This window comes from Pinus tabuliformis, chromosome 2_1 (assembly GCF_031772625.1).
Source record: "Pinus tabuliformis cultivar Carrire ecotype Pingquan chromosome 2_1, CPIR1, whole genome shotgun sequence".
In the NCBI taxonomy this organism is placed as follows: Eukaryota; Viridiplantae; Streptophyta; class Pinopsida; order Pinales; family Pinaceae; genus Pinus; species Pinus tabuliformis.
The window spans coordinates 411,170,787-411,242,875 of record NC_142299.1 but is presented as its reverse complement, the minus strand read 5'-3'; the positions used below and the strand labels follow the sequence as shown (position 1 = coordinate 411,242,875).

Here is a 72,089-nt window from a genome sequence, read left to right as displayed (position 1 = left end):
TACTTACATACATAGTTTTATGCCATGGCACCCAAGGGTCTATAGAAGCATGTAATGGTGCATAAAGATATGTAATAGAGCACGGAGGTGCGTGATGGTCCATAGTGGTGTGTAGTGTCGTACCAGGTTTTTGGAGGAGTAGTTCACATCACAATCCATTACCTCATAGAGTGAAAGAGATATGAGCCACTACTTAAGTAGGGCTTCTTAGGATCCTCCATGAGCAAGTGATATCGTGTATAGTTGAGCCAATTTTCTAGTGGGTATACGAGCTTCATACACTATATTTTCACTTTACTGATGGTGAAAATGGCATACTTGGTGGTGATGATTGGATGGAGAAGGACATATCCACATATACTAAAACGGTCGCAAGAATCAAACATCTATCTATTAGCTTCATTTAGGGAGTAGCTATTTTCCACATGTGGTTTCCAGCGGTCATCAGTGCTATGCAGTGATAGGCACAAGGTAGTTTGGCATGCATCATATTAGCTCATGATATATGGAGCCTATATATTGATTACATGAAAGGATGAGAGATGAGGGATGGATGGATTTCAGTAGTTGTCGGAGCTATGTTGTAGTAGGTCTGGCGTTGGGGATGGAATCCCCCACAACATGTTTTGGGGCTCAAAGCCCAGGTTTTGACTTGGTATTGTTGTAAAGACTCTGTGACTTGTGGGTGCGGAGTGTGAATTGTATGTTAGAGTTATAGGGTTTTCCGCCCTAGTTTTAAGTGTAATGTCATCCTATTAAAATGAAATCTAATAGAGGATGGGCATGAAAGGTCTGAGAGATTAAGTCAAAGTGTGAAGTGTGTCTTGGGTCATAGAGTAGGAAAAGGCTCTATAGCTGAGTGCACAGAGGCCTAGTAAAGTCTGCAGTTGAGTGCGTGGACCCCTGTAGATGAGTGCGTAGGGTAGAGTTGAGTCTGTAACCGGAGAAGAGATTAATAAAGAAAGGATTTTGTTACTAATTTAGAGTATCTGTTCTGAGTTATTACATGTTTGATATCATTTATGAATATATTGTTTCTTTACTGCACGCACTTGTATGAATTGTGAATATTGTTAAGTATAATTGAAAGCACACAAATAAGCTAAGTTAATCGACTAATATTGGATTACTAGTAAGGACTTGGGTAATAACACAATTTGTCCCCCGAGTAAGGCTACGCAAAGGCAACACCTCAGGTTGTGAGGAACGGATAAGTGCGCGTAGTGTCATGCACTCAGGGTCGAACCGTGGAGCGCTTGAACTAATCAGACACCTCCAGGGTCTGAAACCTAGTTTTAGCACCCTCCCATACTACTTCGGGTGATACCTCAGTCTGCACTCCGTAGGCTATTGTCGAAAGGGCTAATAGTACCGGGATTGTTTTGACTAAATCACCTCTGAACTTGGGTTAGTCCCCAACAAGCCAACAAATGGTTTCGTTGCCCAGACCAGGATCTGCATAAGGGATGTCTGATGTCATCTCACAAGAATCTGATAAAGAAAGAAATTGAAAAGTGGCTGGACAGAAAGATTCACGAGTTAGTGGGGTAGGAAAATAGGAATCCGGGAGTATTGAAGTAACAGTGCTTATAATGCTACATGTATACAAAAGTCCATGAAATTTTCTTTGCATCCTTCTCCTATGATTTGTATGAGTGGATCATGAAGCTAGAAAACATTTAGGGAAGGTGTAGGCTCGACAAACCAATCGTGTGGACTCCAGAGTGGTGCGCAGACTAGAAGCATCGGAAGATAAGATCGCTCACACTGTGGACCATTGGTTGAATTATAGGATGGTTTATCACCAAGTTTGTAGTAGATAAATCAGTTAGCTACAACGAGGTGGAATGACGCTTCCTCAAAGGACCACATGGTAAGTACATTAAATATTTGAACAATTGGATTCAAATGCCACTGTGGGAAAAGCGGGTTATGTGAATAAATTGATGTTTGGGGCTACGCGAAGTGGGAATATCAACAAAAATAGAAGTAGCGAAGAATTAGATACTAGTCCTTGATTTCGCCTCCACGAGAAAGCAAGGAAGAGCTCACGAAAGTTTCTCCAAGAAGAGCGATCAATCTAATAAGGCAAGGAATTCCACGCATACCACCCCCACTCACACCCCCACCAGTCTCACTGCCTTCACCCCCATCTTCGCCCACTCCACCTCCACCACCACCATAGTTTAGCATGGCAAACACAATAAAATTGCCGATGTTTAGAGGAATAGGAAAAGAAGATCCAAAATAATTTTGGTTCATGGTAAAGGCTGTATGGGAAGCCCAAGGAGTCGCGGATGACAACATAAAGAAGGCAACAGTGGTAAGAGTGTTGCAGGATCACGCACTGACATGGTACTTAAGTACTATAATGAAAATCCAAACATAGGGATCACAGATATTCAATCTATTTAGCAGGCCAAAGTCGAAGACATAGTCGATTATCGGGTTTAGGGAAATCACGATGCTTCCAGGTGAAACCCCCTGGGAGCTGGATCAAAGACTAAAAGGTATGATTCACGAAGCCACCATGACCTTAATGAATGGACATCACCACGCATGGTTTGTAGCATCACTAACGCCACATCTAAGGATGACACTATCACAACAGAAGTTATTCACCGAGGTCGAAGCTTTGTAGATTGCAATGAGATTATATGATACCCCAATACGAAATCCTAGCCTTGGAGTCCAACAAATCTACAAGCAACTAAAAAAATTATGTTTTGAAATGAATAGTTTGAAATAGGATAGGACAACCCGCCCAGAGGTGTGCAAGGAGGTATGGTGCATAAAGTGCAAAGGATAGGGACACGACAAGGACCATTGTCCAATCTTCACGAACTACTTGAAGGGAGGAGGGTCGATGCCACTGAGACCACAAGCACAAGCAGGACCGAGCGCAGCGCTTGCATTATGGTGCGCGATTTGTCAAATCAGAGGAAAAGATGCTACAGATAATTGTCATCTATTATAGAAGGATACACAGATGTCCAAGCAATTGTTTTATAATTTCTTCACGTCAGTAGGCCATGATGAGAGCACCTGTAGAAGTTATGAACTGATGATGGATCAGACCCCTACCTCTAAGGTGGAGACTGCAATGCGAGCCCTCGATCAAAATCCAAGGATGGCATGCACTGGATTTTAGGGGCACGGACGAGGTCGAGGTGGAATGGAATGAGGAAGGGGTCGTAGACAACTGATTTGTTACAATTGCGGAGGGCTAAGGAATTATGCCTGCGATTGTACAAATCCAATGAGAGCATCTTGCTTATGTTTTACCCAATTTCATCATGAGATGGAGGACTACCCTACACTGATAGCAATGTTGCACGATAAAGGAATACTCCAGCCTCACCTGACTCAGAATCTACAAATGATGAGGTTTGAGCCGCGCGAAGAGGACCCAAATGTAAACATCATGCTTCGAAGTGGTATCACAACGGGAGATGACAACAGAAAGCAACCAAAAGAAAATGCGTGGGTTCACAAGGCTCCTATAAAGGAACCTGAATTTCATTTGGAGTGCGCGAAGGAGACATTCATGGAAGCTAAGAAGAGCTTCACACAGGCCTCCACTTCAGGAAGTAAGGATCAACTAGAACTAGAGATGGATCCTTTAATGTTCACTACCTTTCTAGAGATATGCATGAAGCTGTTATGCGATAATAAAGTGGTGAAAGGATTGCAGGAGCTTATAATTAGGTGCATTGGGTCAAGAGAACTGCGCATAGTCTGGAAGCTCGGGAAACACACAACACGAATAGGAAGGGAGATGAGATTTGACTACACAAATCTGGGAGTATGAAACAGATCAAGTAATTCTGGATCTAGGATCGGACATGAATGTACTACCAAAGAAGACATGGGAGCACATGAGTAGGCCTACATTACAATGGTCTCTTATTCAATTGTGAATGGTGAACTAGGAAAAGGTCCTACCCATGGGAAGATTGCAAGGAGTAATGGTGGATATTGAAGGTGCGAGTGCACTTACAGACTTCAAAGTGATAGAGATTGTCGTTGACAACAATCCATATCCCGCAATATTGGGAATAGATTGGGCCATTGACATGAGCAGAGTGATAAATCTGAAGAAGGAGAAGATGATTTTTCAGAAAAAATCACTATGCGTAATAGTACCTCTAGACCCTGTGGAAGGATCACGCTACACAGAACCAGTGCACGATGAGGATAGTTATGACGATCTCGACTGTATCTACAAGATAACCACACGAGAGCAAGATTGGGTGAATCCAATAGCAGATGGAAGGATTTCATGAGAGCACAAAAGCTCCTGCACTTCGAATTCGGATGACGAAATAGAATGATGGCAAAATCGGTTACATGAGGTCACCACTCTAAATTGCAACATGATGATAAGGTCACTACGGTGTGTAGCAATAGAGGCAAGGGATCTACTTATATATGAGAAAGTTCACATCAATGGATGAATTCCTGAACAAATTTGAAAGAAAAGTGCTAGAACAACAGTGGTTTAATGCTCTGAAATGGGCACTATGTGCTATGCCTGCAAGATGGTGGGGTACGCATCAACAGAGTATTGAGGATTGGCGAGGATGCAGAAAGATGATGCACCTACGATTTGGGAAGCCCAAGATGTAGATTGAAGTCGGGTATGATGGACGAAACAGCCTGCGTGCCCACACGTCCAGATAGGCACAGGCGTATGGTACACAGCCTACACGAACGCACACTATCTTTGCAGTAGGAAACAAGACCGATAAGCAGGAATAGGTAAGACAAGTGTACAAACGATGAAGTGGGATAAGATGAAGTGTGCCAAAGATTATCTGCAGGGAAGCCTTTGACAAGGTGAGCAAAGTTTTGAACAAGGTCCACCATGTGAGACACATTGTCTAGGACATGTGGGTATCAGCGGTTTTATGGGCCTATAGGACCATGTGGAAAACCTTTACCACGAGAGTACCTCCGAAGCTGAAGTATGAAGTAAGGGCTGTAATCCCTGTGGAGCATGCAAAGCTAAGTCTGCACATAAGAACACCCATAGATGCGACGATCTGTGAAGCCTAGAATGAAGAAATCACACTGCTACGAGAAACAAAACATATAAGACTTTAGGAAGAAATTTGACGATGAAAATTTAGACTCTCGAAACTTGAAAAAGATCGGGTACGGCTAACGGAGAAAAGTGCTTTGATGGACGCGGAGGTCAAAAAGCTGGAAGACGACGTAACTGAAGCATTTCTCGTCAAAAAACCAAGGATGATAAGACAAGGTGCATACAATCATGCTAACAAGTTGGAGGACTATCACTATGAATTGGTTAGTCTGTTGCCTTGGCTTGGACCGCATATCGCGAAGCGTAGTGACCAGGGAAGTGTGTTGGAAATGGTGAAGCACGCGATGCAGGACCTGACAATAGAAGGTAGGATGCTTTTGCGAACCATGAAAAAGGATAGGATGGAACCCTGCATGGGTGGTGTGACCCCCTAACAAGCTGTAGGAAGAACAATCTTAGCGTTCTAGGCAGTTGAAAGGGAGCATGGGACTATAAAATATTCTGTATGGGAGATGCGTGCAGAAAAAGAATGTAACAAGGTTCGCGACCGCTCATGAAGAGCTGCACTGCCACACAGGTTGGTTGGGAAGTGACCATTTAGGTCACTATTCACGGCGGGATGTGCAATTTGATGGCAAATGGAGTGGGTGACGGGCATTTAAGACGCGAGTTATGGGTAAAATTTGATACTAAAAAAGCATTGATGGCCCGAGATTGGGTGGAATGATCGAATTATAATTTGAAAGGTGCTATAAAACACAAAGGTGTGAAGAATTTTTGAAGAATTGTCGCAAGCCTAGTAGTAGGGTAAGACCTTCCACTATTCGTGGTTGCTATTATCCATATTTATCATAGCCGGAGAACTATCAGAGGATAGTAAATTCCCCAACATAGACAGAGAATTACCAAAGGCTGTGAAGTATGCTTCGCTCTGGGCCACAGAGGATGAAAAATTGATCTGCGACACCAAAATCTTCTAGGTGTTCATGGACATGAGCATCCAGATGTGGATCAACTAGAAGCCACACCTATCGCCCACGGCATATAACAGTCTACATAGTTTTTCTATCTTCAAAGCTGATATACACAACATTTATAACAAGGTGCAAAAGGATCTGTTGAAGTAGTGGACGTAGCTACCTTTTGTAGCCACTGACGAAGGAAATTTTTACTGTCTTGGAGACATGGCCTCCCGAATGGTGTGCCTCAGACATGGCAGAGCTAGAAAAGGCAACAGCACAGAAGAAAAAGGACGATGCCAAGCTGTGCATCGCTCAATTTGTAGAGAAAAGGTGGAAAGAAAAAGCAGCAACTAAGGTAAGGGCAACAAGAGGAGCGACACAGAAAGCTGCGGAGCAGAAGAAGGCCGCAGAAGTAGCAGTAGTAGTAAAGGCAGTAGAGGCGGCAACAACATAGGCAGACAAGGGTCAAGCAATGTCCTTGCAATGGCCAGAGGCAGAGGAATAGAAACAACAAAAGGGAGTGTGGACCCAGGGGCCGCGTTCACGTAGTTGAAGCACCCAGACATTGCAGAGCGAGCAGGACCAAGGAAAAAGGTCAAGGCCTTGAAGTTGGCCATTAACCTAATCACCTTAACTGAAGGCAATCTCCATGACATCGATGAGAGGGTTCGTGATGTCACAAATGTAGTGCTCCATGATTTTATGTAGGAGCACTAGACTATGTTGGGGGCCCTCAGGGCATAGCTACATGAGTTACAAGTGTGGCCCCCTTAGGTGGGTACCCTTTCTACCTACCTTGCAGCAAGATCCTCTGCAACAGAACGGATGCTACATGCACGAATGAAAAACATGGTAGTGTTGCCAGAAGGGGCCCTGGTCGCAGTGAATGTGACTAGTAGATTTTTGGTCAACATGTTGAAAGGCTTTGGCCTTAATTTGGCTTCCCTTCCATGAGAGACGTTGTATTAGTCACAGGATGGGATAACGACAGAGTTGCGCACCAAGGAGAGCTACAAGATCCAGGTTCTTAGCGAACAAAAGACAAATATGGAGTAGCTCAGTTTGCATCAGGACGAATTAGTGGCGAAAAATCAAACTTGGAGCAGATGGTATATGACGCTTGCAGATGCTTCCCGGAGCTGGCCATCCCACTAGATCTACCGGTAGAGGTGCAGATCCACAGATTGGTAACTAGATTCCATGAGGCTAGGGAAGAGATGACAAAGGTTCAGCTGGAGCTGAATCTTCAGATCTCAGAGCTGCGGTTGAAGGTGCAGCCTTCCACTCCCCTAAAAATTAGATGACATTATGCTAGCACTATCACTGCAGGGTTGGAATAAATTGGAGGTGTTGTGCGCGACTGTACCGTCATGTTGGAACAAACACTTGAGGTACTCACGACTTTACAGGAGGACCCCAACATGCAACACTTGGAGACAGAGGTGTGAGAACTCCAGCAGCAATATGATAGTGTTAGAGGAACTACACATATAGTAGTCCTCACTCAGCAGCTTGTGGGGATGTAGCAAGACAAGGCATTAAAGGAACAGGTGGATGCAGCATGCCATAAGGAAGTAGTTCTGAAAGCACGCATTCAACCATGGATTGATGAGGCCTTCATGATCACGGAAAATATTGAAGCAAAGCTCACACATGCGTAGATGTAGGGAAGCACACCGGACATAGAGGTCTCAGAAGAATGGATGCAGTAGGTTCAGTAAGCAGCAGCTCAGTGCATTAGGACATCAGTACCATTTGAGAGTAGTTGAAGGGACTCCACGCCAAGATCGTTGCATCGACAAAGTGACTTGATGGTGAGTCACGATGTTTGTGTTGGGGCCCTGTTGGGGATGGAATCCCCCCATGACAAGTTTTGGGGCTCAAAGCCCAAGTTTTGACTTGATATTGTTGTAAAGAGTCCAAAAATTGTGGGAGCACAAATTGTATGTTAGAGTCATAGGGTTGTCTGCCCTAGTTTTGAATGTAATGTTGGCCTACGCATGGTCCGCAGACCATGAGATTGTATAAATAGAGCGAGGCTCTAAGTTGTAAAAGGAAATCTAATATAGGATGGGCATGAAAGGTCTGAGAGATTAATTCAATGTGCGAAGTGTGTCGGGTCGTAGAGTAGAAAAAGGCTCTATAGCTGAGTGTGCAGAGGCCTAGTAGAGTTTGCAGTTGAGTGCATGGACCCCTGCAGCTGAGTACATAGGGTAGAGTTGACTCTATAACTGAAGTAGAGATTAATAAAGAAAGGTTTTTGTTACCAATTCAGTGTATCTATTCTAAGTTATTACATGTTTCATATCATTTGTGAATATATTGTTTCTTTACTATGCACACTTGTATGAATTGTGAATATTGTTAAGTATAACTGAAAGCATAGAAATAAGCTAAGTTAATAGACTAATATTGAATTAATAGTAAGAACTTGGGTAATAACATTATTCGACCCCTGAGTAAGGTTGTGTGAAGGCAACACCTTAGGCTGCAAGGAATGGGTAAGTCCACATAGCGATGTGCATGCAGGGCGAACCATGGACCACTTGAACTCATCACACATCTCCAGGGTATGAAAACCTAGTTCTAGCACCCTCCCATACTACTTCGAGTGAGACCTTAGTCCGTGTTCCACGGACTATTGCCGGAAGGGGCAAGAGTACCAGGATTTGTTTCGCTAAATCACCTCTCAGCCTAGGTCAAGCCCCAACAAGCCAACATCTAGCTATAGGATCTAGGGGTTCAGTTGGTTGATAGATCACTTTGTCTCATGATGAGCGAAGTCATTGTAGAGAGTTCTCTAGTTCACTCTTGGGAGGCCTTCATCATATGGCGAGGTATGCTTTCCCATTTGCTGCATAGGTTCAGGGTTAGCTTTGGATGAGTATGATTTGGCATCATGGAGATACCTAGGTGAGATGCATTTGGCCTTTACCCGTATTTCATGATTGGGTTCCAAGAGAGGAGGAAACAAGAAGGGCACGATGGGCAGTAAACTGTAATCAAAGTACCGCAACATCATCATGTTGGAACTATTTTGAGATTAGCATGGGACCCTAGTATCGAGGGACTCATTTATGATAGGATGTGTTATAGACATTTTTGGGCACTGCAACCCCAATCATAAATGTCCATAAACCAAGGGCTCTTAATTCCCTAAAAGTTTTGTTCCAACCTCTAAAAGAACAAGGTCAACTGATTACATCTTCTCCCAGAAGTTCTCCATGAAAAACTACTCAGAACTAGTCAAAGCTGTACCGTCTCACCTGCTCCATGGTCAAAGTGCACTGCATCCCACCTAAATACACACGGGAGGTGCGATGCATACTTAAAAGCCCTTCTATGGGGTGCGATCGGTGAAAAAATGGCAGGGTCAATCTGCAAGGTGGAGGATCATGGAATCTTCCAGAAACTTCTCGTGTGACACTTGCCTCTTTTCATTCGCCCAGGGATGAGTAAGAGATCATCAATCTCCAAGTGGAATCAATAACTATCGGAGAGAGGACACTAATCAAATCTCTGAAGCTGACTCACCCCCCTTGCAAACAACTATATATGGATCCCTCATCCCCGAGATCCAGAGGCGAGAATTTTGTATCTTGTAAGGAACTGCTGCTGGTTTCTTGGTGCAACATCATAGTGTTGGGTGATCTAAGCTTTTCATGAGGTGAAGAAAGGATTTCTTGCTTAGAGGATGATGCTGGGTCAGAACAATTGGTTGTAATCCTCTTTGCTATTCTTGATTATCAATAAATCTATTCACACTTTCCTCCACATTTTTGTGTGATTGATGATATATGAATTTGTGTGGTCAATATATATATGGTCCTATATTGTTTATGATAGTAGATCTATGTTCTTGGATAGTGTTATGTTGCTTTGATCCTATAGGTGCTCTTTGAAGCTAGGTAGACGAGGAAGCGAGTGGAAAAGATCTATCAGAAGGGACAGGAATCAAGCAAGGAACCAAGCGCAAGACAGATGTTGGTCTCCTTCTTTCCCCTCTTATCTACTTCTCATAAAGGAAAACGAAAGTGGTTTTAGTTTGTTTGTTTCTAAGGTAGCTACCAGCCTTAGAGGGACTAGCAGCTCTGCATAGACACTAGATTTCCTGATAAAAAAATGGCGAATCCACTGGGGAGCGAATAGATTGTTTGTCTGTCTATATTTGTTTGCTTTATAAACTTACAGACGAAGCCTGAAGTCAAGCCAGCTAGCCTTCGAACTGCATTTTCTATGCAAGTGCAAAGTAGATCAATGTTGCTTCAGTCTATATCTGGGTTTTTTTTATGAACTGAACAATGGATTTACAAGCTCTCTAATTTCCCTTGTGGTGGCTCTAGTAACCTCCTTAGATCTACCCCTATGATTTATTTACTGATTACCACTTGCTAGGCATAAATCCCTGAACTGAGCTGCAAACTGTGACTCAAAACCCAGTTGAAGTCTCGTCCCTGGACTATCGCACTGTCTCTTCTTTGGAATCTAGATGCATCACACTTACCGAGTGTAGTAGGTGTGCTGCATCTCACTTTCCCTGTGTTACAGGTGCGCTAATCAGACTAGACCTCTTCTGCTCCTAGATTTTGGTTTCTATGTTCACTCTTTTCAGCTCTATTCAGGAGTTTTGATGTCTGTAATCAGTATACCTCTGTTGAAACCCCCTTCCTTACCATTATTCCGCCTCCATTGTGCAAAGAACTGTAAATGTTTTTTTTTTATGTATTTTAAGCCATTTTCAGTTGTCTTTTACAAAGAAGTAGTGTAATTGAACTGTCGTTTCTTGATTTGAAAGTGTCGCAAGTGTCGTTTTCAGTCATAGAAGACAATCCGATTGTTCTTGATAGTCGATTACACTGTTACTCTTGTATTTGATTTGAATTAGTAGTTTTTCAAGTGTCGAAAGAAAGTTTTCAATTCCAAATCACAATGTGTCGTCATTGTCTTCATTTTGTCTTGAAAAGAAACTTGTTAGTAATTTCGCTTTGAAAAATAATTCAGATTTGCACTTAGCTTTCTTTTTATCATTCACACATTAAGAAGGCTGAAAACAAATACATGCATGTGCATTTGCATTTAGACTATTTTTTGGTTTGATTTAGGACAGTGCATATAGTGTGTGCTCTCTGCTCTATGTTGAAAGAATATCATCTCTCTTTCCTTAGTAGCTAGGATTTTCATTGCAAAAAGAAGATTAAATGATTGTTTATCATCTTAGATTGCATTTTAGAAATTGTACATCTACATCACGTGGTGAACCTGAAAGGAAATTTTCTTAAGTAAGATCAACTGTAAAATAAATTTGATGAATTTAAAAACGCTTTGGAACCTAATGCACAACATTTAGAAGTCTATGCTAGAGACATATTCCGGCGTCGTAAACCCTGGTAGCTATTGTTTTCATTGATGGTTGGGTGATTCCTCCACTTTGAGATGATAAGTGCCAGTACGAACTTGTGCTCCCACGTACCGTTGAGTATATATTGGGAGACCGCAATAGGCTTTATCCTTTATCTATAGGAAGTTGTGTCTGCCGCCCTATCGATCGTAATGCACTGGACACAGCATTCGGGAAGATTGACTGTCGTACCGTAAAAAGTATTCTGCAATTTTGCGATTGGTTTGGTAATCCCTCTGTCTAGATTTCTAGAGTAGTCTCTTTCGTTCCTTTTCAGACTCCTTAAAGGAAACGGTCCATCTGAGCACTTGTCACTTCAAGCTCATTTAAAATCGAAGGCGACTAGAGTCATCTTTTGTTTTTTCTCGACTCTTAAAAATTGAAAAAACAAGTTGTGTCAAAGCATCTAAAATTTATTTTAATCGGAATAAATATCACCTTTCCTACGTTGGTTTTAGATTGAGAAAAATGGAGTCCACCAACCAAGGAGTTCCCCTTGGGGGAAATCCTAGTCCTTTCTCCTCTTGGGGAGATTTTGGTGCGCCCCATATGGCCACATTGTCACTTCTAGGATTGACAATCGGCTTGCCCGTATGGCTCTTCTCAACCTCTGTCGTCCAGAACACCGTGATTCCTGGACAATCGAGTCAGCAACTAAACGATACCAAACTTACCCCCCAACCTTCTACTTCGTCCAGTTCTCACTCTCCTCCTTCCTCTTCGGTTGATCAAGCTGGTAAAGCCAAAAATCAAGTAATTGAGAAGAAGAAAGAGAGGAATAAGAAGGATCCAAAGGTGAAAAGGGGCGACCAGACACCATCTAGCAAAAATCCACACACTGCACCGTCTAGGCCTAAATCGCCATGTGTCATTTGCAAAGGAGACCACTATCATTGCGATTTTCCTTGCATCCCTTGGTTCTTAAGGGACTGGTCTCCTCGTTTGCACAATCCAGTGTTATCAACCTCTGATGATCATGTTGAAAATACATCGTCAACTAGTGAAAGTGAATCCCTTGGACAAAAAGAAAAATGTAAATTTCCTTGTAAACTGTGTGAAGGTGATCACGCCGTCCGTTGTTGTCCCTTCTTAGATGAGGCTAAAAGAGTTTTGGACAACCATCCAGTTTCATCGTTACGGCTTCCTCCTGGATATAAGAAACTCTTGCCGAGTCTGTCACTAGTTGAAAATCTAGCTGACACACCATTGTGGTCGGCCGAAGCGTCTATCAATAAAGATAAACCATATAAAACCACACCAGACGAAAGTCAAAAGGTCGAGGTGCAAGTTGACCCAGTCTTGTATTTAGAGGATCCATCTTCAGATGATACAGTCACCGGAGAGAACAAAAACGACGCCATCCAAATTCTCTTCGTAAGCACAGACTCTGATGAATATGGGGGCAGTCTACCCGTTCCTTTACCGCAGGAAGGAAGTTCGTCAGAGTCGTATCCGGCCATCTATTCGGTCCCACCTCCAAGCAACCTAGTTGTTTCCTTCGATTGGAATCTACTATGCAGACCCCACTTACCAGCTAGTGTGCCATTTCGAATCGTTGCTCAAATATATAGAATGGTCATGGTCGGTACCATCATAGATGAAGGGGCTTCTGTGAGTATCCTTTCCTCAACTGCTTGGAAAGCGCTTGGTTCACCATCGCTTTTACCTGAAATGAGAAATATAACAGGCTTTGACAAAGGAACCAATCAACCGTTAGGGATCCTTCCCAATGTGCCGATAAAATTGAGAAGGAAAACCATTCACATGAACGTAATGGTAGTCCAAGGACCCCTGGATTATAATCTACTCCTTGGACATGACTATATTTATTGCATGGGAGCCATTGTCTCCTCACTCTTTAGAGTAATGTGTTTTCCGCATGAAGGAAGAGTGGTCAAGCTCGTATACCAGCTTTCATTCCCAAGTTCACACATAACAAATAGTCATATACTGTCCCTGAATGGTATTTTCATGCAAGGAATGTCTCATCAATTCCCAGTCTGTCCTCTTGATGAGCGCGAGTGATTCAGAGGATATGACTGAAACCTAGGGGGCATGCACCCTGGCCTGTTTCGACAGGAAAACCTTGGGTATAGGGTAGGTTTCCGTAGAGGATATATGACTGGTTGACACACCCATTCATTTAGGAAAATGGGGTTAGACCGGAATAAGATACCTCTGTTAAAGGGTAGGCCTTTCCCAATAAAACAAATGTTTTGTCTGAAAATTGAGGGGTAACCTTGAAGCTCTACTTCACTATACGTGGGGGCATGCAAACCTTTTGGCATGCAAGCGAAGAGCGACCTTTTATTTTTTTAAATTTGTAGGTCATATAACCCTTTAAACTCGTAGGATTGGTCGTTTCCTAACTTGCATAAAGAAAGGATGCGGGGCAAAGCTTTGAAAAAATGCCATTTTATATGAGACATCCTTATTATACGACTCGATCGAGCAGTTTTAACATGGAATTCAAGCTCGTTAAAAAATAAACATAAGCAATGAGCAAATGTTCCCCCAAAGTTTAAGTTCATTAAAAAATGAACCAATTTCTGGTAAATAACCATCGTGAATGTATTATCATCAGCCTTTGAAGTCTTGGTCGTGTTCTCATCATCACCTCCACTCTGTATTGGCCAATCATTCACCTCCATTTGATTGTTTACCCTTTTGAGGAACAACTGCAAAGAGTGATCCTGTTAGGCATCCTTGTGACACTGTCGTGATTGGAAAATTCCAAACCTTACCTGGAATTAGCTGCTACCCAAACTTATCACTCGTTCCTCAAAAAACGAGTCTCCTTTAAACTCTTTTCAACTGACTCGTAAAACATGAAAAGATTTCCGAGCAATTGGCCTCTCCAGCTCGTTAAAGTGACCCGAAGTGTTATCCCTCCTTTAGATTTTAATATTTTTGGACTTGAGGGATTATTACACAAAAAGATCGAGCGCTTGTTTTGTTCGGCTTGTTAAAAGTACCGAAAATTCATCCCTTTTGTATTGTTTTATACTTTTTCGGACTCAAGGGATTATATGACGAAAAATGATTATTTTAGTTTTCTTTACGTCCCTTTTTCAGACTCTCTAAAATTGAAAAGGACCGAGTTATCCTTGTCGTTAAACTCGTTAAAACCGAATAGTGACAAACTTGTCCATACAGACAAGAACGAGTTTCACTATCTCTAGGCTCGTTAAAACATAGCGATGGGTTTGCCCAAAGGGAAAATTATAGAACAAGCATATGTTATCTTCCTCAAGCTTGACAAAAATAAAGAGGTATTGGTCAGCAATGACTGGGGAAAAATTGGGAAGAAAACTTGAAGAAACTTTATTGGTAGCAAGTCGCTCTTGAACATGACACTTTCACTCCGCATCCGAGTCGGGTTGGGTTATTCGGTTCACTGGTCATATCACCATGGTTCCATCACACCATCCATATTTGGGGTTAACGCTACCAATCCATCATGTCAGTGTCGCCGATATGTTCAAGAGAAGTCGCTCAGAGAATTCACCTGTGTCTCATCCACTGCAATACATTTACGCTCCATTCTTTCATGACCGCCACTCTGAACCTTATATCACCAGATCGTTTTCACCTCCATTAAAATAATTTGCTCCATTCTGTGTCATTGATGTGGGATTCAATAAGGCCCTCCTATGACGGATCGCTTCGTGTTGACATCAGCTCATTATCCAAGAAGTTGATCTAGGAACAACCCTTTTAGTACTTTGAAGCTTGCATGCCTCAATGGCAAGTTTCTCACTTCCGCCGACAGGTTTACATCAATGGCCTTCGACCAAAAGACTTTGCGTGGTGTTCGACGCCAAGTCCCTTATTCACACCACGTGAATTGTACTGTAGTACCTTGAGGGTCATCATCATTATGGGTGATTCCTCTCGCGCATGTTAACAGCTTGCATCATTGGCTAGTAATCAGGCAATATCTTTCCATGTTCAACTCCAGAACATCTCTCACATGGATCGACTTGTACTTTGAGTGAAGCTCGAACAAGATTGAAGACCCCGGATCTAGTTTCATCCATCCGGGCTGGGATATATTTTCAGGAAAATAAAGACATAAAATGTACATCATTACTACACAGATAATCATCCAATCCAAGGGATGATGGCTCTACCAAAATCATCAATCTGCACTCAGACGATTGTCTGTCTTATGTACAAGAAAATGAATTTATAAAGCTGAGCATGGGAATGCCCGCCTCAGCTAGATCATGAAAATGTTATGAAGATAATGTATTGTATTATATCTTATTACAGGTCACCTTCTAGCTCGAAAAAACTTCAGATCCTCATGATAAAGCATTTCACCCGACATCAACATATTAACGACCTCATGCTTTAGGGGGCAACTGTTATAGATATTTTTGGGCACTGCAACCCCAATCATAAATGTCCATAAACCAAGGGCTCTTAAGTCCCTAAAAGTGTTGTCCCAACCTCTAAAAGGACAAGGTCAACTGATTACATCTTCTCCCAAAAGTTCTCCATGAAAAACTACTCAGAACTAGTCAAAAATGGACCATCCCACCTGCTCCATCGTCAAAGTGCATTGCATCCCACCTAAATACACACGGGAGGTGCGATGCATACTAAAAATCCCTTCTAAGGGGTACGATGGGCAAGAGTGGACAAATGGCAGGGTCAATATGCAAGGTGGAGGATCATGGAATCTTCCAGAAACTTCTCCTGTGACACTTGTGTTAGAATTCGAATTTGCCTCAGGCTGAGGAAGGCAAAACTCGAGGCCACATCAAACCACGCTCAGCCTCGTAGCTAGCCCTACGAGGACAGGAGAGGGCTCTCTCCGATCAATCTCGGTAAAAAGTAATCATTGAGGCTCGAGATGACTAAAATTGCAATTGATTTTAGGCTAGGTATTAAGTGCAGAGGTTTTGATTTGGTTGTTTTTAGGGTTTTGTTGAAAACAATGGGAAAGGCAATTTGGGCTCAGGGATGAGACACAATTTCTGTAGAGGTCTTTTTGGGGCAAGGTAGGCAATTTTCCTGATGTCTCTAAAGGAATTGAATGGATAGATATGACTGGTGAGGAGCTAAGGAGAGCGAGAAACTTTCAGGAGTTCTCCTTAAACAGATGAAAACATAGATATTAAACAAACTTAAAGGCAAAGCATACAAGATTATGAATTCTACCTCAAAACTTCATTTGTTTAATTTGCAGAAGAGAATAGTAGGAAAACGATACACATAAAAAACTTACAAGTACATGAGAGAAACACACCATCAACACAAATAACCACAGGAATCCCAAATAGTGCTGCAAAACCCTGGTCTTTCCTTTGCCAAAATTGCAGAGATACAATGTGTAATACAGTCTAATCTTATCCCTCAAGAGTCCAACCATGAAAATGACTAAGAAGATACATAATATAGGCAAGCTAACACATTTTTTTGCCTTTAGGGGTCTAGCTCATCATCCTAGGAGCTGTTTCAACCAATTCTAAACAAAGCACTACAATCTAGGCAATCAAAACAACTTGCCTCTATAAGCTAGGAAACCAATTCATTCATTAATTTTTTGCTATTTTATGAATGAATCTTATAGAATAGGTAAATAAGTGTCATGTCAACATGAAAATACATTAATTACATCAAAGAGGGTGAAAAATACCATCAAAAGTCAAAACTGGTCGAATAGCTGCGTTTTCCTGTGCTGAAGATGAAAAACTTAGAAAATACCCTGATGCGTAGCGCGCCAAAACCCTACGCGTAGCGCGCCTTTCAGATCACCTTTGGGGCACTTACCGGCATCCAAATTGAGCTCAGGTGGGCTTGTTGGAAAGGTCTGGATGTCTACTTTCCAACCCAGGTAGAAATTTTCAATTTGGTGCCTATTTGCCCCTCCAAAAATGAATTCGCCCAAGACTGCTCCTTGTGTGTCCAAAAAGGGACAGTAAGGTCATTTTTTGCATGTTTTTTTGACCTTTTGAGGGCCCAAAACTCGATGAAATGTCTTGGCAGTGGCTGAGAAGGTGTATTGCATCATGAAAAATCCAAAAATGCAGACCTTTTACGAATTGGACCTCCCCATCTTCAGGGTAGCGCGCGACGCATTACGCGTTGAGGGCAAAAACCTGTTTTTAACACAAAAATTTCAAAATTGACCAAAAGTTCTCCAAATTTTCTGAATTTTGAGCTAGGGGTGTATCATCAAGTACCATGCTCCTTCAAGGAGGCTTCGGCCAAAATTTGGAGTGGATCGGGCCTTTTTCACTGTTTTAATGCCTTGCTCAATCGCCCTTTAAGAACCTTCATTCTCGCTTTGCAAACATGCATGCGGGCCCAGTAATGATTCTTCATATGGCGGAGCATATCTTTGTCTCTGTTTGCCTTGGCTAACAATTTCTCTAAATGTGTGTTCACCTGGATGAGCATAGACTCTCGCTCAATAGGTGTCAAATCATCGGGTCTCTTACGGGCCAAGTTTCGGTCTTCTCGGATTCGCCGCAACTCATAAAGAGTGTGTTCATCTTCTAGCTACTTGTTGCGCTGCTCAAAGTATTTGAATTTCCAATTGGCCATTTCCAACTTCTGTTGCAACAAGCAATTCTCAGCCTTTTATTGCTGAATGATCTCCTTTAGCTCCGAGCTAGGAGAAATGATATCAAGATCAATAATATCCGTGTCCGGATCTGCTGAAGGTCCCTAATCAAATATGGGTTGCTTGCCTCTATCCTATACCTGTACCTGTACCTGTGCTGCAGAAGGCGAGACCCTTTCCACTTGATGTGGAGATAATACTCACTGTGCAGATGCAAATAAGGCCCTGTGGCCTCTCTAATATGTAACATATGAAGGAGCGCTAACATGCTCAGGCTTAGGAATGTCAAACTGATGTGAAGGCCCTCCCTCATCATGGACAATCTCGGAAGGTGGCTGTGGCACCGTGAAAAAGTCGCGAGAAATGAACTCCTCCCAAGAAATACCCTGTTGTGCCAACTGATGCATCATTATGATCTTAATCAGTACATAATGATAGATGCTCTCATGCCGCTGTGTTGGGCTCTTCCTTTGTACTATAGGCACCATCCTCTCTATGTTGCGACACATGAAAAATGGAATGTTCATCATTCGTACCCTTGTGAAATGCATCAACAGACGGATATGGTACGAATACAGACGTGAAAATCTGCCCTCACAAGTGAAATACCGAATAATAAGCCTCATCAACGGTGCATATTCATCCCTTAGGAATGTGAAAGGAAAAACATCAGTTAAGTGCCTCATACACCCGGGTTTGATATATGGCCGATAGTGAAATCTGTCTAACTGCTCGCGCTTATTCCACTCCTCCCCTACATTTGGTATCCTGGTGGCCTGAGCAATAATCTCAGGTGACAAGGTGAAATCCACTCTAGCAAGGTTTACATGACCATTATGCAAATGTAGGACAAATAAGCGAACTAGTTCTCGGTGATGTTGGATTTGTGAGATCCGCTCACAATATTCAATACATGATTGGTACTGAAAATAGTTCATTGCAAGTGGACAAGCTTGCAAATGAGCCAAAGAAGTGGGCTCCTCCCTGACATGCCGACCACCTTTGCCACCCTTGTGATACCTCCTTGGCACCTCTATTTCTGCTGTTGAATCACTGTCATAACTCTGCTCATAAGCTGATTCGGTTTCTCACATAGTTTTGAGGACAAGATGTCTGAAAGGTATATGCTGACTGTGCACATAATTGATTGTTGTTTGAATTTTTCCTGTTTCAAAATGCTGTTACCAAGGGGACATAAATACAAGGGAATTGTTAGGGAAAGGGAAACATGAGGGAATTAGGGGCAATGAAAATAAACAAGGAATTTAGGGAAGGGAAAGGGCATTAGAAATTATGATATTGTAGGGTTTGGGGTAAAGTAGGGTTTGGGATTTTGTGGAGGGATAGTGTAGAATTTTATTGGGAATTTTAAGGGAAATGTTGGTGAATATGGGGGGAAAAAGAAGCACTAAAATTGGAAAACCTTGTGCAGCATATAACTTTGAAACCCTAGCAAACTAGGCCTTTAAATCCACACAACAACTTAGGGTTTTTACATTTAAATTTCATGGCATACTTATCATAATTCTTTCACATTAATCTTACAAAACCAAAACCAGCCATGGAAATGATGCCTACCTGTAGTTTGCTTGAGTTAAGAAAGGATTTGAATGCTTGCTGGCAAGTTTCTGGGCAAAAAACCCAACGCGTAGCGCGCCTTGCCCAATGCGTAGCGCATCTCTGGTGCGTAGCGCACGAACAAATTAACACAGGAAAAATCGTGCTGATGCGTAGCGCGCCTCAGAAGATGCGTAGCGCGCCCCTGGAACTGCCCGATTTGCTAAATAACTTGTAAAATCGCCTTAGCAGGGATGCACTTTGCTTTTGAGAGGTGAATGGGTTGTTTATGAAGAGGAATGTCTTTATATAGGCTCCCCTTTAATTTTTACTTGACCAAAACCCATTTTGTAATGTTTGGGTGTTGACATTTATTCAAATTAATAGGCTCTGATTTTTGGTTTCCCTTTTTAAGAAAAATTTGTTGAAATAATGATTTCTTCTGATAATTTTTGCAGGGATGGCTCTGATATGCTTTGGCAAAGGAGACCAAGGCTGCGTTGCAACATTTGGAGAACTTGAAATTTTGACAATTTTGTACAAAAACGAGATGGTGACCTGTGTTTTTCAAAAACAGAGTTTTGAAAACAAAGTCCAAATTTAGCTGTACAATGATGAGAATTATTGAAATGGTGATCTATGAAGGACATCCCTCTGGCCTGCTGGTATTTTAAGACTTCTCAAGACAAAATTGACTCAACCCTAGACCTAAAACCTCGAAATTTAAAACATGACGATGAATGACCTTTGAAGACTTTATTTACTTAAACAGACCTAAACCAGCAGTGCCAAACATGAGGGGAATAAATGACACAAAACTATTCCATCAGAGTTATGGAATGCCTAACGAAATGCAACTAATCAAACTGATGGGACACGTAATCATGAAATGCAAAGAGCTTTGATCTCTGATGGAGGGATACTATACCGACTCTAACATTAGCTCCAATGGGGATGGTAGCTCCTTGGAGATGCCAAGAAAAACAGATCTCTGGGAGAGCAGACCAGTGCTTTCATCCATTGGGAAATGGAGTCATTATTTTAACATATCGACACAACTCTTGACTCAATTTTCAAACTGAAACTGAACTCAAACTGATTCGATCTCAAGACTGAAGTGACCGAAAAACTAGCTTAACTAACTTCAAACTAAAGCTGCAATGAAACTGGAATAAGATGTTGCCCTTTGGCTGCTTATTTATTTAAAAAATCTACCCTACTTTGCTGGAAAAATAATAGGTCAGGTAATACTGAAATGCCAGATCAACCATTCAAGTAAATCTGAGAATGATGCCGATTGAGAATGCTTCCACCAGGAAACAGATGTAATTGCTGGCAGCCCTTCATGCACGTAATGAGCCTGGTCACGTAGAATACAGCCTGATCTATCAATCAAACTGAAAAACATTTCCATGTACATTGCAATTGGATCGCGAAAGCCAGACTCTGTCGGCTGCCCCAACTCTGCAATACATACCTCCAGCTGCACACTGTCAATGCAAACATCTGTAGGCAATTCTATTATTTCTTGTTTCGAAGGAGGAAGGATTTCCAAGAACTTTTTAGGGTCTTGGAAATCATATTATTGGATCTTCTCATCTAAACATTGAATCCCTTTCTCAACTCTTTCAACAACTAACTCACAAAATCTAGTTTTAGTTTCAAAAGGGAACTTTGGAGATTTCAACCAATGAAGCAAGGCACTAAAAAATTCTTCATTAATTTCAGAATCTGCTAACTGATTTCTAACCTCTTTTACAGCTTCACAAAGTGCAGGGTTTGCCACATACCCTACCATTGCATGAATGGATCAGCAAGCACTGGAATGTCTGGATCGAGTTGGAGTCACTAGTTGAATGCTTCAGCCTGCATATGTGTCTGATTGCTGTCCACCATCAGCATCAGATCTGCAACTTGATTTCATGTATTGGCGCAATACAATCTACAAGCCGATTATCACATCAACAACAAACCATCTTCCCCAGTATGGTCGCCACTATGTTCAAAATTGACAAAAACTTCTCCAAATTTCTTGAAATTTGAGCTGGGGGTGTATCATCAAGTACCATGCTCCTTCAAGGAGGCTTCGGCCAAAATTTGGAGTGGATGGGCCTTTTTCGCCGTTTTAATGCCTTGCTCAATCGCCCTTTAAGAACCTTCATTCTCGCTTTGCAAACATGCATGCGGGCCCAGTAATGATTCTTCATATGGCGGAGCATATCTTTGTCTCTGTTTGACTTGGCTAACAATTTCTCTAAATGTGTGTTCACTCGGATGAGCATAGACTCTCGCTCAATAGGTGTCAAATCACCGGGTCTCTTGCAGGCCAAGTTTTGGTCTTCTCGGATTCGCCGCAACTCATAAAGAGTGTGTTCATCTTCTAGCTGCTTGTTGTGCTGCTCCAAGTAGTTGATTGTCCAATTGGCCATTTCCAACTTCTGTTGTAACAAGCGATTCTCAGCCTTTTATTGCTGAATGATCTCCTTTAGCTCCGAGCTAGGAGAACTGATATCAAGATCAATAATATCTGTGTCCGGATCTCCTGAAGGTCCCTCATCAAATATGGGTTGCTTGCCTTTGTCCTGTACCTGTACCTGTACCTGTGCTGCAGAAGGCGAGACCCTTTCCACCTGATGTGGAGATAATACTCGCTGTGCAGATGCAAATAAGGCCCCGTGGCCTCTCTGATATGTAACATATGAAGGAGCGCTAACATGCTCGGGCTCAGGAATGTCAAACTGATGTGAAGGCCCTCCCTCATCATGGACAATCTCGGGAGGTGGTTGTGGCAACGTGAAAAGGTCGTGAGAAATGAACTCCTCCCAAGCAATATCCTGATGTGCTAACTGATGCATCACTATGATCTTAATCAGTTCATAATGATAGATGCTCTTATGCTGCTGTGCTGGGCTCTTCCTTTGTACTATAGGCACCATCCTCTCTATCTTGCGACACATGAAAAATGGAATGTTCGTCATTCATACCCTTGTGAAATGCATCAACAAACGGATATGGTACGAATATAGACGTGAAAATATGCCCTCACAAGTGAAATACCGAATAATAACCCTCATCAACGGTGCATATTCATCCATAAGGAATGTGAAAGGAAAAACAGCAGTTAAGTGCCTCATACACCCGGGTTTGATATATGGCTGATAGTGAAATCTGTCTAACTGCTCGCGCTTATTCCACTCCTCCCCTACATTTGGTATGCCGGTGGCCTGAGCAATAATCTCAGGTGACAAGGTGAAATCCACTCAAGCAAGGTTTACATGACCATTCTGCAAATGTAGGACAAATAAGCGAACTAGTTCTCGGTGATGTTGGATTTGTGATATCCACTCACAATATTCAAAACATGATTGGTACTAAAAACAGTTCATTGCAAGTGGACAGGCTTGCAAATGAGCCAATGAAGTGGGCTCCTCCCTGACATGCCGACCACCTTGCCACCCTTGTGATACCTCCTTGGCACCTCTATTTCTGGTGTTGAATCACTGTCATAACTCTGCTCATAAGCTGATTCGTTTTCTGACATAGTTTTGAGGACAAGACGGCTGAAATGTATATGCTGACTGTGCACACAATTGACTGTTGTTTGACTTTTTCCTGTTTCAAAATGGTGTTACCAAGGGGACATAAATACAAGGGAATTGTTAGGGAAAGGGAAACATGAGGGAATTAGGGGCAATGAAAATAAACAAGGAATTTAGGGAAGGGAAAGGGCATAGAAATTATGATATTGTAGGGTTTGGGGTAAAGTAGGGTTTGGGATTTTGTGGAGGGATAGTGTAGAATTTTATGGGGAATTTTAAGGGAAATGCTGGTGAATATGGGGGGAAAAAGAAGCACTAAAATGGGAAAACCTTGGGCAGCATATAACTTTGAAACCCTAGCAAACTAGGCCTTTAAATCCACACAGCAACTTAGGGTTTTTACATTTAATTTTCATGGCATACTTATCATAATTCTTTCACATTAATCTTACAAAACCAAAACCAGCCATGGAAATGAAGCCTACCTGTAGTTTGCTTGAGTTAAGAAAGGATTTGAATTCTTGCTGGCAAGTTTCTAGGCGGAAAACCCAACGCGTAGCGCGCCTTGCCCAATGCGTAGCGCGCCTCTAGTGCATAGCGCACGAACAAATTAACACAGGAAAAATCGTGCTGATGCGTAGCGCGCCCTGGGTGCGTAGCGCACCTCAGCTGATGCGTAGCGCGCCCCTGGAACTGCCCGATTTGCTCAATAACTTGTAAAATCGCCTTAGCAGGGATGCACTTTGCTCTTGAGAGGTGAATGGGTTGTTTATGAAGTGGAATGTCTTTATATAGGCTCCCCTTTAATTTTTACTTGACCAAAACCCATTTTGTAATGTTTGGGTGTTGACACTTTTTCAAATTAATAGGCTCTGATTTCTGGTTTCCCTTTTTAAGAAAAATTGGTTGAAATAATGATTTCTTCTAATAATTTTTGCAGGGATGGCTCTGATATGCTTTGGAAAAGGAGACCAAGGCTGCGTTGCAACATTTGGAGAACTTGAAATTTTGACAATTTTGTACAAAAACGAGATGGTGACCTGTGCTTTTCAAAAACAGAGTTTTGAAAACAAAGTCCAAATTTAGTTGTACAATGATGAGAATTATTGAAATGATGATCTATGAAGGACATCCCTCTGGCCTGCTAGTCTTTTAAGACTTCTCAAGACAAAATTGACTCAACCCTAGACCTAAAACCTCGAAATTTAAAACATGACGATGAATGTCCTTTGAAGACTTTATTTACTTAAACAGACCTGAACCAGCAGTGCCAAACACGAGGGGAATAAATGACACAAAACTATTCCATCAGAGTTATGGCATTCCTAACGAAATGCAGCTGATCAAACTGATGGGACACCTAATCATGAAATGCAAAGAGCTTTGATCTCTAATGGAGGGATACTAGACCGACTCTAACAACTTGCCTCTCTGCATTCACCCAGGGATGAGTAAGAGATCATCAATCACCAAGTGGAATCAAGAACTATCACAGAGAGGACACTAATCAAATCTCAAAAGCTAACTCACTCCCCTTGCAAACATCTATATATGGGTCCCTCATCCCAGAGATCCAGAGGCGGGAATTTTGTATCTTGTAAGGAAGTGCTGTTGGTTTCTTGGTGTAACATCATAGTGTTGGGTGACCTAAGCTTTTCATGAGGTGAAGAAGGGCTTTCTTGCTGAGAGGATAATGTTGGGTTAGAACAATTGGTTGTAATCCTCTTTGCTATTCTTGATTATCAGTAAAGCTATTCAAATTTTCCTCCACATTCTTGTATGATTGATGATATATGCATTTGTGTGGTCAATATATATCAGGTCCTATATTATTTATGATAGTAGATCTATGTTCTTGGATAGTGTTATGTTGCTTTGATCCTACATGTGCTCTTTGAAGCTAGGTAGACGAGGAAGCGAGTGGCAAATATCTATCAAAAGGGAGAGGAATCAAGAAAGGAACCAAGTTCAAGATAGAGGTTGGTCTCCTTCTTTCCCCTCTTATCTACTTCTCATAAAGGAAAACAAAAGTGGTTTTAGTTTCTTTGTTTCTAACGTAGCTACCAGCCTTAGTGGGATTAGCAGCTCTGCATAGACACTAGATTTTGTGATAACAGGATGGTACATGGATATAGAGTGATCAGTGGTAAATTTGGGACCTCGGTATTGTGTGCAATGACTGTTTGGGTCAGCTGATCGAGAAGGTGCTTGTTCAGGCATTGCTTGAGGAAAAGAAATTTTTGGTGGGGAGGACTGTAATGTCCCCAATTAAATTAATTTTGCTAAGATGAATTTCTATTTTTGTAACTATGTGTTGGGAAATATTTTGGCATGTAAACTTAGATAAAGTCAATGGAGGGAGTCCCGACTTCATTTTTGGAGAGATGGAGGCCACCAACATCAGGGAAAGGAAAGATTAAATTTCCAGTGGAATATGGGGCCCACATGAAGTACACACTTGGGGAAGAAGGAATTCAAATTCCTTGAGGAAAATCAAATTTGTGGAGGGACCCAAAAGGAATGCATGGCCAACAATTATAAAAGGAAGGAATGAGGGAGAAATAGGGGTCTTTTATTTATTTGAAAATAGAAATTGTGTTAGTTATTCAGCTGAGCCAACATTGTGATGCCTAGCACAACAGCTTCCCAAGGAGAGAAGCTCAACCTTTCTTCCATGGAATTTGAGTGCCACCCTAGGAAGGATTTCCTTCGGGACCGGAGGAAGCATTAGTTGCAGGTCATACACATTTCTGGAGCATAAGACACAACCAGGAGCCATGACTACGCTGTCATTGGAGGGTGATTTTTTAGGGCAGCATTATCCAGGGGATTTTGGATTTGGGTAGCTAACATATCGTTTAGAGGGCCATTTGAGGAGGATTGCTAGAGTTAGTAGTGCAGAGATTGACAAGATTAGTCATAACAACAAAATTCGTATTTGGAGGAGAGCAAAGCTCTGAAGAGTCAATTTTTGAATGTTTGAACCAAGGGAAACCCTTTTTGGGTTTTTCTGGGCTTTTAGCAAGGATCATAATTGTAAATTTATGAAATCTCCTAGGCTGTTGTGAGGGGCCAAATTGAGGGGCCAATTCAACTAGCAATGTAGAAAAACTTGGCCAATCCTCAAGAGGTCGAATTTAGCATGACAAAACGAGGGAAAACCCTGTCTCAGTTTCTCTAGGTTTTTGCAGAGTAGAACATACCCAAAGTTGTAGAAATTTCTCGGTTGTTTGGAGAGGGAAAATTACAGTTTGAAGTTAGCGAACAATGTAGTTTTGAGGGGACAAAGTAGTTTTCTGGGAGCAACAAATTCACAATAGTTGAGCACTTTTTATTGATCACATGAGGATCTTAGCTTGCCTTGTGCAAGCCCAGGTGCACGTCATCCAACTTTTATTGCACTCCAGTTTACTTATTAATGAAAAAAGAGTCGATTTGGATATTGATGAGAAATTTATGTTAATATGTTCCTTAGTGAAATAAAATTTTATTGTTAATGTTATTACTTGCCTTTGTTATCACTACAAATTTTCCATTAGGAATACTACAACCATCTTGTATGTTTGATATCGTACAGGAAGCCCTGCCTAAATCCCAATGCCAATCTGGGCCTCTATTACCCTCGATGTCTGGGAGCTCCCACCAAGCTTCGCTCCGGACTATGTCCATATCCATGAGTCCAACCCCATCCATGGTGTACTAACTCAAAATATCTCGTCATCTAACCCCAAGAGGGGGACCGAATGCATGAACTCCAGCACATATAACAACCCCATCATGCAGTGGTTGCACCCTGTGCGATTGAGGCCGTGCCCTCTCACTATCCTAGCTAATAAATGAAATTAGACTAGGTATCTTTGTCTCTCTCGATCTAATGGGCAAAGATAACCTAATAGTTCTTCAAGCCCCATCTATCTATTCCTAAAGAGAGCTAATCACACTCTCCAATGTGCACTCTAGTTGCACTAGTAGGGAAACCAACTGCTCCCCAACATGAGTTAATTTTCTCGTGGACTCGGCACAAATGGCTCTCATGCCCTCCAACTCCTCATTTTGCTACAGAATGGCCTCTCGTACTGTCGTCGCCTTCTTTTTGAATGCTAGAAGGCTAGCCTAGTACTAATGAAACTGTGGAGGGAATTGATCCCCTGTAAACTCAGTCACTGCATTGGACCCCTCTGTCTCTTCTAGTACCTCCTCAATGACAAGTATTCCTCTAGGCACCTCATCAACCGATTATGGGAGGTCATCATCTCAAAACTGGGTCATAGCACCGAGTACCTCATAAACTGTTAGCATCTCGTCAATAAATGGCCCTTTGAGTGTATTGTCTAGTCCCTCAACCAAGGTGTCAACTAGAGCTACCAAAAAGGCCTCCAACAATGGTGACTCTAATGCCACACAAGGTATATCAACATGCCCCTCACCATCCTGCATGTCCTCCTGCTCAACCTCCTCCTCGAGCTTCTCACATCTAAAGCAAGGTCTCCACTAGTGGAAATTCCTCCTAGTCTCATCCTCTAACTATCCTCATCCTATCCACTCCCTTTGAGGGGGTATAGTGTCCTTTTGGTCAAATCTCTCCATCAGCCTTTGTGTGAAATTTGTGTAGGATGTGGCACGTACATGACTCAAAGGGATTAGGCCTTGTTACCACCACTCCATAACCTCTCCATCCAAGTACAAAGTGGCATGTCTAATAACATGTGCCTCCCTCATCACGTTTAGCCAGAAATGTGTCCAATTCTTGTACCCTTTTTCTCATAGAACTTCTAGCTGAACCATCAAAGTGGGTGAGGGTAATTTTTCCCTCAATGATACTCACTCTCCCTTGAGCCATGGGTTTTTATATAGTTCACCCATCACAGAGCATACATGCCCAAATATTCCATGATCTTGCTGACTACTCCACAACTGGCCAAGATCATGCTTTGATACCATTGTAATATTCCTAATGGAAATTTTACAATGATAACAAAGAAACACAAAGATAAAAACACAAAAAATTTCAGAAATGCATAGACATGAACTAGGAATTTCTACAAATCCCCAAATGGCCAATTTTTATTAATAATATATGTTGTGGTACAATAAGTTGGGAAAAGTGCAACTGGGCTTGCACAGGGCAAGCTACAATCACCAGGTAATAATTACAAGAAATCCCAATGACTTCAATAACTAGCCCGTTCACAAACCTGCATGTTCTCAGCCTTCATCGAAGTCTAATTAGAACCCAATTTGTCCACTTGTTTTAATACCCTATTCACGAAAGCCTCTCCCACATTATGGCTAGATTCACATGTCATGATATAAAGTTCATCTGCCATCTCTGCTATCTTCCTTCTTTGCGATCTTGTGTAGACCATAAAATGTGAATATGAATCACCTTTCAGATTCCTTCTGTGAGCGTGGTTCAACTAAATCAAGCTTAGATACCAACTATCACGTTAGTGCAGTGGGATCAACTCCTCGTCACGATTCTCTGAATAAAACTCTGATACCAACTGTCATGTCCCTACACTGGCGATACTCTTCCAACCGCACTATAGGAGGTGCACAACCACTCACCCTTTTCTTTTTAACAATACTAACAATTGTGGACTACGCCTACTTTCTATACTTAATTTATTTTTCAACAGCAAAGCATATATTTCATTAACACAACGGAAACCTTCTTTAAACATTCATAACCATGAATCATATTAACATCATTACCATTCAAGTGCATAGTGGATTATCATGGGAGGGACAACTCCTTGCAATTATGAGTCTACCCGTATCAATAATGTTAATATTCAGAATTACAATCTCTAGATAAACCCCAGAATTTACGCTTAGAATATTTCCATAGTTGGCCATTGATCCCCGGAACGACCCGTTGACCAGCTCGTCATTTGCCCGCACTCACCTGAATGCGTTCAACCATTTACCAGTCGGCGCTCACACGTCTCACTCACCTGACGCCTTCGCATGGCCTCGGGCAACTTCCACGTTTCCCCCTAAAACGCTTGTTTAAGGGAGCGCCCTATCGTTTCACCCGTCGCATGTTTTGCTCAAACACCTTCATTCACTGTCACATGAACTACTCGACACGAGCTCATGTTTTGCTCAAATACTTTTATTCATTGTCACATGACCTACTCGACATGAGCTCATGTACGAATCATTTAGCTCGTCGCCTGAACGACCACCCATGCCCTTACTTGCCTTCCCACTTCGCACACCGGTCAGGCAGCTAACCCACCATTCACCTGGATGTCGTGCCATGCCCTCGCCCGGTGTTCAATACCTGTTCAACTCGATGCCCTGCGATGCCCTCTGTTTGACATGTCGTTCATCTGGATGCCCTACCATGCCCGCCTGACGTTCAACCGACCTTCGTTCCGCAAAACTTGTGAGTTCAGCAAAACTCGTGTCCGCCATCCCGTGCTGTTCGGCTTGCACCTTAGCTCACCTAGCCATGCATTCGACTTGCACTCGGTTCACACTTCATTGTTTGGGTGTAGGTGCTTCATCCCTCATCTGCCTGCACCGCGCCTTCGTTTCAATATTCAACCCTCACACTCTTGTTCTCCACACATGGATGCTTGAATGCTTGTTCGTTGGATGACGGAATGGCTCTCCATGCCATCCTACTCATGCACTTTCAAACCGCCATGTTCGTTTGTCAGCTTCACCTAGCTGACCCACCCTTCCGCCATTTCTTTCACTTTTCCACACGTCGGCCCGTTGGCTTGGGTGCCAGTACCCGAGACGTGCCTGTACCAGAGACACTTAGTCACATTTTTCACTTCGACCCTTGCGTTTTTTCCTTCCACTGTGCGCCTTGTTCAGCTCGCCCAGGCTCCATCGTTGGTGCGCTCTCACCAAACTCTTCGTTACACTCCAACTCTATAGGGTAAAGATGTGGTAAGTAGTATAATATATTAGATATCGCTCTCACCAAACTCTTCGTTACACTCCAACTCTATAGGGTAAAGATGTGGTAAGTAGTATAATATATTAGATATAGTTTTTGGGATTCTGGTGATGCTCACAGGGGTGAAGAAGTGGGATTGAAGCTAGTGAAATGAAACTCATAGTGTCAATCGTTACTTCCCGGGCTTGCACCCAGTAACCAGGACTTCCCGAGAGGTCACCCATCCCAGATCTCCTCTGGTTTAAGCGCGCTTAACTGTGGAGTTTTCCCCACAATCAAGCCCACTTAGCTTGCTAACCCATTTGCAAAACCTTAGCAAGTATTGTGCCTCATGAACCATTCAAGTAGAGATCCCTTCACTCTTTTTTGAATTTAAGTATTAGGGGTTTACGGAGTGCGTTATATTAGATATTGTTTTTGGGATTCAACTGCGTTAAGTAAGTCATTAATGTATGACCATTTCCATGAGAGGTAGTCGTAACTGACTAATTTCTCATGATTTTTGAATTGTTCACTTAGCACTCATCGCAAGAAGTGGGATTGAAGGTAGTGAAATGAATCGCATAGCGTCAATCGTCACTTCTAACCAGGACTTCCAAGGAGGTCACCCATCCCAGATCTCCTCTAAATCAAGCGAGCTTAACCCTAATATATTATAGACATTTTGATTTTGCAAAAATAAAATATAATTACAAATAAGTTTAATATATAGAAAGATAGCTCAAAGTATTATAAAAATTTTAACTTTTTAAAAATAAAATAAAAATAAGAATAATTTTATAAAAAATAAAAACTTTAATATTCGCCTATAGTATTGACAAGCACTGTATTGTATTAATTTGTAAAATATAACTTTTTATTTAAAAACGATTACCAGAAATCCAATTCGTACCTTATAAACTCACTTCTAACTCACCTTAAACCATCTTAATTTGGCTGCTGTGTGATGGGATTTTCTTTCACCAGCCGGAGAATCCCATCGCCCCTGCACCAGATTCTCTCCCACAATAAACAGTGTCCTTCTCTACTCTCGGTGAAAATATCTCTCCAAAAGCCAATCCCTGCACTTGTAGAACCTGTAGAAACACAGAACAATGTTGAAATCCATTCCCATCCAAGCTGAACCTAACTCTCAAGTACAGCCACTCTGAGAACCCAGCTAATCTCTGCATTTGTTATTTGGGCTATTATCACATTTGCCTATGATGTTAGTGTTTTATTAGTTTCAACTTTTTTAATGGTGTAACGCACCAATAATATTAATAGCACTAGTTTTCATGATCGGGTTTTATTGGTATTAATTCTATCGTATTTGCATGTGGAATTAGGGTTTTTAATTTTTTTCAAAAATAACAACGGACAATAATTTTTTTAGGTTAGGTAAATATTCATTAATGCTAAAATATAAACATATAAACATGTTTCATAAATATTAGAGGATTAGACTGGTTTAAAATATATAAACATGTAAAAATATTTGATAAATATTGTGAAATTTAATATTATTAGCTTGATAAGCATATGATTAATAATTTAAATTTATACTTATATTTTTTTATCAGTTCAATTGCTGCCACTTCCATTATTTCAAGTTTTCTAATAAATTGCTATAGCCAAATATTAAAGTAATAATGATAAAAGAATAGTGTGTCAAATGAAGAGTGAAACTACATACTATAATGGATGTTCTTGCTAATTTTACGTTAGAACAAGAATATAGAAATTTACGAAAATCCAATACTCTTATTCATGACTCCATCATCTATTCAAGAACTTGAAGTAACAATAACTCAGCCCACACTAGAAATTACAAGCCATTGAGATTACAAAATTTTGAAAAAATTTTGTATACTTGAAAAAATTATATCAAACAATCAATTACTTTTCTAAATATCTATAAAAGTATTTGGAAAATCATCAACATTTAATAAAAATGACTTTGAAGACTTTATTAAAAAAACAACACTTTTAAGGAAATCTATGAATAAAACTTGGCTGTCTTTAAAAAAAATTAAACAAATTGAAAGAGTAAATATTATAAACAATTTAGAAAATTCAATAAATAATAAAATAAAAGTTGATTATTTTTTATACACTTCAAATTACAAAAAATATATATATATATATATATATATATATATATTTAAAAAAATTAAAGAAACAAAATACTTAAATTTAAAAAAGTTAATTGTGATTTCCTTTTGATAAATCTTTTGATATTATCTTTTAATAATAAAAAAAATAATTTAAAAACCTTACCTATTTTACTCAACTGAAAATGAAAATTTCTGACTATTATATCGGCATTAAAAGTTCGAATACCATAAATATATAAAATTTAAATAATTTAAGAGAAGTCAAACTACCACAAATATATAAAATTAAAATATTTTTATAATAACTTTTGATTGAACAGACAAACACTTCAACCGATATAAGTCAGGTGGCATAACTCACTCCATTCAAATCTCTACGACTGTTGCATGTTTGATCAAGGTAGAACCTTCCTCATAAACACCGTTCACTTCAGTCCACTGCGCCACTGACGGGTTGAACAAATACGAGACCCGTGTGTGAGTGGCAGTTCCGCTTACAAAAATATAGTGGCGCCATTGTGTAGCACATGGAAAATCGACAAAATGTTGCGGAAGAAAAGCTACAGGTGTCCAAACCCTTTTCGCAGCATCATACTTTATTACTTCCTCTTTCGTGAATCTATATAACTCTCCACTAAAAGAAACAACACCACAACTTCTCGCGACATCTGTACTCAATCTCTCACTATCTTCACACCTTCTCCACCTTCGCGTAGTCGGATCAAAAACCTCGGCATCTCTGTTGAACTGGCCTCCGCCTAACACCATGAATTTACCTTGCATGAAAACACCATGGCATCCCTGGCGATGCTGTTGGTTCATAGGAGGCAGAATATCCCACTTGTCTTCGGCCACGTTATAAACTTCTGCAGACGCGAGGGGAGTGCCATGTTCATCGATACCGCCGGCCACGTAGACAAGTCCATTGGCAGAAGAGACAGAGCACCCAAAGGAATATCTACCTGTAGGCATGTCAGCTCCCCGGGTCCATGTGGTAGATACAAAGTCATAAACGTATACCCTCTTCCTATAGTGGTAGAATCCGCCAATGAGAAGCAGTTTCCCATTCACAGCAGCGCAGCGACACAGTGGTGTTATTCTAACAAAGTCTGGATCGTGGATGGGAGGTAGCATCTCAGAAGTCCCCGTCACAGGGTTGTACACCTTTACTGCACAGAGAATGTCGACCCTCTTATGCATTTGAATGAAGCAAAGGAGATGCTCGCTCGCCCCACATATCTTTCTGTCAACATAGAAACTAGGGCTACTCAGCATAACCTTCCAACTTGTGCACACAGCTTTCAGATTATTGTGTGATGAGTAAGGCACTCTCAACAAACAACATCGAATGACGTCGTCTGGAATAACGTCCATCGCAACACTTCAAACAAAAGACAGACACCTATTTGGTGATCAAGTTTATTACTGACTGATAATGCTCCGAAAGTGAAGGTGAAAAGTTGAAAATGAAGTTAAATATATGAGCAGAATGGGGCATCGCCAGTTATCCACCCAAGTTATCCTCCCGTGTCGACTGAAGCTGTTCACTCTTGAAGAAGAGAACTGAAGTGATCAAATGTTCTTTATTCATACTATGAACATGTATTAATTTCATTCATATATTAATATAATAACTTTGAAATTTATATATTTCTTAATTTTTATTTCTAGTGTTGGTCGGTTAGTTTTATTATTATTAATATTAATATAATAAAATTTAAATCTAAATACTTTATTTTTATTTTTAAATCTAGTGGTTTTTATTTTTTATTGCTCAGTGGTGTTTTTTAGATTACATTTTTGAAAACATTATCATTTTTTTTATATTTAAATTATTTTTTTATAAATAAAATAAAATAAAAAACTATATATGAAAATGTAGAAAAATAGATTTTGAATCTATGTAAATGTAAAGAAATATTTTATATATATATGTTTAGTTATTATGTGGACAAATGTTTTATGTAACATGTGTAATCACTTTAAGACCACAAGTATCCTATAAGAAAGACATTTCATAAGCGAGAAACTTTAGACTAGTCATTTTAGGCAACACTATGGAAATTATTGAGAACCTTCTATTCATCCTTGTGAGGTAAGCATTGGGTGAGATGGTGTGAATTGTTATCAAAATATGCAGTACCCCTAGCTTAAACCCTAAATGGTCTAGTAAATATATATATGATATTTAGGCTAGTTAACATCTATATGTTAATTAGATTGGTAAGCACAATTTCAATGACACTTGGGTTTCTTTATGTGTATAAATTTGTTAGGTCAATGGGCTATTGTATTAATGTGCTTTAATGCTAGGGTGATTGTGAAGTCAAGGTAGGGAGTTTATGTCTTAAGACAAGAGTTAGTCTCCAAGATGTAACATGTAAGGCACACATGTAATAATAGATTATCATGACTACAAATTAGGGAATGAAAATGACTATGAAGTACTACTAATCCACAAAAATAAAATGTTGTGGGGGAACTTAGACCTGGTTCCTACTAAAAAAGGATATAATATTGTTAAAATAAATTTTATGGATAACAAATAGTATAACCCAAAACTATAAATAAAGGGTAAAATGAGAGGAATGGAACACATTCAATTTCTCTTTCTATTAGAGATTTCTAGGTGATGGGTATGAAACTATGCATTATGTTGTTAGGATACTAATAGTACTATGAGGGGCATTTCCCCAATAGAATAAATTGGGAATATTATAAGTGGTGTCAAAGCATGACAAATATCATATAGATGATGGTGTATGGAAGGTGGTGGATCTTGGATGGGAGGTAGCATCTTAGAGGTGCCATTCTTAGGGTTGTACACCTTTAATGCCACCATAATGTCGACCCTCTTATGCATTTGAATGAAGCAAACGAGATGATAGCTTGCCCCACATATAAAAGTTAGTGTTACTTATTGTAGCTTGCCAACTTGTGCACACAACTTTTAGCTTATGGTGTGATGAGTAAGGCACTCTAGCAAGCAATATCCAAGGAGGTCATATGGAACAACCTCCATGGTAACACTTCAAACAAAAGACACCTATTTAGTGTTCAAGTTTATTACAAACACATAATGCTCCAAACTTGAAAGTGAAGTTAAATATATGAGAAAATGGGAGCACCACCCATGCTGAAGAGAACTAAAGCTATAAAATGTTCTTCTTTCCTACCTAAAAGAAATGAAGCTAAGCTAGTCCAAGAGAAATGAAGTTATCGAGCCTTTCCCAAGAGAACTAAAGTAATCAAATATTCTTTATTCATACCATGAGCATCTATTAATTTCATTCATATATTAATATAATCCAGGTGAAATTTATTTATTTTTTATTTTTAATTTTTTCAAATCTAGTTAAATAGGGTGGTTTTTATTTTTTTTATTGTTGAGCACTATTTTTTTAAGATTACATTTTTGGATAACCTTATCATTTTTTTGTTATTTAAATATTTTTTTATAAATAAAATTAAAAAACTATATATGAAAATGTAAAAAGTTAGATTTTGAATCTATATAAATGTAAAGAAATACTTTATATATATATATATATATATATATATATATATATATATATATATATATATATATAGATATATTAGTTAATATGTGGACAAATGTTTTATGCAAGATGTGTAATCACTTTAACAATCTCAAACAATAACATGTCTCCACTGTACTACATGCTACATAAATTTTTATTTCATTTTATTTTATTTTATTTATTTTTATCCAGGTGGTTCAGGTACCCTTGGTCATTGGGTAGCTGGGGATCACATCCCCTCGGCCTATGTACTAACCTCACCCTAAGGGCTTTCGGGAATCGTCCTGTATGGGGAGGCACTAATTTGACCAGTTGAGGTAACCCTTGGGGCTTCATGCTACATAAATTATTTAAATTACTTTTAAAATATATTTATAATTTGTTTATCTATATTAAATATGAATAATTAGTGAAATGAATTGTTTTTCTTTGGAGTATATTAAATGTAGACATTTCTTATGCCCAATTAACTAAATAATTTGACACAAGTATATTTATAATAATTATTTGGTGGGATGTGGCATCCCATGTTCAATCAACCCCCCATTTACAAAAGGAATGGATGGGATCACAAAATGCATGGATCATTGAATCTTTTTGGTTTTTAGAGAAAATATTTGACAATTCATGCAATGCATAATTGTATCATGGATAGAGTGATGGAAAAACACCACAAATATCCTATAAGAAAGATATTTCATAAGTGAGAAACTTTATACTAGTCATCTTACCCAACACTATGGAAATTATACTGAACCTTGTATTCATTTTTGGAAGATAAGGATTGGGTGAGATGGTGTGAATTGTTATCAAAAGATGTAATACCTCTAGCTCAACCCCTAAATGGTCTAGCAAATATACATATGATATTTAGGCTAGTGAACATCTATATATTAATTAGATTTATAAGCACAATTTTATTGGGGTTTGGGTGTCTTTATGTGTATAAATTTGTTGTGAACATCTATATATTAATTAGATTTATAAGCACAATTTTATTGGGGTTTGGGTGTCTTTATGTGTATAAATTTGTTAGGTCAAGGGGCTAGTGTACTAATGCGCTTTAATTCTAGGTTGATTGTGTAGTTAATCTAGGGAGTTTGTCTGCTAGTCTCCAAGATGTAACATGTAAAGCACACATGTAAAATAGATTATCATGACCAAAAATTACGGAATGAAAAAGACTATGGGGTGCTAAGAATCCACAAAAAATAAAACGTAGTGGTGGTACCTAGACATGGTTCCTAAGAAAAAGTGATATAATATTATTAAAATAAATGTTATTTATACGAAATGTTACAACCCAAAAATATAAATAAAGGGTAAAATTAGAGGAATGGAACACATTCAATTTCTCTTTCTATTTCTCTTTCTATTAGAGATTTCTAGGCGATGGATATGGAACTATGTATTATGATGTGACAATATTAATAGTACTATGAGTGGCATTGCCCCAATAGGATAAATTCGGAATATTATAAGTGGTGTCAAAGCATGATTTCAACATTAGGCTTATATGGAAAATGTACAAACACCACTATGAAATTGTTTATAGGTTCCCACTACAAATTGCATATAGATGATGGTGTATGAAAGGTGATGGATAGTGGATGGGAGGTAGCATGAGCTGCCAATCTGAGGGTGATACAGGTTTACTCCCACTAGAATGTAGACCCTCTTATGAATTTGAATGAAGTAAAAGAGATGCTTGCTGGACCTACATATCTTTCTGTAGGCATAAAAGTTAGGATTACTTAGCTTAACACATAGCTTTTAGCTTATGGTGTGATGAGTAAGGCACCTCAGCAAGAAACATCTAAAAGGGTCATCTGGAATAAACTCCATCCCAACAATTTAAACAAAATACACCTATTTCATGTTCAAGTTTATTACATAGAGATAATGCTCAAAACATGAAAGTGAAGTTAAATGTATGAGCAGAATGGGGGCATCACCCTTTGCCTAAGAGAACTCAAGCTATCAAATGTTCTTCATTAGTGCCTAAGAGAACAAAACCTATCCACCCATATTGAAGAGAGAACTAAAGATATGAGGAATGAACTCATGAAATGCTCTTTCTTCATACCATGAGCATCTATTAATTTCATTCATATATTAGTATAATCAAGGTGAAATTTGAACATTTTCTAATTTTTATTTTTTCAAATCTAGTTATTGTTAGTGGGTGTCCATACAATTTTGGTTAAAATAATAGTTTTATAAATATTAAATATAATAAAGATAAAATTTGAATATTTTTATTTTTATTTTTAAATCTATTGGTTTTGATTGTTTTTTTTTTTTTTTCTGTAAATCAGCAATTATGTATTAATTCATAAAAATACATAGGATACAAAAGTTCTGTACGCAAACAAAGAAAAATCATCAACGCATGCTCAAAATGACTATTAATATATTAATTCAATTACTTTAATATAGAGATTGATATATTAATTCAATTACTTTATTCAATTGCTGCTACTTCAATTATGTCAAGTTTACTAATAAATTGCTATTTGGAAATATTGAAGTAATAATGATAAAAAAAATAGTATGTCAAATGAAAAGTGAAACTACATATTATAAGAGATGTTCTTGCTAATTTTATATTAGAGCAAGAAAATAAAAATTTAAATTGCTAAAAGAAGATATATGAGTTTGAAGAAGCTCTTAATCCAATACTCTTATTCATGCCTCCAGAAAAAGTTGAAATAACAATAACACACCCCACACACTGGAAGATTAGAAAGACAACACATTTTTCATAATTAAGATTAGAAATTGTGATTTCTTTTCCATAAATTCCCTATTTGCAAATTTGTAAATCATTTTATATTATCTTTTAAAAAAAAATATAAAAATTAAAATACTTACCTATTTTACTCAAATGAAAATGTCTGACTATTATAACGGCATTAAAAGTCACAATAAGTCACAATACCATAAATATATAAAATTTAAATAATTTAAGAGAATTTTATAATAACTTTTAATTGAACGGACAAACACTTCAACCTATATAAGTCAGGTGGCATAACTCACTCGATTCAAATGTCTACGACTGTTGCATGTTTGATCAAGGTAGAACCTTCCTCATAACACCGTTCACTTCAGTCCAGTGCGCCACTGACGGGTTGAACAAATACGAGACCCGTGTGTGAATGGCGGTTCCGCTTACAAAAATATAGTGGCGCACTGGCGCCATTCTGTAGCACATGGAAAATCGACAAAATGTTGCGGCAGAGAAGCCACAGGTGTCCAAACGCTTTTCGCACCATCACACTTTATTACTTCTTCTTTCGTGAATCTATATAACTCTCCACTAAAAGAAACAACACCACAACTTCTCCACCTCCGCGTTGTCGGATCGAAAACCTCTGCATTTCTGTTGAACTCGCCTCCTCCTAACACCATGAATTTACCTTCCATGAAAACACCGTGGCATCCCTGGCCGTGCTGTTGCTTCATTGGAGGCAGAATATCCCACTTGTCTTCGGCCACGTTATTAACTTCTGCAGACGCCAGGGGAGTGCCATCGTCATCGATATCGCCGGCCACGTAGACAAGTCCATTGGCAGAAGAGACAGAGCAACGAAAGGAGTATCTAGTTGTAGGCATGTCAGCTCGGCGGCTCCATGTGGCAGATACAAAGTCATAAACGTATACCCTCTTCCTATAGTGGTAGAATCCGCCAATGAGAAGCGGTTTCCCATTCACACCAGCGCACCCACACAGTGGTGTGACTCTAACAAAGTCTGGATCGTGGATGGGAGGTAGCGTCACAGAGGTGCCCGTCACAGGGTCGTACACCTTTACTGTGCAGAAAATGTCAACCCTCTGATGCATTTGGATGGAGCAAAGGAGATGCTCCCTGGCTCCACACATCTTTCTGTCGGTATAAAATTTAGGGTTACTCAGCCTAGCCTGCCAACTTGTGCACACAGTTTTTAGCTTATGGTGTGATGAGTAAGGCACTCTCAGCAAGCAACATCGAACGAGGTCATTTGGAATAACTTCGATCGCAACACTTCAAACAAAAGACAGACCCCTATTTCCTTGTTCAAGTTTATTACAGACAGATAATGCTCCAAAAGTGAAAGTGGAAAGATGAAAGTGAAGTTAAATATATGAGCAGAATGAGGTATCACTAGTGCCTAAGAGAATTGAAGCTATCAAATTTGTGCCCAACAGAACTGAAGCTATCCACCCTTGCCTAAGAGAACTGAAGGTATCCACAACTATTCTTTATTCATACCATGAGGATTTATTAATTTGATTTATATATTAATATAATCAAGGTGAAATTTATATATTTTTATTTTTAAATCTAGTGGTTTTTATGGTTAAGTGATGCTTTTTTAAGATTACATTTTTGGATAACGTTATATTTTTTTTGCCATTTAAATTATTTTTTTATAAATAAAATTAAAAAAATATATAGGAAAATGTAAAAAATTAGATTTTGAATCTATGTAAATGTAAAGAAATACTTAATATAATTTTTCAGTTAATATGTAGACAAATGTTTTATGTAACATGCCTAATCACTTTAACAATCTCAAACAAGAACATGACTCCACTATACTACATGCTACATAGATTATTTTTCAAATATATTTATAATTTGTTTATCTATATTAAATAGGAATAATTAGTGAAATGATTTGTTTTTCTTTGGAGTATTATTAAATGTAGACATTGCTTATGTCCAATTAGCTAAGTAATCTCACACAAGTATATTTCTAATAATTGTTTGATGGGATTTGGCCACTAAGGATTCACTCAACAAACCTCTGACATAGCGGTTGCGTTCGTGGCATACTAAAAAATACCCTTAATTTGACTACATATTGGAAAATACCTCTAAAAGTCACATTATTTAACCCCCTACTAATACAAACCCAATACACCTTCCCAATTTAAAAAACCCCTATTTCATTAGATATTGTAGGTATCTATTTTTTCATTAACATTTTTTATACCCCTTTATTAATTTTTATTAACTTTGAGCTCCATATTTTATACCTTCCAATATAAAAGCCCTTTACCCCCTATTATATGTTCAATATATTATGTCATTTTTTCCTCAATATATATCCCCCAGTATGAATGCACCTGATATGGTATTGCTCCACTAATGAAGCCCCAGTGGATGTGGCATTCCATGTTCAATCAACCCCCCATTTACAAAAGGAATGGATGGGAAGACAAAATGCATGGGTCATTGTAGCTTTTTGGTTTTGAGAGAATATTTGACAATTCTTGCAATGCATAATTATATTGTGGATAGAGAGATGGAAAAGCACCACAAATATCCTATAAGAAGGACAACTTTAGACTAGTAATCTTAGGCAACACTATGGAAATTATTGAGAAGGTTCTATTCATCCTTGTGAGATAAGCATTGGGTGAGATGGTGTGAATTGTTATCAAAAGATGTAATACCCCTAGCTCAACCCCTAAATGGTCTAGTAAATATACATATGATATTTAGGCTAGTGAACATCTATATGCTAATTAGATTGGTAAGCACAATTTTATTGAGGCTTGGGTGTCTTTATGTGTATAAATTTGTTAGGTGAATGTGCTAGTCTACTAATGTTCTTTAATGCTACGGTGATTGTGCAGTCAAGCTAGGGAGTTTGTCTCCTAAAACACGAGCGAGTCTCCAAGATGTAACATGTAAGGCACACATGTAATAATAGATTACCATGACTACAAATTTGGGAATGAAAAAGACTATAGGGTGCTACCAATCCACAAGAAATAAAATGTTGTGGTGGAACCTAGACATGGTTCCTAAGCAAAAATGATATAATATTCTTAAAATAAATCTTATGGATAACAAATATTATAATCCAAAATTATAAATAAAGGGTAAAATGAGAGGAATGAAGCACATTCAATTTTTCTTTCTATTAGAGATTTCTAGGTGATGGATATGGAATTATGCATTATGCTCTTAAGGTATTAATAGTACTATGACTGGCATTGCCCCAATAGGATAAATTGGGAATATTATAAGTGGTGTCAAAGCATGATTTCAACATTGGGCTTATATGGAAAAATTACAAACACAACCGTGAAATTGTTTATAGGTTCCCTAGACAAATCTCATATAGAGGATGGTGTATGAGAGGTGCACACCAAATTTATGACAAAATGTAACAATGATATATAGCTTGTTGGAACATGTTTATTTCACCATATGTTCAAAATGGGAACATGGAAGATCCATGGGAAATTCTTAATAGAATGGTAATGAGAGATGTAGCTCCATGATTTCTACGTATACTAGAGCTGGCCATTGTGAAGAAGAACTAAATATTTCTAATAAAATGCAACAAATAGCAAAAATTGAAGCTAATAAATTCACCCTCTCCACCATTCTTGCAATGTGGGTAGGCATAAAGTAATAAAACAATGGCAACATAGAAAATCATCTCCAATCATCATCATAGAGCTAAGGGAAGTATACAGAGAGGGACAATTTAAGGAGGCTTCACCAATTCTATGTTTTAATTGTAATTTCTTTCATTGTACTCATATATTTAAGCTACTTGTTGGGGCCATTTTTAGGTAAAAGACTTAGAGGAATTGTGATGGAATTTTCATAGTTTTGGTTAAATTATGGGTGAAAATGAAGAGAACTAAGTAACCTAGAGAATTGCCACATAAGGATCAAAGCTCAAAATTCGCACATAAGGAAAGGAAAGATGTAGTGGAAATGATAAATGTGCAAGGTACTTGAGTTACAATGGTTAAGTTTGACTAAATATTTTGGAATGGGGTGCGAGGAATCCAAAAAAAAAGTGGTGTGGTGGAACCTACGTGTTGTTCCTAAGAAAAATGATATAATATTATTAAAATAAATTTGATGAATAACTAATATTATAACCCAAAAAACTAAATAAAAGGGTTAGATTAGAGGAATGGAACACATTCAATTTCCCTTTCTATTAGACATTTATAGTTGATGCCTATGAACCTATGCATTGTGCTATTACGATATTAATATTATTGTAAGTGGCATTGTCCCAATAGGATAACTTGGGAATATTATAAGTGGTGTCAAAGCATGATTTCAACATTAGTATTATATGTAAAAGGTCCAAGCACAACTTTGAAATTGTTTATAGGTTCCAAGGACAAATCTCATAAAGAGAATGGTGAAAGCTGCACAACAAATTGATGACAAAATGTAACAATGAGATATAGTCTTTTGGAACATGTTTATTTCATGATATGTTCAAAATGGGAGAATGGAAGATGCCTCAGAAATACTTAATAGAATAATAATGAGAAACCTAGCTCCATGATTTCTAGGTGTACTCAAGCTGAGCATTGTGAATAAGAACTAAATATTTGTAATAAACTGTAACCAATAGAAAAATTTGAAGCTAATTGTTGGCAAGGTAAATCCCCTCTGCAGACAGAGGCGATCCCCACTAGCCCATAATGGGTCTAGCAACAATCAAACAATGCTATCACGCAAGTTCCTAATTGCAAATTAAAGGTGGATGATGAGAGCCTACTTGGATTCCAAAGCTAGTGTTGTAGAAGAGTCGACACTCCCATTCCTTTTCTCTGGCCGATCACGATCCTCTCGATCTCCGTGAATGGACACCTGCACATGCAAAGAACGACACAAATACAAGCATAAAATCCAATAGATGCAATTATATATCGGTCAAAAAAGATATAACTCAAACATCATTACAATGAACAACAAGAGTGGAACCATAATGATAGTCATCTATTATTGATAATCAACAAAGAAGAATACAACCATAGTTCTGACATCAAATCCTCCTTTGGCTGGGTGATCAGCTACATATGTCTTGCAAATCTTGTTTGGATTGGGAACAAGCCTCTCTCTCTTTGATTATGAATGCAAAGAAGACTCTTACAACAATCTCTTAGACTTCTGAAAGTATAATTCTCCCTATGCTCGAACTAGCTTGTCCAAGGCAACAGAACAAGCTTTTATAGATGGAGGAGAAGGAGATAAGATCAATCACACCATCTATGGGATTGGGTTTATCCTCAAAAAGCTATTATGGATAGAGGAAAGGGAGATACGATGAATCACGACATCCATGGGATTGGCATTATCCTTAAAAAGCTTCATGAGTCAAAAGGAAAAAACTTTCGCGTGTGCATTTGTTAAAAAGCTTTCCCAAACTCGGTTGGCGCGGGTATAGATCTGAGACAGAGCGCCAACTAGTGCGACCTCTTTGGAGGATTTCCCCCATTGGAGTGAGTAATACACTGTGGATCCGCGCTAATGGAAAAAGGGAACTTTTTAAGGATATTCTGCAGAAGATGTCTTCAGGGCATATGAAGTCCATACTTAGGGGAACATAATGCAAGTGTTTTCAAGTTATGTCACTTCTCACAGGTCCCAGAATGAGTCCTCCAAAGTGCGGGAGAGGGGTGACAGGGACGGTGACAAATTACTGTGTAACACTAATAAATTCACCATGCGAATGACTCTTGCAATGTGCATAGGAATAAAGTAAGAAAACAATGGTAACATATAAATTCATCTCCAATCATAATCATAGAGCTAAGGGAAGTATACATACAAGGAAAGTTGAATTATGCTTAAAAAATTATATGTTTTAATTATGGGCGAAAATGAAGAGAAAGAAATAGCATGTAGAAATTCCACAAAAGGACTAGAGCTCAAAAATTCTCACATAAGGAAAGATTTGGAGGAAAGGTTATTTGTAGTTGAGTTAAAGTGGTTTTAACTGAATATTTTGGACCAACTTCTAGAATACCACTTATAGTATACAAACCAAAAGCAAATATTTTCCATGGTAACTAGGTCATCTTTAGTCCACAAAATCATCTATAAATTTATGGAAGTTGACCAACCAAAGGAAAATATTTTCCATCATAATGGGGCCATCTTTGGTTCACAAAATCATCTACAAATTTGTGGAAGTTCAGAGGATTTGGCTTCATTAATTTTTGGGGTTAATTCAAGGTACATTCTTTGTATGATTTTTATTGTAATGTTGTAATCCTATTTCAAATAGGTTTGTGAGCTTCTAGGGTAAAATTGGTAACGTTGTAATGATGCACCTAGTGCCCTTCTAAATATCAATAGAAAATGGTTGATGGATTGATTGTTCCAATTCATGTATTTTATGTTACATTTGAATGATATTTTAGGTTATGTTTATTTTCAATATACTCTAGTAATGTTCTAATAATGTTGTAATATACAAAACCTTTAAATCTTCTCTATTGTGCCATATATGAAAATGAACGACCTCCTTCAAATTTGATAATGTTTCAACATAGGTCATGGATATTATGTATGCTTGAAACTATATCTATTCTATGTTTGTGAATTGATTAGTGTACATTGTTGAAGAGGATTGTTTGCATGCAAATTCCAATTCCCTCCACCTTTATAAAATTTTGGTTTGTGTAACCCCATAAGTGCCATGGGTGAGATCATTTCTTGAGGTGATGGACCCCTTAATTGTTTAGACAATTGAAGTCGATAGGTAATAGGATCTCTTAGGAAATACACTCTTGGTTCAAATGTATATTAGAAGGGTAAGTTGTCAATTTTTTTGCTGAGTGTATAGTATCATACAATGGGGTAAAGAGGAAGTTCTTAAAAGGAATATATTAAAAGGATCAAGTGGAAGGTATATTAGATCATTTCCAACCTCCATTAAAATTCTATTGTGTGACAAGGGATTCCTAAGGATAGAATCAGCTAAACCAATTGTGCACTAAGGCTAAACTCAGGATGACCATGGAATGGCTTAAGGGGACAAGGTGTGGGATAGAAAGAAAGGAGGTAGAGAGTGGATGAGATATTGAGAACTCGAAATTAACTTTTAGACAGTATTCCAAGATGATGCAAAATTAATAGTCTCAAAGGAGGAAAATAGGGAAGAAAGTGTGTGGTATAAAAGGATGATAGATTTTGAGTGTGGAGTATTGTGTCACACCAGAAGGTTTTGAAACGATGATGAGGTAGGAGAGAGATTTGAATCAATATTTGTAGCTAACCTAAGTCCATTGAAGGAGGTGAGAAGAGATCATAAAAGAATAAAAAGAAGTGGAGATCAAATAAGTCCTCAAAGAGTGCAACTTGGCAGGATACATAGAGGAGAGGATGAAGGACTCTCACAACATAGCATGGGAATATTAGAATTTGAATCCTAGTGATGCTTCTTAGACCATGCCTAATGTCAAACTTATAACCCCTTTCACATTACTTTATTAGGAGGTAAGTTCACCTAGTAGTTTTTTGTATACTTTGTTCAACAACAAATGTGGGAGTAGTCCTAATAATAGTAGTAGTGAAACTAATAAGTTGAAGTGAATTGTTCCAAAGGATTCTCCATTAAAGAACATTGTGAAGAGTATGCTATGAAAAAATGTGATTATAACTATTAATCCTCTATTAGGGATTAGTGTGTAGAATATAATGGAAAATTTGACTTCGAGGAAGCATATGTTTCATGGTCTTGGGACTCAGGATCTTGATCAATACTTATTTTTATGTGAGGTGTTATGGATTGCGAACCATGTCCAAGATGAACCTACTAAATTTTCATAGCTAGAAACTACCTTTAGAGACTACACATTGATGTGGTATATGAAGTAAAAGAGTACTACCCGAGTTGGACAGTAGAAAAAATTGGTAGATATAAAGTAGGTATTGCTGAAGAGTTTCATAAACCCAAATATAAGTCACAATATATTAAATAAATGAAGGAAATTAAACAGGATCAAAATGAGTCTACCCGAGACATTAATGAAAGGATTAATGTACTCATGGATAGGTTAACACTTATGATTGCAAATGGATAGCACAAGGAGTGGTTGATTTATAGACAACCCCTCCATATTGAAGTAATTTTGACCGAGTAGAAAATTACATCACAATTAGGAGCCTCGGAGTTTGTGCCAAAATTGGAGGCATCTCCAACAATAAGTGGAGATGGTAGTTTCATGGATTTTCTTTAGTGAGAACGAATTGCATTGACAACCCATTTGCATGTCTTAACCAAAGGTAAGGAAAAATATGAGGAAGTATTGTGCATGATATATAGGAAGGTAGGACACAATAGGAATGAGTTCACTATGTTGAAATATTATATGGAAACTGGCACAAGGAAATTGTTTTGGTTTGATATTTGCAAAGTTTGGGGACATGCACAGCTAAACTGCCCCATGTTTTAGAAATATGAAACTCTTGCAAGAACCATTTTTTTTTCAATTTTCGTAATTTAGTAGGGAATGATATTCAAAAGTGTCATGCACTGAAATTAATTAGGGAGTGCAATATGTATTTTTACCAAGTAAATGGGGGATAAGGGAAGGAAGGAATTTTGCAGGCTTATAATGAACCTAGACAATATAATTGATATTGAAGAAGCCAAGGAATTATGGTAAAGGGACTCAAAGGACTAGGCCAAGGTGTTGAAAATGCAACAAGAAAATCCTAATTCAATTTTTCCCTTGAATTAAAATAGGAATAAAACTGTAATTCCACATCACAAGACTATGTGTACTAGTTAGCTAAGTTAAATTGGATGAGTTAATTTGAGTTTAGGGTATAACTTGACTCATGTATAGTGTCTCCTACTTTATAGGAGCGCCAGTTGAGTTTATTTTGAGTTGTAATTAATTAATTCAATTTAACTCACTTAAATTCACTTAAACTAATTTCAATTGATGGAGGAACTCGTAGGAGTTTAGATAGTGGGGTGTTGCTTCATTTTTTCAACCAATCAACTATGATTCACTCATAAATAGCTTGTGCATGTCAAATCTCTTAGTTACCAAGTTGAGATTGGAGTTCAAGGGAGGTGTACTATCAGTTGTATAATCATTTGAATTGTACATGTGGTGCATGTAGTCGTAGGATTCCTATGAGGATTGCGCAATTCATATTAAGGAATTTCCCTAAATAATAGGGTGTTAATTCCCAAGGAAACAACACAAGGAAATTGGGACTTAGGAAAGCCACAATTTGGTTAAGTATTGGCATAGGTTTTTCTAGGAAGTAGTGAGATAGATAGAGATAGTACATGGGTTGCTCGGGCTTGAGAAAAGCATTGTAATATTCTCATATTGTGATAATGCAATATACACATAACAAGAGTTTTTAGTTTTTGTTTTCTCGAGGAAATCATTGTGTAATGTGTTAATAGAATTCTTTCTATTATATGCTTTGTGATTTATCGATTGATTAATTGTTTCCACTGATGAGTAGAGTAGATTCAAGTCTTTTTTTTTAGAAAATTACATAAGAAGATTGAATCTATAAGGAATCTATACATGGTAACCACGTAGAAATCACTCTAGAAGAGGAGAATACGAGTTTCACTTTTGTAGGTGAAATCAAATTTGTAGTATGATTCTTCAGAGCCAGTAGTATGTCATTCTATAGATTGAGACTCGAATATGTCCTTGGGGATAATTCAAACTATATTGCTTGGAAGGATAGGACCGGGGTAGTGTTGGAAGAAAATGGGGTGAAGGAATTCATAGACAATGATATTCCTAAGCCTCCAACAATAGATGATAAAGATCTAGCAGAGTGGAATAGATATTTCGCAAAAGCGAGAAGGATCATACTGGAAGGAGTTTGAGATCATATTGTCTCGAACCTCCACAGGAAGGATGCACCATATGCAATGTGGCAAGCCCTGATTGACTTGTTTCGGAATAGCAGTGACCAGAGGAAGTTGGCACTACAGGACAAGATTTAGAAGATCAAGATGGAGAAGGGTGACACAACACCATAATACTTGAGAAAATTCACCCAATGGTCGGATGGACATGTGAGTGTAGGTATTATAGTTACTCAATATGATCTCATCAGCCTAGCACTTCTAGGCACTCCCAAGTGTTGGCACAACTAGCAAGCTTCAGTAAATGCAAGGGAGAATCTACCAAAGTGGGAGTGTGTTTGGTTTGACATGGTGCAAGAAGAGATAAGGTGGAGCACTAAAGATGGAACCTCAACCAAGCATGACAATGAGGAGAACTGTTCCTTAGTTGGAAATGTGAATAAAGGTAAATGAAATAAATTCCAATCCAATGGAGATTCTAGTCAGACCGGTAAGAAGAAGGACTTGTCAAAGATTAAATGTTTTCACTTTCATGAGATGGGAGACTATGCCACGAAGTGTCTGCACAATAAGGTCGACAAGAAGCCCTGAGGAGGGGTGACAACTAAAGTTCTTGATTCACAATTAGATTTGGATTTCACCCACATTTCTTTCATAGTGACATCGGTAATGGGTAGTGTGTGGTATATGGATAGTGGAGCTTCATTCCATATGTCTGACAACAAATAATTTTTTAGCGACTTGGAGGAGAAGGACCTCCATATGCGCATCGGTATGGGAGATGATGCAAGGTATAGCATGACCGACATTGGTATTATTACTTTTTAGAGGGAGTCTAGTTCTCCTCTCACATTAAAAGATGTCATGTATGTTTTAGGTCTTACGAATAATTTAGTTTGAGTTGTAATGTTGGAGGACCATGGCTATGATGTGATATTTAGTAAAGGAAAATCCTTCCTTCATTACATAGGCTTAAGAAAGTGATGTGATTCTCAATTTGGGCGAAGAACCTATACAAATTGGATGTAGAATATTGTGTAGCATTAAGCATAAAATCACAGAAGGTGCAGAATCGAGACATTAGTGGATTATGGAATAGAAGATTGGGCCATCTTCACCATGGAGCTGTGAATAAATAAAATTACTATTTTATAAATAAAATTACTATTTTATAAATAAAATTATTTTCTTATAAATAAAATTAAAAAACATCTATATGAAAATGTAAAAAATTATATTTTGAGTCTATATAAATGTAAAGAAATAATTAATGGGGATTGATTCATTGTGTTTGTTTCTTGTCTTGTGCTTTTGGTCTTTTGGGACCTATTGTACCTAATTTACGATTTTGTTTATGTCTCGTGAAAGGCCTTGCCACTATCCTTGTGGTATAGTATTTCTTTTGGTTTTCATGGTCTTCTTCTTGTTTGTTTATGTTCTTTCCTTTTACTTTTTGAGTGTCCCTGGAATTAGTTAGGGAGGAGGAGAATTAATGGAGCTCAGGGAGAGCTTTTTGGTACCCAACGTGTGATGTCAAAATTACATGAAGCTTTGTCCATGAGTACGCATAGCAAAGGTAAGACTATGACAGTTAGTTGGATTGGATGGGTCCATTGTGGTAAATGGATGGTGGCAAGATAAGTCATGGAAAGGTAATCAAGAAAGGTAAGGTGAATGGATTTGAGGCATCATGTGCCTTGGCTATGTTGGGAATTGTTTTTCTTGATGTTGTGGATGTGTTGCATGCATAAAGGGACTTCTCTTAACCTTAAACTTATGACATTTGGTTTATGTTGATGTTTATATGTACACATGTATGTATGTATGTCATGTCTCATAGGGTCATCATGGATCATGATTATTAACACTAACATTTGTATGTATATATATGTGTGTGTGTATGTCATTCTCTGGCAGGAACATGAATATTTCATGCTAATGTTTATATATATATCTATATATATATATATATATATATATATATATATATATATATATATATATATATATATATATATATATATATATATATATATGTATGTATGTGTCCTTGTATCTATGTCACTGTTTCACAACGTCATCACAAATTGTTCTTGCTGAGGAATGATTGCTTACAAAGGTGAATGACATGAAGAGGTTCATATTTTATGAAGAATCAAGTGGGAAGAGTAGTCTTGAGAAATATATGAGATCACTATCATGTGATTATGAGTTGATATTATGTGATTATACTATGTTTATGTTATGAGAGGTAACTTGAGGGATACATTAGCTAAATGAAAGCAGTTTGGTCTGCAACATGTTGGGGAAAGCATAGATAAGGCACTAGAAGAAATTTTTGCTTGGTAGATATAGTGCAAATTGGATGTGTGGTACTACTGTTGTGCATATGTTGTATATGTTTTACATGTTACATTTGTGATGTTGTGCACATGTGGTGTTGTACATATATAATGTGTGTGCATGTTGTTTATGCAATGATTATGTACAAGGTGGTCAAGAGAGTGTTGTGTGAATGTTGCATATGTAGTGCTAGGTATAGATGGTGCTATGTACATGTTGGACATGTGGTGTTGTGTACATATTGTATTGTGTGCATGATGGATATGCATTGTTGTGCACATATGGTTCTCTCCACATGTTCGAAATTCAATGCTATGTACATGTGGTGTTGCATGCATTGTATACATATGGTGCTATGTACATATCTTGTTGTGTGCATGATTATACAAGTGGTTCTATGTGCGTGTGGTATGGTGTACATGTTGTACAAGTGGTGTTTTGTGCAAGTGGCGATGTGTACATGTCATGCATCTCACAATGTGTACAGGTGGTGTCGTGTACATGTCGTGCATGTGGTACTATGTACATGTGATATTATGTACACATTTTATAGGTCGTGTAGTGTACATGTGGCATTGTATACACATTGTAAAAATGGTGTCGTGCACGTGTGATTATGTGAACATGTTGTGTAGGTGATTGCGGTATATAGGTGGTACTGTGTACATGTTGTACATATGGTACCGGTGTACATGTGGTATTATGTGCATCTCCTACATGTTACATTCTATACATGCAGCACTATGTATGTGCATCATGTAGTCGTGTCATTATGACATGTGTATCCATTGTGTTGTACTCTATGTGGGTACATGTATTGTGTGGCATTGTACATGGAGAATAGATGTATGAGTTGTGTTGTATATCAGTTGTATGTATGTGAATTTTGTGGTGTCTCACGTTGTGTGTGGATGTATGTCTTGTGATTAACATTTTTTTACTTATACGGGTTGTGTGGAGTCATACATCAAACGTAGGAGTATGTATTATGTTGTGTTGTATAGTGAGTTTAGGTGTATGTGTTTTGTGTCAAGTGTAAATTAATCTATTTCATGGTGTTGTATGTCGTGTTTGGTTATATGTGTGTGATGCACACTATGTGTATGTGCACATGGTTTAGGAGAAGGAACTAAGTGATTGTCGGGTGTGGCAACCAATCCGAGGTGCGTATGGAATAAGGACAATGGCAGAAGCTAAAGATTGATTTATAGACAAGCCCCAGTATTTTATTTTATTATGCATGTAATTTAGGATTCTGGTCTATCATGATTACATGTGATCTACGATTCTTGTTTATGATGATTGCATGTGATTCATGATTTTGATCTATGATGGTTGTGTTTTGAGCTAACGTGACGTGATATCTTTAGACATGATGATTTGGTAAGAGATGCTAGTTTGACTTGTTGTGATAGGAAGTAAAAATCATTGCAAGCATACCTTATTGACGAGCTATCAGTGAGGTATGATTTCAAGTTATTTCAATTTATTTTGAATCTAATGGAAATTATGTTCTTGGAATACGAATGCATGAACATGGTTGGTTGTGTGGCTGAAATCGACTGCAAGAATTAGTAGCAGTAGTGAAAGAACTTGGAACATGAAACAATATGTTGATAAAGCACTTCATGACCAGTGCCATTATGGGACACTAGTACCCAATAATGTTCATTGATTTCCATGATCATGCTATGCCCAATATGATATTTTTGAGGCTACTATATGCCTCAGTTATTCGACCTTCTAATGCGAGGAAGCCTTTCAAAGAGATAGATCGCTGGGGATAGGTGATGTCGCGAAACTTGGAAGGCGAGTGAATGCTCAAAAGGGGGTGATCAGATTTCCTATGGGGCTATGGAGTAGAGAAGGGAAGATCAGGGGTATATTTGTTTTGTTCATGATCAATGGAACATGGAATCAGATGCACATTGGGGCTGCAGCCTGGAACAATGAGTCAATAACTTTTCACTGAGAGGGAAAGTGGTGCAGGATTATAGTGTTGGACATTGGATATGGTTTGTCTTTGCAAGTGGATTATAGACTTCTTGGAAAGGAGGTGAATCCTAGAGGTGTGAACCTCTTGACTCCCTTATTGTGGATGTAGGGATTGTATCCTTTTATTTGCTGGTTGAGAAAATGTACATACGTGTGTATGTGTATATTATTGTAAATATTTTATCAAGATGGATTTATAAAGCTCCATAGACAATATTATTATTTTTTGGGTGAAGAGAATGTGTATGTGTTTATATGTGGTTATTATTGTAAATACTGTAATGAGATATGTTATAAAGCTCCAGTAAATGATATGATTGTAATGTTTTAGCAGATGGTCATTATAAATACTACAAGGAGTTATGCTATAAAGCTCCATGGACAATATAATTTTGTTTCAATAGTTTTGCTAAGGTATAGGGGTGGTTGAACACCGAGGATGGTTTCCCCGAAGGGGGAGTGTTTTGTAACATCCCTAGTGAAAATTCCATGTAAAAATACATATAAGGCCATGGTGATGGGACACGTATTCCAAAATGAATGGTGGGAAAAAAATCCTAGTGTGGGTGTTAGTTAGTTTAATGGCTAAGGAAATTGGCAAAGGAAATGGCTAAGGCTTTGGAAAGGAAAACTGGCTTTTTTGGCTCATTTATTTATGAAAAGAACAGAAATTAGGAGAAAAAGGAGGTGAAAAGGTCACATGTTGCCTCTAAGGAGAAAAATGAAGGAAAATAATGGGAAATGAAGAAAAAAAAGGCCTCATTGATGAAAAGGATTGTGAGGATCAGTAAGTAAACTCTTAGCGAGTGTTAAGCTCTTGGCTCAATAATTTTCTCAAATTTTGCATGCGATCAAGAAAAGAAAAGAAGGCAAGAGGAAGTAAAGATCAAGCAAGGAAAGGCAGGATCAAGCACCTACATCACGATTCTTTGCAGGTATCAATTTTCATGTGTGATTTCCTAGTTAGACGTGGCATGCATGGTATTTAATGTGGTTCTTTTATTGTTATGGCATGGGTTTTTCCAGGTGTAATAGTGTATTTATCCTAGACTTGTCATTTTAGGATAACCATGGTGTGATGGGGTTCTCATGTTTTGGTTGAGATGGATTTTCGGATGGATTTGAAGATGAGTGAGGTGGATATGTGAATGATAGAGAACATGGTCTAGTGGTCCATGAACTAGACTATGGATAACAGTAAATTCACCATCCTAGTCACCCCTGGGCCAGACTATGGGTTTCAATAAATCCTCGAGTGTGTTGCCTTAGCGGTCCTAGGAATCCTTGTCGGTGAATGGAAGGATATACAGTAAAGCCAAGATGTTTTTCTCTCTCCATTGGGCCTAGTAATCCCGATTTTGGGACATGTTGTAAAGTCTCAAGATTGGATATCAGTTTAGGGCCTAGTCATCTGGTTTTGGATTGCGGTAAAGGGTGAAAGACTAGGAGGCATAGAAATTTCTCACAGTGTAGGTGGAGAAATCTCGTGGAATTTATGCTTGTGTGGCCCTAAGATTGGGTGGAGATCATGGTAAAGCCTATTATAATATGTTTATTGTGTTATCCTAGTGATTCAAGATGTATTATGGTAAAGCCTAGTTTCTATTGATGAGGGTGAGGTGGTTTAGCCTCGGTATGCCCTAGTTGGTTCTTTTGGTTTGAGTTCCACATTCATGCTTGGAATATGTAACGGGGGTGAATGGATGAAGAGGACTTTCGCTTAGCCATTCTATGGTCGGGTAGAACATGGAAGTACCATCGTGGGTTTTGATTTTGCATCATCGATGAAAGGTTATTTCTCCTTGTATTCATATGGTCTTCATCTATCTCAATTTAATTTACTATTGGAAGAGGTTGACTAGGATTTCCCCTATATAGGGGTTTTAGAATATCTACATATGGTGTTCTTGATATTCATGTTTTGATTTGATAATTGCTTGATGAAAGGAAGGTAAAATAAAAACAAAGAAAATAAGAATACAAGTATCACACAAGTAATTATCAATATACCATCTTTCTCCCTTTCAAATTTTCTAACAATAACAAGATGCTATTTACGAGGATATCCCATCTATGAGGATGGTGGCGTGTTAGGAAGTCCTAAAATAGATTAAGTTTCTACACAAAAATCTTGAAAAAATGAATAACAACCTATGAGTACATCATACCATCAAATTAGTAATGTTTCACGAAGGTTGAGTAAAGCTAGAGGTAAATTTTTTGGTAGTTGTAGAGACTCCCCACAACTCAAGAGACAACACTAACAATAAAATGGATCTAAGATATATAAAAATGTATATATAAAGATGGAGGACTACCAAAAAAAAATGAATTAATACAAATTTACTAAATCCAAAAAAAACATAACAAAACAACCAATTTTATATTTTTAATTTAAAGTAAGTGAATAAATGTTTTTCTAAGGGATCACCTGTCCGAGGTCCTAGATAGCCGTAAATAGTAAAATGATTGGACCTGGCCATAAAAGGTACCACATGACTATTAAATAATTTTAAAAATAGGGATAAATAAAAGGAATGAAATCAAGCATGTAGGAAATTCCAAAAAGACTTGCTCGTCTTATAGGTAAACAGGTGGTGTTATGGGCCAACTGCTTCTATAAAAATTCAATAAATGGCATTGTAAATTAGGAGAATGTACTTATAATATCCATTCCAATATCGCAGGTACCATTATGAGTATGTCGCAGCTAATTTAGACCATAAGATACTCATTTAAAACTATGAGACAACACAAAACTTACCAAGTTAAAATTAGTCAGAATTTCTTAGACCTTCTCAACGACATTTTTACCAGTAATTCAAGCTTATGGGCTTATGGTTGTATCATATATGGTAGCATAAGAAGTAACGTTTCCGAAATAAAAGAGTTTTCACAAACTATAATGAAAGGGTTCCCAAAAAACACTATTATAGTGGAAGCATTGAACTAATTACCCCTCTGTTAAACTATTTACCTATTCATCAGGTCAATACGACAACCTATCAAACATCGATGTACTTTATAACCATAATAATTCTCTAGAGCTGAAATCCCTATATTCAAGAAATTATAGAGCTTACAATTCAAAATTCAACAAGTACTGCAAGCAGCCGGTAGTCCCTGCCTAACCATATAATATGCTATTTGTTAAGGCTCATAACTGTTTTACACACATGGTATCCATGGGAGGGTTAGAAGTCTAGCAAAAACCCTATCTCAAGATATCATGAACAAATCACTTTTATTTTCACGTTAGGATAACTTCACACAAAGTTTGGGGTGAGTTGAAAAATGTATGACGTGTAAACTAAGGAAGAGAAATTCAATTTAGGAATTAAGTTGAATGTCTTTCGTACAATCGAAGAAAAATTATTTTATTTCCTCAAGTCGTACCTGTAACAATTGAAAATAATATAGGGGATTAGTATGTTTAGGTATGAGGTAAAGAGTCAAAAGAGGCTATTTATGGAAACCAAAAAAAAAAAGACGTGCAACAGAGAATAATATCTAATAAAGAGCACATAAATTTCCTTCCTCCTCAACCTAGGGATATCAAGATAAAAACATTAGTAATATAAAAGAAGAAGAGTAATATTTGAATGTAAAACCATGGAAGCCAAATATGTGGAAATATTGAGAAATAAAATTGTTTAGATACATGTTGAAGACAACCATATCTCCGGGTAAATTGGCCCATTCAGGTACCCATAAACAAAATAAGATTAGTAAACTAAACAAAATAAGATTAGTATACTAAATGTGAATGGCATTTGAATGTATATTTCATGATATAGATTTCAATCCTAAGTTTTTATAACGTTCTCCAACCTTGTTTCTGTTTTTTCCATGAGTGAATTCTGTATTTTTTTGTTTAGTGTATGTAATAGTTGCGCTAAGTACATGTAATAGACTGCGCAAAATCCAGGTCCACAAAATCAGCTTCGCGAAGGGTCTGTGTAATAGCTGCGCGAAATCCAAGGGATTCGCAAAGAATAATAGAGCTGCACGGAGAGTCATAGAGCTTCACGGAGAGTGTGTAATAGTTGCGCGAAATTGAATGCTTCGCGAAAAATCATAAAGCTCCGTGGGCGAAATAGAGATGCACAAAAGTCACACCCCTCTGAGCGTAAATTATTTTTAAACAATTCTTTCATGAGTTGTGCGAAATCGAGCTCCGTGGGCCAAAGTCACACCCCGTAAATTATTTTTTAACAATTCTTTCATGGTAAATATTCACCTAAAAACGGTCTAGATAGAGAAGTCGAGACTGATTTCAAAGCAACAGCTACTAAGAAGCGGCCACCCAAGCTCAGAAAAGCTAGTTAATAGTTAGCCCAGTAGAGATGTGGTTAGTAGTAAGCCCAATAGAAAAGCCAGTTAGTAGAAAGCAAAAGTAAGCAATTAATGGCAAAAAACAAATATCAAAGTTGAGATGTAGGATGCACGGGAAACCATTATAATGAAACGAAAATCCAAAATATAAAATATCGTACATTGCTATTTCACTCATTAAAATATAATATTAATTACAAAGTAACGATAAAGAGAAGAAAGCCAAATAATATAAATCACTACAATAACATTAAGATTCGATTCAAAGTAATACGATGAAAAGACTATATAGTTTCACATTTATGTCTTGACTATTTGCTAAGAGGAAAGATTAATGATGACATGTGGTATGAATTACCAAAATAGCTAGTTAGTAGAAAACAAAAGTAAGCAATTAATGGCAAAAAAACAAATATCAAACTAGAGATGTAGGATGCACAGGAAACCATTATAATAAAATGAAAATGCAAAATATAAAATATGGTACATTGCCGTTTCACTCATTAAAATAAAATATTAATTACAAAGTAATGATAAAGAGAAGAGAGCCAAATAATATAAATCACTACAATAACATTAATATTCAAAGTATTACGATGAAAAGACTATATAGTTTCACATTTATGTCTTGACTATGTGCTAAGAGGAAAGATTAATGATGACACGTGCTATGAATTACCAAAATAGCCAGTTAGTAGAAAGCAAAAGTAAGTAGTTAATCGCAAAAAAAAAGTAGAGATGTAGGATGCACAGGAAACCATTATAATGACACGAAAATCCAAAATATAAAATATGGTACATTGCCATTTCACTCATTAAAATATAATATTAATTACAAAGCAATGATAAAGAGAAGAAAGCCAAATAATATAAATCACTACACTAACATTATGATGCAAAGTAATACGATGAAAGGACTATGTAGTTTCACATTTATGTCTTGACTATGTGCTAAGAGGAATGATTAACGATGACACGTAGTATGAATTACCAAAATTATTCTAAACCATATGACAATGAGAATTTAAGTTGCAAAGCCATTTTATTTATTTTGCAGACAAATTAAATTAATGAATTCTATTAACAATAAATAAATCTCATTAGCTATTTTAATGGTAAATGTGACAAAAGTATTTGAAAGGGCTGTAACACCAAATTGAAAAAAGTGACTGAAAATGGCACTTCCAGCACAATAGCCCAGATTAAAGGATAATGTATTTAATCAAAACTATATCATACATCTTGTGTAATTAGGGCATCAAACATGTTGTGGAACTAGGCATCATCGATGAAAATTGACAGAAGTTTTTCACATTCTTCCAAAGCTTCACATGTAAGCTTCACGTGTAAGTAATTCATCGAGAAGGCAGAAAATGTCCACTCGCTTGGATTCCAGAAGTTCATGGTGAATATTTTCAAAAGCATATGTGGTAAGTGGACAGGGAACATTTCAAAGCATATGCGGAAAGAGGAAGGGGGAACGTTTACCATCATTTACCATGAAAGCAAAGGAATGGAGAACTTTTCTTCCATCGGACATATCAACGTTTCCCAACCAACTCCAAAGAGGAAAGAAGAAGCAAAGACTAAATACCACCCCTCAACGATTACTGGATTTGTCGCCGTTACAGTAATTAAATACAAACAGAAAAGGTCCAGCGCCCACAAAACCACCTGCAAAGTGGATACCAGTGCTATCAAAATTGATAGGAGGAGGAGGGTACTAAGGTAAAAGGAGTTCTTAATGAGGAAAGAAGCAACAAAGACAAAAGACCATCCCCAACAATATGCCACCATTACTAAAATCAAATACAAACAGTGTTATCAATATTAATGATAGAGGGACGACAGTATAAATGTAACATGGTATCCCAGCGAAGGATATGCAAACTCCAAAACAAAGGACAATATCAATGTAACACCAGATTTCGATGAACAAACATTCCAGGATTTCCTGAAATTGGATTTCCAGTTTTAGAGGAAAATTTGTGGCCAAGTTAGAGTACGAATTTCAACTCTATAAATCAAGATTCAAGAACCAAAAAGTCCAAAAAAGTCATACCAAAGACAACTCCAAAAAATCATACTAAAAGCAACTCCAACTCCAATGTAATAGTTTCGGAAAATCTCCAATGTAATAGTTTCGGAAAATCCCCAACCTAGAAAATTTGAAGTCAATAGTTCCACCTGACTGATGGAAATAGAACATCTTTGCCAGATCTTTTTGCCAAAGTGGAACCTTTCTTCCACATGAAGAAATATAGAGGCCAGAAAGATTAGGCTTGTCAGATTGAGGCATTTGCTAGCAAAACTACAAAACTGCAGTCAATGATTCAGAAACTGGAACTTCCACTCAAAGATAGCTTCCAACCCTTCACCACAGGAATTTCAATCCAACAGTCTTAACAAAAACCAACAAATTCAAATATAATATTAACATAAATAAAACTTGGTCAATGTCAGCCATTATCGAATATAATTAACATAAAGAAAACGGTCAATCACAACCATTATCGATAGAGCATCACCATCACATGGCTGACATAATTTGAAAAAAATAAAAAGAAAAACCCCAACACGACTTCCATCACGAAACACAAACAAGCCCCGAATTACACTTCAATTCCTTGCAAGGAAATGCAAGGAAATGCAAGGAAAAATAACAATAAATTCATTCAAATCCCAAAAACCCCGTGACAAACAAAATAGATGCATCATGTAATAGCCCAAGAGCAATAGCTATAGTCATGACCTCCGAGGCTCAAATTTCAGAAACAATGCACTCACAAAACCTCTACCTAGGATTTCAGTCAGTGTTGAACCTAGAACAATATACAATAGTCTGTAAAATCATGGGAATATAAGGGTGTTAAGATTGCTTTTTTATCATATCAAGAACTTCGTTAATATGAGACTATTTATCCAAAATCAGAAGAACCAAGACCGTCGATCAATAGCGATCGAGGACTATAGAATAGTAAAATACGATGCTAATATCAATAATAGAATTGAAAGGTTTGGCGACATAAATAAAGATAAGCATAACTCACTGTTGAGCCTCAAACCTGCATTTCTTTACACATCCTCTCAGCCTCCTTTTCCTATTCATTTCATTCTTTTGCCACTCATTCCCTCCATCAAATTGCTCAAATCATTATATTTTAGGACTTTTTACATGGTTTGCTAATTATGCTAATGATTGTTGTTGGTTTAGAATTTTGGTTCAAAGTGCTGCGTTTCCGCAGCTGATCCTGGTTTCCGCAGCCAACCCCGGATTCCGCAGCTGTTTTATTAAATGATATGTTCCAGGTGTCCTCCGGGAAGAAGAGCCACATGGGCAAGTTCGTGGAACCAAGGACATGTGTGTGCCCTTCCAGCTCACCCAAACCGGTCATGAAAACCCGTGGTCAACGAGGAAGCAAATACTGTCAACAGAAGTCATTGGCGGTGGCACGGCTCTGCATGTTCTGTTTTGGAGCACGTGAAGAACAGGTGGCATCTCCCTCAGCCACAAAGACAGTGGGAAACACAAATCCAACAGCAGATTGAATGCCCACAACGACCGTTGCCTAAATCCGAGGACGCAGCAAGATTACGTGTTTTTACACAGCTGCTTGAATAGCTTAGTTTTCGTTAAGTTAGTTTGCTTTCCTCTGTCATAAATAAAGCGTCTTTGAATGCTAGATATTTAGTCATTAATCCATTTTGTAAACTCTGTTGAAACCTCTTTTGTAAGCGTTTTATAAGCTCCCCACTGTATTTTACATTTGTTGTTAATCTCTGAGAAGACTGTTCTGTTTCTAAGCGTGTAACTGCTCTTTGGATTGGCTGAAGTAAGCAGAGGGCCCCTGTTTGCTGCAGCCACTGTACAATAGTTTTACTTTTAATTTCTTGCATTTCTTTTTCTGATTTCATGTATATTAATGTACAATTATCTTTATGAATTGCTGCATTTTTTTTTTTTCCAACATGTATATTAGTGTACATAAACTTTGAATTCTGCTGATTTACATTTCTGCACTTTTGTTCATGACTGATCAGTGTGTTATGCAGGTTTCTTAGGTGAGGCCGGGACAATTTTCTTTCTTTTCTTTTTACAACTAGTGGCATGTGTGATCATCTTGTCTAGGCTGCTGACCTTTACTTTTCTGCAGTTTGATTTTCATTAGTATCATTTCTTTTAACTTGCACTTTACTTTCTGCTCAGTAGTTATCAAGTTGTTCATTTATTGATGGTTCTTTTTCTATAATCAACTAACTTTATTGGAGCCAAAATATCACTTAGTGCAGCTTGGTTTATTTTGCTTTAAGACTCACATTACTGACCTGTTCGTAATTGTTCTCACATGATTAAGAAAAGGTTAAAATAGTGTGATTTGTCTCACTTAGATTTCACATTGACTAGATTTAAATGAAGAGTTAAAATAGTGTAAAGTAGTTGTTCTTGCTTTTAATTGAGTTAATATAGATTTCATTTTCATTTTCATCAGCAGCAGAGATACTGGGCCAATGCCATTAGTCCTTTATTTGATTTTAAGCTTTGATTTTATAGCAATTGTTGTTCAAGCTTTCTATTAGAATACCCTTTAAGTTTCAAGAAATCACTTAGAAATCATCACAATCACCCACGTTCACTCACTTTATTACATCTCCAACACATCACATTAGGAAAGATACAGTCAAAAACAAACTAAAAAGATAAAAACGACAAAAGATTAAGAAAAGGTTATCTAAGTACATATAGTACACCTCACTTCATCAGCTTACGAGCCCCGGGTTGACATTTAAAAGTTGCAATTTAGACATCACTAAATTGACCAAACATTTTGGCGCCGTTGCCGGGGAAGTGAAATTAGGTAGCCAAATTCTTAAAAAAAAAAAACAAGAAAATTTCAAGGAAGGAAATTGATAACATCTCAAAGTATGCTCTCCTCTTGCACTTAATGTGATCTGGAGGATCAGAAAAGAGAAAGTTATTGATTTAATAATTTCTTGAGTATGCTCTCTTCTTGCACCTAGAGTGACCTGGAAGATCAGAAAGAGAATTATTAGCCCGACCTGAAAAAAAAATAAAAAATGACATGCATAGAGCAAGAGATTCTAGGGGAAGGTTTTTATCTAGAGCCAAAAGTTCGATTTTTACAACTCCATCTACTTCAAGGAATAGACAAGAGACACCTCCATCATCTCCAACTTACAATCCTAGCCCTAGGATTCCTGGAATTCAAGAGGCAGGAGTTGACTCTCCCATACCTTTCATCGAATCTAAATTAGAGAGAGATCCTTTCCTTCTTTCTCCAGAGAGACAAATTGTAATTGAAGAAATAGAATCACCTGAAGAAGAGGGAGAAATTCCTTCTCATACACCCTTAGTAGAAGAACTGAAAGACTCGGAAGTCTCCACGGAAACTACCATGACAGAGGAAGGAGCAACTGGATTTGGTAGAGGTAGAGGTAGAGGAGGAGGAGGAAACAATGGAGGAGGTAGAGGTAACATTGGAGGAAATAGGGATGGGGATAACTCATTCGGGTTTCCTATAGTTGGTGAGGACTCTCGAGCCACAATGAAAAACATCTCACCATCTCTCCTCCAAAACTTCCATGGGTTTAGGAATGAGGACCCTGAAACATTTCTATTTGAGTTTGAGGTGGTGTGTCGAACTTATGATTATCTAGATGACTCTCAAAAACTCAAACTGTTTCCTTCAACATTGAAAGGAGCAGCCTTGAAATGGTTCATGGGATTACTCACTCAATCCATTAGGTCTTGGAATGATATGAAACAAGCATTTTTGGATAGGTAACTGGACTATTGTATGCCCACCAATCACAAGGATGAGGTATTCAAAATGATGCAAAAAGAAGATGGAAACTTGGAGGAATTACTTGAAAGATTTCAATATAATCTAAAAAGAGCAAAAATGAGTAACTTGGATGAGGAGACCTTGAAAGCCCTTTTACTAAAAGCCATTAGAGATGAATGGATAGATTTTTTGAATATGATGGGAAAAGGAGATGTATCCCAACTTCCACTTTTTGATATAGAAGAATTATGTGTCCATCTCTCAAGGGGGAAATCCAAAACTCAAAAAGGGCCTAGAGATCCTTCTCTCATCAGAGCAAATAAATCTGCAACTGGATCGGTAAGTAGGGTTGATATTGGCAACATGCTTGATGAATTCAAAACTGATATCTTAGGGAGTCTTAGTGAGCAACTAAACACCCTTAAGATTCACAATAAGTAGGAAGCAGAAGCTGAGGCTTTGGCCATCTTTTGCCCAAATTGTAGGAAGAAACATGCTCTAAGGGAATGTCCCTTGGATGCAAAAGTTGTAGAAACATGTGTAATTTGTTCAGAGAACCATGAGACCAAGGATTGTCCTTCAATTCCTGGGCTCAAAGCTGCCTTTCAAGAAGATCCAAATACAATCGAATCTCTCTATTTTGTTGCAAGGAGACCTTGGCAGGGGCAACAAAATCAATGGTTTAACAACTCTATGAATTTTCAACCCCAACCAAACTGGAATCCTTGGCAACAACCTTGGTCCCAACCTCAAAATCCTTTTCAATCTTGGGTACAAGGGATGCAAAATCCTTATGGGAGATCTGCTCAATTTTACCAATATCCTCCATCTTTTCAAAACCAACAAGCTCCACAACTTCCAAATCAAAATCCACAACTATCATTGCCATTTCCACAACAAAAACCTTCTCAACAGAATCCAAATTCTCAACTCTTGCTTCCATTCCAACAGAAGTTAAATCAACTTCCTTCTCAGCCATTGCCAAACCCCAATAATAAAAACCCTCAAAATGCCTACATGATGGAAGGTCAACGATTTGCTACCTATATGATTGTTCCTCTCAATGAAGTACAACTTAGATCAGGTAGAGTTTTAGATAAACCTTCTATAAATGATCAAAAGCAAAGCATTTTTGACGAAGAGTCTCTTGAAGACAATAAGAGTTCTGAAGCATCTCTTCAAAACCCAAACACTCAAAAAGAAAAAGAAAAATAATTAACCCCCGCAACTCCCATAGTTGAGCAACCTGCATCCTTATCCACACCTCCTTTTCCTGAAAGATTACAAATTGACAAAGGAGTGGAAAAACAAATTTGGTTGCCTGACTATAATTTTCTAGATGAATTGAAGAATGTCTGTATCAAGATTCCCTTGTTACAAGCCATTAAAGAGATTCCTATTCTAGCAAAAACAATAAAGGAGTTGAGTCTTAAAAGACCAGGAAGGAAACCAAGAGATACCAGAAGGATCCACCTGGTAGGGAAAATTGCAGATATCATGATGGGAAAAATTACTATGCAGAAATATGTAGATCCCGGTAGTCCAATTGTCAAAACACATATCAATGGGGTAGAAATACCAAATACTTTGATTGATTTAGGGGCTACTATCAACATCATGAGTAGACAGACTATGGACCAGCTAAAACTTCCTAATCTTCTTTTTACACCTACTTTATTGCAACTTGCAGATCGATCAATTATTAAACCAGATGGTGTATTAGAAGACATTCCAGTCTCCCTAGACTCTTGGGAATATCCAGTGGATTTCATGATTTTAACTCCCAAGAGTAATCTAGGAGGACATCCTCTTATTTTAGGAAGACCTTGGCTAGCCACAGTTGATGCTTTCATAAGTTGTAGGTCTGGGGATATGTATATTTCTGATGGTAATTCGACAAAGAAGTTCAATCTCTATCCTCCAACAAAAGAAATTATAGAAATAGGGGATAATGAGTGGGTTGATGATGAAGATACTATACAACCTGTCTTTACCATTTCTAAGATTAGTGAAGATAGTCAAATTCTGAACACATTAGAAAATTTTGAACCATCTTTAGAATATGACCACACATAATTTCAGTTGGATTCTGACATTGAGTGTCTATCATCTAGACAGAGGTCTCTTTTCTCTATGGAAGAGTTTGGTAGTTCTGCCATTGAAATTTTTCCAGAAAAAACACTGAATATCAACAAAAACTTGGAAAAATCACAACAGGAAGAGCTAACCAAAGTCTTGCAAAAGCATTCTACTGCATTTGCATGGGAATATACAGATATGAAAGGTATTGACACGAAGACTTGCATTCATCACATCTACATTGAGGAAAATAGTAGACCAATCAGACGGCCTCAAAGAAGGATGAATCCAAACCTTAGGGAAATAGTGAAAGAAGAGCTCCAAAAATTACTTAATGTAAACTTCATTTACCCCATTTCAGATAGCCGGTGGGTTTCTCCTTTGGTTATAGTACCTAAAAAGAATGGTAAATGGAGGGTTTGCATTGATTATAGGGAATTGAACAAAGCAACTTTGAAGGATCACTTTCCTTTACCCTTTATTGATCAAGTATTAGATACTTTAGCAGGCAAAAAGTATTTCTCATTTTTGGATGGTTTTAGTGGTTACAATCAGATTCAGGTAGCACCTAAAGATCAGGACAAAACCACATTTACCTGTCCATGGGGGACTTTTGCTTACCGAGTACTTCCTTTTGGATTATGTAATGCACCCGCAACATTTCAAAGGGCAGTATTAGGAATCTTTTCTGATCTAAATCATGATTGTGTAGAGGTCTATATGGATGATTTTACAGTTTATGGTAACTCATTTGAATAAGCATTAGAAAATTTGGAAAAAGTCGTTATAAGGTGTAAAGAAAAAAAATCTTTCATTAAGTCATGAAAAATGCTTTATGATGTTACTGAAGGGATTGTTTTAGGACATCATATTTCAGGAGATGGAATTAAAGTTGATAAATCAAAAGTTGAAGTCATCTCCAAGTTACCTATTCCAAATTGCCAGAAATATGTTAGAAGTTTTCTTGGATTTACTGGATATTATAGAAGATTTATTGAAAACTTCACTAAGATAGCATCTCCACTTTTCAAATTTGTTACAAAAGACTGTGAATTCGATTGGGATCCTGACTGTCAATCTGCATTTGAAACTTTAAAAACAAGAATATCTGAAGCACCCATTTTGAGAGGACCAAATTGGAAACTTCCTTTCCATATTTCTATAGATGCTTCAGATACAGCTCTAGGAGCTGTGTTGGGTCAAAAGGATTTAATTCCTTATGCCATTTACTACACCAGTAAAACTTTGACTCCCACTGAGTTAAATTATACTGTGACTGAAAAAGAGTTCTTAGCTATTGTTCATGCAATCAATAAGTTTAGACATTATATAACCGGCTATGAAACTTTTGTCCATACTGATCATTCTGCAATTAGATATCTCATGAATAAACCTGTTACTAATGGCATAGTTACAAGATGGCTTTTACTTTTACAAGAATTCAATATTACTGTGTTAGATAGACCAGGGAAACAAAATACAGTAGCTGATTTCTTGTCTAGAATCCAAAATACTAATGAAGATTCTCCTGTAGAGGATAAGTTTCCAGATGAATATTTGTTTGCAGTGACTACTAAAACCCCTTGGTATGCAGACATTACTAACTATTTGGTTACAGGGAAGCTACCTACACACTTATTTCCTAATGAAAAAATGAAAATCATTCAGGAAAGTTCAAAGTATACATGGATTTCTAATGAATTGTTCAAAACAGGGCTAGATTGTGTGATCAGAAGATGCGTTCGGGAAGATGAAATGCCTGACATCCTTAAGGCATGTCATGATGAACCATGCAGTGGACACTTTGCTGACAAGAGGACTTCCTATAAAATCCTTTCTTTGGGATATTATTGGCCTTCTCTCTTCAAATATGCAAAACAATATGTTAAAAGGTGTGACAGCTGCCAAAGAGTTGGGAGACCAACTCTTTCAAATGAAATGCCATTACAGCCACAGGTACTCATCGAACCCTTTGAAAAATTGGCTTTAGATTTCATTGGACCTATCAATCCACCATCTAAACAAAAGAAGTATATATTGGTTTGTACTGATTATGTTACTAAATGGGTAGAATTCAAGGCATTGCCTTCTGCCACTGAAAATTCAGTTGTTCAATTTCTTTTTAAGGATATTTTTACTCGTTTTGGTGTCCCAAGAGAAATTGTGACTGATCAGGGAAGTCAATTTACATCTAACTTGATGGAAAAGCTGATGGAAGAATACAAAATCAAGCACAGAAAATCTACTCCATATCATCCGCAAGCAAATGGTCAAGTGGAATCCACAAATAAAGTTCTTGAGAGCATCATCACCAAAACTGTTCATCTTCATAGAAGAGAATGGGCAGAAAGGCTTCCTGAAGCCTTATGGGCCTATAGAACTACATGGAGGAACACAACAGGACATTCTCCCTATGAACTTGTTTATGGGAAAGAAGTCTTACTCCCCATTGAATTTCAAGTCAAGACCTTCAAGATGGCAGTTCAGTTGGGGATGAATCTATCAGAAGCCCAAAAGCACAGAATGGAGCAGCTGAATGAGCTAGATGAAATAAGACAAGATGCAATTTTAAGGACTGATCTAGTTCAGCACCAAAGAACTAAGTGGCATGACAGATATATCAAGGAGAGAAAGTTTCAAAAAGGAGATTGGGCATTACTGTTTGATTCCAAGTTTAAAGACTTCAAAGGAAAATTTCAAACTCATTGGCTTGGACCATATGAGATTGATGAAGTCTTTAGCAAGGGAGCAGTTCGAGTCAAGACTATTGATGAGTTTTAAACTCCTCTCATTGTGAATGGCCACCGATTGAAAATTTATCATAAGCCACTCTCAAAAGAGGACTTTGTCAAAATATTCCAAGAAAATTCTGCAATGAGGCTGGTGGAGAAGAATTCTTCTCCTCCATCAGCCTAGTCTTTGTTTCTTTCAGTTAATATATATATATATATATATATCTATATATATATATATATATATATATAGATATATATATATATATATATATATATATATATATATATATATATATCTCTTGTATAAGCCTGAAAACCAATCTTGAATTGGTAGTCTTATACAGAAAATATAAGGTGAAAATCAGGGGCACCTGACACTTTATATTTTCCAAAAAAAAAAAATCTTTCTCTCTTTCCATCTCATTCGCCATTTCCGTTCATCCACCTCACTTCCATCTCCATCTCCATTCCACTTCATTTTCATTCCATTTCATTCATCTCATTCCATTCCATCAATAAAAGTCCCTCTCAGGACTATTTAATTCAGTTATTTCTTTTTCCAACTATTTTGTGAAATTAAAGGAGTGTAGTCTCAGTTTCCGCAGCTGGGAACCGTTTCCGCAGCTAACACCAGTTTCTGTAGCTCGAAACGATTTCCGCAGCCAGCACACTCTGTCTCTACAACCAGAATTACTCTGTTTTCAAAAATCACAGTCAGAGGTATCATCATCACCAAGGGCAGCAAGGATATGAGGCATCTGCAAGATCAGAAAGCAATAATGGGTCAGCAACCTTAATCAACACATGGCAAACTCATGAAGGTATGATCAAAATCTTTTCCAAACAGCAATTTAATGTAATTTTATGCATAATTATTAAATCGTGGAAAGAGCCACTAAATGCAATGATTAGGCAAGATCATCCCACTCCTCCTCCACGATAATGCTTCATCCACCTCATATCTTTTTAACAATCCCCTAATCATCATTAATTCAAAGCTTGAAATGGGGCTGCTCCTCCATTACTGGCCATACCTCTGTGAAGTAACCTAATGTACCACGGCTCTCCTTACCATCATTTCCGCATCCAATGCTGAGATGTGCGAGTAAGCCACCTGACTCTGAAGGATTCGGTCGTTATTCCGTCCACTTATCACTCCATTTCCGCATGCATTGAACTCATTTCTCGTGTTGTCTTCTACTTCCTCGTACTCACACCATTTCCACTCTCATTTCCGCTGCAAACTCCACGGCTCTGTTTCAAACCCCGATTACAGTTCTGCAATAACCTTGCATTACGTTACGGCTCCTCCACTTACAGCTGTAATCCACCTGTGTTTTTTTTTCCCGTGAGCATCCTCCTTGAGCATCGACACACAGTCAAAGCTTCAGCCGAAGTTGAGAGCCGAAGATGGGGAAGTTGCTTAGAGCTGAACCTGAGGGTCTGAAGTATTTAGAAGGGTATCCACGATGAAGGAAGCATTAAAGAAAGCAAAGTAGTTGAAGTTTATTCAAAAATTCAGAGGGTATGATAAGGAGGTAACGAAAGCATTTGCTCGATCCTTCAATGGACACACCGTGGAAGTAGGGGACCTGAAATTCACCATAACAGAGGCCATAATAGCAGAAGCAACCAGTTTACCACAACAGGGAGACAGATGGTTTAAGAACAGAGGGCTGGAAGATCGAGGATGGAAATATATGCTTAAGAACCTAGGTATGGATACTTCCATATTTACCAAAGGAATTCCTGTGAACCTAATTAAAGAAGAATGGTTTGCGCTGTTATTACTTGTTCAGAAGTTTATTACATGTGAGGGTAGGTTTGGCACTATGTATATGTACCATGTAAGGATTATGATGAATTTCATGGAAGGCCATGCCCTCAATTTACCCTACTTTCTGTTAGCAAGCCTAAAGAAAATGAGTTCCACTGTCCAAAAGCATATAGGCCATATTGAATCCCACTTATATCATCACGGGTTTATTAGAATTCTCATAGAAGAGCAATTGAAGAATAACAAGGATACATGGGAAAAGTTTCTAATCAGAAACCATTTCCAAGAGGTGACTGAAGCCTCTAGCAGTTCCCCTAGAATCCCAAAAAGAAGTAGGAGAAAAGAAAGAGATGTTGCAGCCCAAGATCCTCCTATAGTAGAAACTCAAGAAATTGCTCAAGAAGAAGAGGAGGGAGCCAGAACTAAGAATCGGAAAAAGGATAAAGGGAAAACAATTGTTCAAGAATCACATCCATCACCTGAACCTTCAGTAGAAGAAGATTCTCAAACCTTGGCTGATAGACTAGCACAACTTCAAGCTGCTGCCCTCTCAAAGAAGAAACAGAAAGAAAAACAGAGTGCCCAGCAAAAGAGCACTAGTGCACAAGTGAGAAGAAGCAGTAGACTTAAAATAAAAACGAGTGTGACTAAAGAAAAACAATCACATTTCATTGACTTAGGAACACCTGAAAAAGGTCCCGCTCAGCAAGACATAGAGGCAAGTCCTCCACGTGAGGAAAGTCCTTTTCAATAGGAAAGAGAAAATAGTCATCCTTTATCAGAATTTGAGTTCAGGCCGAGAAAAACACCTGAGGTTGATTCCACCCAGCAAGAAGCCTATAACTACTTAGAGACCTTGGAGCAATTAGTTGCAGGTCCAAGCACTATATTGCCCCTTGATGAACAGGTCAAATCTCTAAAACAAGAGGTGTTTTGAGCTAGAAGTCCTGAACTGGCATATTAAACAAGAAAACAAAGCATTGAAAGAACAAAGCAAGGTGGACGAAATTGTTCATGACAATACCATGCTTCACTTAGGACTCTGGCAGAAGAAGAATAGAAAATTGAAGAGAAAATGTAAGAAGCTGAGCAGGGCATTGATCAATTTGAAATTCAGGTGTTTAGTCAGAAAACCAAGGACAATTTTGGCAGCAAGGAGAAAGAGGAGAAGGCTAGATGTTTTGGCAGAAGCATCTGAGCACATGGATTGAAAACAATGACAAAGTTTTGGTTGCATGAGGACATGCAAAACCTTCACAGTGGGGGTATGTTGAGCCTCAAACCTGCATTTCTTTACACATCCTCTCAGCCTCCTTTTCCTATTCATTTCCTTCTTTTGCCACTCATTCCCTCCATCAAATTGCTCCAATCATTGTATTTTATAACTTTTTACATGGTTTGCTAATTATGCTAATGATTGTTGTTGGTTTAGAATTTTGGTTCAAAGTGTTGCGTTTCCGCAGCTCACACAGGGTTTCCGCAGCTGATCCCGGTTTCCGCAGCCAACCCCGGATTCCGCAGCTGTTTTATTAAATGATATGTTCCAGGTGTCCTCTGGGAAGAAGAGCCACATGGACAAGTTCGTGGAACCAAGGACATGGTGTGTGTCCTTCCAGCTCACCCAAATCAGTCATGAAAACCCGTGGTCAACGAGGAAGCAAATACGGTCAACAGAGGTCATTGGCGGTGGCACAACTCTCCTTTTTCTGTTTTGGAGCACGTGAAGAACATGTGACATCTCCCTCAGCCACGAAGACAGTGGGAAACACGAATCCAACAACAGATTGAATGCCCACAACGACCGTTGCCTAAATCTGAGGACGCAGCAAGATTACACGTTTTTACACAGCTGCTTGAATAGCTTAGTTTTCGTTAAGTTAGTTTGCTTTCCTCTGTTATAAATAAAGCGTCTTTGAATGCTGGATAGTTAGTCATTAATCCATTTTGTAAACTCCGTTGAAACCTCTTTTGTAAGCGTTTTATAAGATCCCCACTGTATTTTACATTTGTTGTTAATCTATGAGAAGACTGTTCTGTTTCTAAGCGTGTAACTACTCTTTGGATTGGCTGAAGTAGGCAGAGGGCCCCTGTTTGCTGCAGCCACTGTACAGTAGTTTTACTTTTAATTTCTTGCATTTGTTTTTCTGATTTCATGTATATTAATGTACAGTTATCTTTATGAATTGCTGCATTTTTTTTTTCCAACATGTATATTAGTGTACATAAACTTTGAATTCTGTTGATTTACATTTCTGCACTTTTGTTCATGACTGATCAGTGTGTTATGCAGGTTTCTTAGGCGAGCCCGGGACAATTTTCTTTCTTTTCTTTCTACAACTAGTGGCATGTGTGATCATCTTGTCTAGGCTGCTGACCTTTACTTTTCTGCAGTTTGATTTTCATTAGTATCATTTCTTTTAACTTGCACTTTACTTTCTGCTCAGGAGTTATCAAGTTGTTCATTTATTGATGGTTCTTTTTATATAATCAACTAACTTTATTGGAGCCAAAATATCACTTAGTGCAGCTCGGTTTATTTTGCTTTAAGACTCACATTACTGACCTGTTCGTAATTTTTCTCACATGATTAAGAAAAGGTTAAAATAGTGTGATTTGTCTCACTTAGATTTCACATTGACTAGATTTAAATGAAGAGTTAAAATAGTGTAAAGTAGTTGTTCTTGCTTTTAATTGAGTTAATATAGATTTCATTTTCATTTTCATCAGCAGCAGAGATACTGGGCCAATGCCATTAGTCCTTTATTTG

The 72,089-nt window shown here is 38.0% G+C and overlaps 2 protein-coding genes across 2 annotated transcripts; both read right to left on the bottom strand.

Annotated features, from left to right (window-relative positions):
* Positions 1-32,461: 32,461 nt before the first annotated feature.
* On the bottom strand, positions 32,462-33,469 carry LOC149200662 (F-box/kelch-repeat protein At2g44130-like). The gene has a single exon (XM_089401022.1). It carries the CDS (start codon positions 33,467-33,469, stop codon positions 32,462-32,464), a length of 1,008 nt encoding a protein of 335 aa, XP_089257148.1.
* A 5,342-nt stretch (positions 33,470-38,811) lies between these two features.
* Positions 38,812-39,522, bottom strand: LOC149200661 (F-box/kelch-repeat protein At1g15670-like). The gene has a single exon (XM_089401021.1). It carries the CDS (start codon positions 39,520-39,522, stop codon positions 38,812-38,814), a length of 711 nt encoding a protein of 236 aa, XP_089257147.1.
* Between the last annotated feature and the right edge of the window lie 32,567 nt (positions 39,523-72,089).

What these genes read in the sequence shown, in the direction of transcription:
- LOC149200661 (XM_089401021.1), bottom strand. Translation starts at nt 39,522, where the DNA reads ATGTGTGGAGCCAGGGAGCATCTCCTTTGCTCCATCCAAATGCATCAG.
- LOC149200662 (XM_089401022.1), bottom strand. Translation starts at nt 33,469, where the DNA reads ATGGACGTTATTCCAGACGACGTCATTCGATGTTGTTTGTTGAGAGTG.